Below are 72089 nucleotides of genomic sequence, written 5' to 3' on the forward strand. Positions count from 1 at the left end.
TTGGCCCCTGAAGCAATCCTGAAATGACAATCCATTTAAAGCAGAGCTCCAGTCTAAGTGAAAAGGTACAGACCCCTCAGCTATAAACGGGGTATGGATTTCATTGTATTTCCTCTGCATACTATTTATTTTAGAGGCTATGGAGCCTCTTGCTTAACTATATTTACAGTGTCAGATAACATGCAACTGAAAGAGTTACTTTTTCTTTTGCATTTATGGTGAATTAAGTCCTTGAGGAAGGTAAAAAGCCCTGGACAGTCAGGAATCTTGTTCTCAGGCACAAACTTCCAGCTTAATATTGGCTGTGAGATCATGAGCAAGTCATTCAATTTATCTAAACCTCTGTTTCCTCATCTGTAATATGGAAATCTGGAAATAATATCTGTAATATTCAAATAATAAAGTACTTACATTAGCATCACTGGGAAAGGAAATGAAATAACACACAGTTTCTCACACACAAGGCGGGCTCAAGAAGTTAATTACATTATTATCATCATTGTTATCTTCATTAATAATACATTAGCATTATCATAATGATAATTATCTTCACCAACTGGTGAGCAAATCTCTGTGGAGTTCATTCAGTGTCCAAAACACAGACTGAAAAAGATGATCAGACAGCAGGTGCCATCGCTGGGGTCTGCTCTTCGGGTTATTCCAGTTTTAGTAGGAAACATAAGATGAATGTTTGATTCTTTCTGCTTATTTACCAGTTTAGCACATTAAATTTGGTTGATGAATCTCTTGAGTCTCTTTTAATTGATAGTCTCCTCCATTTTTTTTTTAATAGTTGATTGTTGGAAATACTGTCATTTGATCTTTAGAGATCTTTAGAGTTTCCCTCAGTTTGCATTTTGTTAGTTGCATCCCTATGGAGTAGATCATTGGTTCCTGTGTTCTCTATTTTTCTTGTCAATTGCTAGATCTAAGGCTTGATCAGATTCAGATTTGATTTTTAACAAGACTTCTCTATAGATGATGAAGTATTGTTCATTAGGAAGCACACTGTCTCTTTTTCAATTTTATAAGCCGCCATTGATGCTCTGTGTCTTGATTCCTAATGGGGATCAATAGGGGGTGGCAAGGAGCAGTAAAAAGATAATACTCCAATAGATTTATTACTTAGTTTATTTCCTAGAGTATTTCTATGAAGGGAAACTTCTCCTCATCTACCCAACAGTTACCAATGGTACAATATAGGAAAGGCATATATCTACCTAGTGGTTACCAATAGAAAGAAGATAGGGTAAATGCTTTGATTAAATTAATTTTTATTAAAAATAATAAATTGGTTCTCTAGCATTATGGAACCAATGTACTTGGTGATGGTGGTAATTTTAAGTAAGTATTATTGTGAAGCAACTAATTAAAATATATTTTGCTTTAAAGTCACTGCAGTTAGCATGATTATTGATGCTAAAATTGTTCCATCTTTTTTCTGATAAAGTAGATTTTACTGTAATATGTGAATACTTGCCCAGTAACTGAAAGGTGAAAGTGTTAGTCGCTCAGTCGAGTCTAAATTTTTTTCAATGATATTAAAAAGTGAAAGTGTTTGTCACTCAGTCCTATCCATCTCTTTTTAACCCCATGGACTGCAGCACACCAGGTTCCTCTATTCACGGAATTCTCCAGGCAAGAGTACTTGAGTGTGTAGCTATTCCCTTCTCCAGGGGATCTTCCTGACCCAGGAGTTGAACCCTGGTCTCTCACATTTCAGACAGATTCTTTATCATCTGAGCCACCAGGATAATCAGACCCAAATCAGTAAATTTAAAGGAACTTTAAAAAATGACTAACAGAGTTCACATAGTTGTACATATAAAATATTAATCAAACAACTATAGAACATGTTTGAATCTAGTACCTTTGGAATTGTTCCATCTTCTGCCAGTGGGGTCCTCCTTAGGTCCTCCTGAATCCTTTTAACGTGACATAATTGGGTTTTTTGATAGCTTCTTTGCTAACTGTGCATGCATGAGTGCGAAGTCACTTCAGCAGCGTCCGACTCTTTGCGACCCTAAGGACTGTAGCCTGCCAGGTTCCTCTGTCCAAGGGATTCTCCAGGCAAGAATACTGGAGTAGGTTGCCATGCCCTCCTCCAGGGGACTCTTCCCTACTAAGGGATTGAACCTGCATCTCTTGCAGCTCTTGTATTGCAGGCAGATTCTTTACTTCTGAGCCACCGGGGAAGCCTCTGTCCCAAGCACTTTGGTATGTTTTAGGGGAAAACAGCATAATAAGACCAAATTCTGAGTGCAAGGCGGCTTCTTGCTCTTTGGCAAGTCATGGATTTTTGGCCTTTTCATTAGATTATGTAAAAGTTCTGCACCTAATCCCACTATTGGGGATAGGGCGTTCCCCCACATCTGCAACAAGCAATTCTCAGGCCCCTTGTGGGTGTCCTACATTTCAACTCATTTCTGACACTGTCTACTCAGAGACAGCATCAGATTCCACAGGATAAGGGTTCAGCCCTACAAAACTGCCCCCAACACATACATTCCAATGCCACTTGCAAGCCCAGATTGTCCTCTGTGCTTTTGACTGAACTGCTACATATTTAAGGTTACAACAACCCCCTCTTTGGGTTATGTTAATTTGCTAGCATGACTCACAAAGCTCAGTAAATATCTTGCTTACTAGATCACTGGCTTATTATAAAAGGATATAACTCAGAAATAGCCAGATGGAAGAAATGCATAGGGCAAGGCACAGGGAAAAGGCATGGAGCCTCCATGCCTCTCCAAACAGGCCACTCTTCACAAACTTCCACGTGTTCACCCACCCAGAAGTTCTCTGAACCCTGTCCACTTGGGTTCTTAATGGAGGTTTTATTATATAGACAAGATTGATTAAATCATTAGCCATAGGTGACTGATTCAACTTCCAACTCCTCTCCCCTCTCTCAAGGTCAAGAGGGTAGGATTGAAAGTTCTAAGTCTCTAACAACAAGGTTGATTGTCCTGGCAGTCAGCCACCATCCTTCAGTGGGGTCCAAAAGTCACCTCATTAACATAACAAATGACACCTTTGTTACTCTCAACACTTCGAAAATTCCAAGGGTTTTAGGAACTCTGTGCCAGAAACAGTGGACAGAGACCAAATACTTATTTCTTATTATAAATCACACTAAGTTAGGATTTATGTTGAAGATAAATGACATCAAAGATGGATGAAACTGGAGCCCATTATACAGAGCGAAGTAAGCCAGAAAGATAAAGACCATTACAGTATACTAACACATATATATGGACTTTAGAAAGATGGTAACGATAACCCTATATGCAAAACAGAAAAAGAGACTCAGATGTATGGAACAGACTTGTGGACTCTGGGAGAAGGAGAGGGTGGGATGTTTCAGGAGAACAGCATTGAAACATGTATATTATCTAGGGTGAAACGGATAACCAGCTCAGGTTGGGTACATGAGACAAGTGCTGGGGCCTGGTGCACTGGGAAGACCCAGAGGGATCGGGTGGAGAGGGAGGTGGGAGGGTGGACTGGGATGGGGAATACATGTAAATCCATGGCTAATTCATATCAATGTATAACAAAAACTACTGTAATGATGTAAAGTAATTAGCCTCCAACTAATAAAAATTAAAAAAAAAAAAAATATTTAAGGGACTTCCCTGGTGGTCCAGTGGTTAAGAATCCACCTGCCAATGCAGGGGGTCAACAGCTTCAGTCCCTGGTCTGGGACCATCCCATGTGCTGTGCGGGAATTAAGTATGTGGGCCACAACTACTGACCCGTACCCTGGAGCCCAGTGTCACGACTGCTGAAGCGCATGCATTCTAGAGCCTGTGCTCTGCAACAAGTGAAGTCACTGCAATGACAAGCCCATGCACTGCAGTTAGAGCATAGCCCCTGCTCACTGTAACTAGAGAAAGCCCGTGCACAGCAATGAAGACCCAGGGCAGCCAATAAATAATAATAATAAGGTATGGCTTCCCTCATAGTTCAGTTGGTAAAGAATCTGCCTGCAATGCAGGAGAGCTCAGTTTGATTCCTGGGTCAGGAAGATCCGCTGGAAAACGGATAGGCTACCCACTCCAGTTTTCTTGGGCTTTCCTTTTGGCTCAGCTGGTAAAGAATCTGCCTGTAATGTGGGAGACCTGAGTTCGATCCCTGGCTTGGGAAGATCCCCTGGAGAAGGGAAAGGCTACCCATTCCAGTATTCTGGCCTGGAGAATTCCATGGACTATATAGTCCATGGGGTTGCAAAAAATTCTTTACCACTGAGCCATCTGAGAAGCCTTCTCTTACTATCAAAACATCAAAACCAAGCAAATTTGCTCAGTTGTGTCTGACTCTTTGTGATGTATAGTCCATGGAATTCTCCAGGCCAGAATACTGGAGTGGGAGGCATACATTCTTTATCTACCCTTATTGCTTTTAAATTTAGTGTTAGATTTAGGCAAGATTTAGGGCTTCCCTGGTGGCTCAGATGGTAAAGAATCTGCCTGCAATGCAGGAGACCTGGGTTCAATCCCTGGGTTGGGAAGGTCCCCTTAAGAAGGGAATAGCAACCCACTCCAGTATTCCTGCCTGGAGGATTCCGTGGACAGAGAAACCTGGTGGGCTACATTCCATGGGGTAGCAAAGAGTCGGATGCGACTGAGCAACTAACACTTTCACTTTTCACTTAGGAAAGCTTTACCTACTTATATTTATAAAGGAATTCACCCATATCTTTTCTGTTGCTTGTATGGTTTTGTAGTTTTACATTTAAATCCTTTACAAAGTTAACTCTGAACAACACAAAGGATTAGGGATGCTGACCCTCCAGGCAGTTAAAATTCTGAGTGTCGCTAATAGTCAACCCTCCATATCTGAGCTTTTGTATCCTCAGGTTCAACCAATCCCAGGATAGTGTAGTACTATAATAAACAGTTATTGAAAAAATCTCTGTGTAAGTGGACCCACACAATTCAAATTCATGTTCTTCAAGGGTCAACTGTACATGTGAAATTTATCCTAGGATAAATATGAAGATGTGAAGAGGGAATCCACTTTTATCTTTTTCCATAAACTATTTATCTTCACATCATTTATTTTATAAATTCATTTTTTTTAACTAAGATGCTATCTGTGGTAGATGGCATAAAGCACTGTCTCCCACAAAAATATTCAAGTCCTAATCCTTGAAACCTGCGAACTTGTTTACATGGCAAGGGGGAATTACAGTAGCAAATGGAATTAAGTTTGCTAATTAGCCAACCTTAAAATAAGAAGATTACTTTTATCTAGGTAGGCTCAGAATAATCACAGGGTCCTTTAAAGTGGGAGAGGGAGGCAGAAAAGGAAGTCAGAGTCAGAGAAAGATTTGAGATGAAACGTAACACTGCTGGCTTTGAAGAGAAAGGAGGGAGCCATGAGCCTGTTGGGGCCCAGGATAGGCCACACCAAAACATGCCTAACAGGTATACTGATTATTCTGAATTAAAGTTACTTAAGGAATGGCCAGTGCAGAAGGGGCATGCTGACCCTCCTTTCTGTCTCCCTAAAAACTGAAAATAAATCTCCCATGTGAAAGGTGCCCTCCATGCATCTGGAGATAGAAGGACACCCTTTTGCCAATGACAGGGAATCTGAACCAAAAAGTCAATATAAACAAACCTTCTTACTTCTTTAATTTACTGCCCGCAAACCAAATTCTGTTTAGATTCTCCACTAATTGAGCATCCAAACCCTAAGCTTCTTTGTCCTGTCAACTCCTCATGAATTTATTGTTTTGTTTTGTTTTGTTTTTTAACAAAGTGTAAAAGCTGCTTGCTCTGGACACTTCTTAGGTTCCATTTCTATGAAATCTCCATGCACATGAATTAAAATTTGTTTATTTTCTCCTGTTAATCTGGCTTGTGTCAATTTTATTGTTATTCCAGTCAGAAGAACTCAAGAGGGGTAGTGGGGAGATTTTTCTCTCCCCAGCAAGCCATGAACCATAAAATACAGAAGGCCTGTTGAAGCTGGGGAGAACAAGGAAATGGCTCTTTCCTAAAGCCTACAGAAGTGATGCAGCCCTGCAGACACCTTGATTTTAACCTACTGAGAACCTTTTCCAATTTCTGATCTACAGAACTATTACTAAATTCGTGTCATATTGAGTCACTAAGTTTGCGATAATAGCAATAGGGAACTCACACATCATCTTTATCATAAACTAAATGTAAGAATTAATTTGGATTTATTTCTGCATTTTCTACTCTATTCCTCCGTTTGTCTTTCCATGCGCCAATGTGTGTGTGTGCTCAGTCATGTCTGACTGTGCAGCCCCGTGGGCTATAACCCTCCAGGCTCCTCTGTTCATGGGATTTTTTAGGCAAGAATACTAGAGTGGGTTGCCATTTCCCACTCCAGAGGATCTTCCCAACCCAGAGATCAAACCCACATTTCTTAAGTCTCCTGCATTACAGGCAAGTTCTTTACCACGCGTGCCACCTGGGAAGCTCATGCCAGTATGATACTGTTTTTCGTTTGCTGGTTTTGGATTTTTGTTTGTTTTGTTGGCTGGTATTTCGGCTGTGATGGGTCTTTGTTGCGGTGCTTGGGCTTCTCTTGTTGCAGAGCACAGGCTCAGTAGTTGTGTTGCACAGGTTTAGTTGCCCAGCAACATGGGGGACTTTTATTTTCCAGACCAGGGATTGAACCCAGTCTCCTACATTGGAAGGTGGATTCTTAACCACTGGCCACCAGAGAAATCCCAATATTGTTTTAATTATAGAGAATTTATTGTGTTTAATATTTCTGCTAGAGAAACCCCCCACTTCCCCCCAAGGTTTTCCTGGATAATCCCACTTGTTTATTTTTACAGATAAATTTTGTAATCAATTTGTTTAACTCCAGCGGTAGGGGGAGAAGAACTTGATAATATCCTCAGTACCAATGGACTTCCCTGGTGGTTCAGTCAGTGAAGAGTCTGCCTGCAATGCAGGAGACCCAGGTTCAATCCCTGGGCCGGAAAAATCACCTGGAGAAGGAAATGGCAACTCACTCCAATATTCTTGCCTGGTGAATTCCATGGATAGAGGAGCCTGGTGGGCTATGGTCCATGGGGTCACAAAGAGTTGGACTCAACAGAGTGACTAACACTTAGTACCAATAATATTTTAACTTTGGTAAGTCACATATTTGCTTTGTGATGGAGGCTCAGTGATTCATACAATGAAAGACTGTACCTGGTATAATATGCCAGCCAGGAGCTACAGTGGAAAAAATAAGAAAACTATGGTTAAAAATTACTCGGAAATCAGTTATGTAAACAAACAATTTCTTTATTATCAAAAAGGTATTTAACACCAAGCCACAGAAACCACACTCCAACTAACTTAAGGGGGAAAAAAGACATTAATTGACTCATACAATTGAAATTCCCAATTGAGGTTGGGTTTGGGTACTCAAATGACCTCACAAACAGGTCTCTGTTGCTCAACCCTTTCTTCTTTGATACGATCTTTCAGCTTGAGCACACCCGCCTGTATAGTGGCTCCCTCTTGCTATGGACATGGACTTGACCAACTTAGCCACTTCTGCTGGAAAAGGGTGCCTCTTCTGCAATAGCTCTAGCAAAATTTAAAAAGTGAAGTCTCATTAATCTGGCTTGCTACATTACTCACCCCTGAGCCAATCACTGTGAACAGAGGAATAAAATACTCTGAATAGCTGTGGATCATGAAGCTACTCTTGAGGATGGCGTGGAGTCAGCTCCCCCTAACTGCAAAGGTAAGAGAAAAGGAGAGGGATTCCCCAAAGGAGAAGGCAGACAGGGCACTGTGAGAAGAAAAAGATTTGATAGACAGAGGACAGGCAAAAGGAACACACAGCGATTCCAATGGATTAGTTCCATGTAAATAAATACAGGTGTGAAGTGTCACTGGGTGGTATAGAGATGAGGAAAAAGGACTAATTACACTTGACTAGGAGCTGATTGACTGTCAACGTTTAAAGAACACACAAAATCCTCATTCTGAACTCTGAAAGAGTCATAACCAAGTCTGCCAAACACTTTCTCCAGTTTTGCCAAACACCAGCTGCATAGTATCCAACCCCTCCAGGAGAGTCAACGCCTTCCCAGCTGTGCTCTTGAGCCAGATTGGCTTGTCAACCAGACTCTTTGGAAGGAGTTTCAACTCAGTGAAGTTAAAATGAAAAACAAGGTTGGAAGATTTAAACATAAAGTCTATTGAGGAGAAAAATCTGTCTGGCAAGGTAGTGTCAAAAGATTTCAGATCGTTTTATTTAAGAAGAATTCTAAAGGCCAAGGTAAGAAAACAGAGCAGGACTTTTCAGGAAAAAAGTACAAAACATGGCAGGCTGAAAGAACGTGGTATGTTTGAGGAGCTATGGCTATCCCGTGCAGATCTGGGGTGTGAAAATGTCCGGATGCAAGACTGGAGAAGTAGCAGGAGGGTCTTTCACGCCATGCTGAAGACTTAGCACCTGATTCTGAGTGGCATCCAATGGTTCTACAGAGACGAGGAGGAGGATCAGACTTTGTTTTAGGAGGACAGCCAAGTCGATCATGTAAAACTGGATTGGGTGGGAGGGATAAAGCAGATCAGGTGTCCCCAGCCTCTGCCTTGTAATGCCTAATGATCTGAGGTGGAACTGATGCAATAATAATAGACATAAAGTGCACAATATGTGTAATGTGCTTGAATCATCCCCAAACCATCCCCTCCTACCCCCTCCACCCCTGGTCCATGGAAAAATGGTCATCTGTGAAACTGGTCCCTGGTGCCAAAAAGGTTGGAGAAGGCAATGGCACCCCACTCCAGTACTCTTGCCTGGAAAATCCCATGGATGGAGGAGCCTGGTGGGCTGCGGTCCACTGGGTCGCTAAGAGTCAGACATGACTAAGCAACTTCACTTTCACTTTTCACTTCATGCATTGGAGAAGGAAATGGGAACCCACTCCAGTGTTCTTGCCTGGAGAATCCCAGGGATGGGGGAGCCCGATGGGCTGCCGTCTATGGGGTCGCACAGAGTCGGACACGACTGAAGCGACTTAGCAGTAGCAGCAGCAGCCAAAAAGGTGGGAGACTGCTGAAGCAGATGACCCATGAGAAGGCTACTATGATTGTTTTCAGCAACATAATGAGAACAAGAGTTGAGAGGAAAAGAAGGATTAGCTCATCATTTTTTTCCAAAGAATTTTCCAAGGAACACTAATTCAGTTTGATATTAATGTGAAAAAAACAAAAAACATACTGTAGCCAAATAAAGTGAGGTCACTGTTTACTGCAGGGCTTCTCAGAACACTTAATATACTAATGTGTAGATTAACTATCTCAAAGCAGATTAGCTATCTCAAAGTAGTAACTTTGCCAACTCCATTTGTATGCTAACTGGATATTTTTTTGCCCACTCTTTTGAAAATACTGGATTAGAGAGTTTTTTAAAAAGTGATAAGATACTATAAAATGCATATGATAAATAATAAAAAAAAATATTAAAATAGGAAATAATATAAGTATAATACATAATTTATTATAACCTCTTAAATATAGGGAAATATTTCAACATGGCTCTCCACCAAGATGTTTAATGGGGCAATCTAGCACATGTGTGTCAAAGAAAGTCTAAAAGCCAGATCACAATAATTTAAAGTTGCAGCTCTTGCCAGACTTCTTTTTAATCTCTCAGGCAATGGTACCCTGATTCCTCACCAAAAGCAATCCTTAAAAAAAAGTTTTGTTTGTTTTTTATTTGGCTGCACAGGGGTCTTTGTTGTGGAACTTGGAATCTTAGGCATCTTTTAGTTACAATGTGTGAGATCTAGTTTCCTGACCAGGGATCGAACCCAGGCCCCCTGGGAGCACAGAATCTTAGGGAAGCAGGACCATCAGGGAAGCTATTATTTTTAATAACAGTTACAACAGAGATTTTTAAGAAGGCAATGGAATATGTTACTACTGGCCACTTCACAAACATAAATAGTTGAGTAAGATTTCTGACTTTGCATTTCCATGGCCCACAGTGGTAACCAGCCTCCAAGAAGGGCCTCTTGACAATGGTCCTTCAAGCAGCATAGCTAGTGAGGAACCACCTCTTGCCAACATCTTTCAGAGTCTGCAGCCATGATTGACATCTCCATGGCAACCTCATGAGAGACCTTGAGTCAGACCATTCAGCTAAACTGCTCCTGAATTCCTTACCTTCCAAAACTGTGTGAAGCAACAAACACTTATGCTTTAAGTATCCCCCTAAGTTTTGGGATAAGTTGTTACACAAAGAGGTGATGAGATACCATCTTATATTTTATCATGCAAAAAACATATAACATTTCTCCTCTTGTAGCCCACTCAGGCCTAGACCCTCTGGGAATTCCTCAGGCCCTGAAACTGCTCTTGCCCATGGCTCTGACCACTACACCAAAGTGAACACATACCTTTCAGTCTGTCTCTTTCTTGTTCTCTCTATAGTATTTAATAGAGTTGAATATTTTCTTCAGAAAACATGCTCCTCTGTTCTTCTTGGTATTATACTTTTCTGGTTTTCATTCTTTCTGTTGATCTTTCTCCTTCTCCTTTAGAGTAAAGCTGGTATCATGGAAACTTCAGAAGATTAAGGCTGGAGAGAGGGAGAAAAGTCAGGTTATAAAGGGTCTTTTATATCAGCCTATAGAGTCTGGACTTTATTCCTTCAGCTATTCTTTGAATATGGGTGTTATTCTTATTTCTGTCCTAAGCCTTCGTCTTTCCTCATTCCCTCTCTGCTCCCTAGGTTATCTTGGCCTTTCCCACTAGAATGCACACTATATGAGAGCCGAGATTTTTAGTCTGTTTTCCTTGCTGAAGCCCCAGTGCCTAGAGCTCACCACACAGTAAGCGCTCCAATACTTAGTAAATGAATGGATCCACTTAACGATTTCTATGCTGATGACTCTTTAACCTCCAACTTAACATACTTGCTGAGCTCTAAATCCATATATTCTGCTTCCCACAATGTACCTGCATTTGGGTGGTCAACAGAAACTCCTCATCTCCTTTCTCCTGTGTTCCTTTTCTCAACAATGGACACCACCATCCACCTTCCAAACAAGAAACTTGGTCATCCTTGCATTTTCTCTCTCACTCACTTCCTATATCCAATTAATCACTGAACCGTGTTGATTCAACTTCCAGAAACATCTTTCAAGTTGTCTTTTTCTCTTCATATTCCTACCAGTTATGGTTTTATTTTTCCTGGATGCTTATAATAGTCTTCTAGTTAAATAGTCTAACCACTTTGTATCCCTCCAATCCATTCTCCACACTACAGATAAAATAATAATAAAAATGCAAAAGTTTTTCTACTTAAAAACCATTAATGGCTTTATAACAGTCAGGAAAGAAGAGGCCAATGCTTCTGAATCAAAGCCAAAATCTCCATCATTCAAAAGACAGAATATCTCTCTGTTCCTAGATCAGGGTTTCTTCCAGGCAACTTTCTTTATCATCAATCCAGATTGGACCCACCTCATAGTTCTGCCATCACAGGGCTTCCCTGTTCAGTCTTGGGGGATGGAGAGGGATGTAAAATCCTTCAGAGATATTCATTACCTCAGGACATGTGAGAGTTTCCTATTTCTACTAATAACAAATTACCATGAGTACAGTGGCTTAGGACAATGCAAAGTTTTTATCTTACAGCTCTGAAGGGCAAGAGGCTCAATTGGGTCTCATTGGGCTAAAGTCTAGGTGCCAGGTGGTTCTCTCTGGAGAGTCAAAGAGAGGATCCTTTTCTTTGCTTTTTCTAGCTTCTAGAAGCTGCCTGCTTTCCTTGGCTCAGAGCCCATTCCTCCATCTCCAAAGCGAGCAGTATAGTGTCTTCAAATCCCACTACCTCTCTCTCTCCCCACTTTGCCCTCCCTCTCTTCTTTCCCTCCCTCCCTCCTTGCTGCTTCTGTTAACACACCTCTTCTGGTCCCTTAGAATTACTCAGCCCATTGGATAATCCAGGGGCTTCCCAAGCGGCTCAGATGGTAAAGAACGTGTTTGCAATGTAGAAGACCTGGGAAGATCCCCTGGAGAAGGGAATGGCAGCCCACTCTAGTATTCTCACCTGGAGAATTCCATGGATAGAGGAGCCTGGTGGGCTATAGTCCATGGGGTCGCAACGAATCACACACAACTGAGTGACTAACACTTTCGGTTTCCTTGGATAATCCAGGATAGCTACCCCATCTCAAGACCCTTAACTTCAACACATCTGAAAAATGACTTTAGCCATGTAAGTCAACACAGTCCCAGGTTCTTGTAATTGGGACATTAATCTCTTTGGGGATGGGCATTATTTGCTGCAGTCCAATTGCTGTGTTGTGCTGTGCTGTGCTTAGTCGCTCAGTCTTGTCCAGCTCTTTCGCTACATGCATTCTATTACCAGAACTAGTCACATCCCCCAAACTGCAAGTGTTCTGAGAAGCAGAGTCTTAAATGTGACCCGGAAGGAGAAAAGAACCAGATATTGGTGAGCACTAGTAATGTCTTTACCAGCTGAGCTGGGTGGATCAGACAGTAAAGAATTTGCCTGCAATGCAGGAGACCTGGGTTCGATCCCTGAGTTGGGAAGATTGCCTGGAGGAGGGCATAGAACCCACTCCAGTACTGTTGCCTGGAGGACCCCCATGGACAGAGGAGCCTGACGGGTTACAGTCCATGGGGTCGCAAAGAGTCGGACATGACAGAGCAACTAAGCACCGCACAGTACTGTCTACTCTAGGGTTCCTCTATAGTTATGAAGCCTAAACGGTTAACTTAGCTCGCTAGACTTTGGGATCTGCTCCACCGCAACCTATCTATGCTGTATCTCTTCAGAATTAATTACAGTTGCCCAGATGCACTGCCTTTTTCTTATCAGCCCAGGATTATCACACAAGCTATTCCTTCCTCCTGGAAAACTTTTTTCTCTCATTTAATTTTTATCTTCCCTTCAAGCTTTTCATCTAAATTTTTACATATTGTTATAAGCACTTATTTCACTAATTTTTAAACATAATTATCTACTTATTTTGCTTTAATGATGTATGTATGTGCTCAGTTGCTTGGTTGTGTCTGACTCTTTGAAACCCTATGGACATTAGCCCACCAGCCTCCTCTGTCCATGGTATTTCCCAGGCAAGAATACTGGAGTAGATTGCATTCCCTTCTACAAGGGATCATCCTGACCCAGGGATCGAACCAGTGTCTCCTGCGTCTCCTTCATTGGCAGGCATGTTCTTTACCTGCTGAGCCACAAAGGAAGCCCAATAATGTATAAATTGTTTCTAATTGTATATAGAAAAAATATTCCCGGAGTAGTATGACCTCAATATTCCAAGATTAGCTTTGGATTTCAGAATTATTTTTCCTCTATTATGAACTTTAGTTATCTCATCAATAATAATTTGAGACATCTCTGGCAGTCCAGTGTTAAGAATCCACCTGTCAATGCAGGAGACATGGGTGTGATCCCTGGTCCGGGAAGATTCACATGCCACAGGGCAACTAAGTCTGTGTGCCACAGCTACTGAGATTTCCTAGAGCCCATGTTCTGTAGCAAGAGAAGCCACCTCAACAAGAAGCCCAAACACAGCAACACAGACTCAGCACAGCCAAAAATAAATAAATGAATGAATGAATTAAAATTTTTAAATAATAATAATTTGAATTATCTCATGATTTAACAGACTGTGTATTCAACAAGCATGATCTCTGTCCTTCCAAGGGTTTAAATAGAGGCTAGATCTATAACCTGTTCAAATCAACATTGCCTCGAGCTACTCCATTTTTGTTAGTATTCTATCAGACTTTCAGTCACTGAGTTTGCAAATGCTAGAGTCACTTTTAGCTATTTCCAATCCATCCTGCCCATATCAGTCATAGGGTACAGCTGTCTACTGTACAACTGTCTACTGTCTATTTCCTCGTAAACTAGCAGCCTCTGTTCTAGCTGAGATCTAACTACCTCTTAGTCTACTGTAGTAATTCCCCAACTCCTCTCTCTACCTCTTATGGCCCTTCACTAGCCCTTTCCCCCAATCTCTTTCACACACAAATCCCAAGTAAGTCATTAATTTGGGCCAGTTCAACATGGATATCTTGCCCCAGCTAAGTTCTCCAGACTTGGCCATGACAAGAGCTAGTTTTACAGGGCTCTTATGCATGCTCACTTATTAGCCTTTGCCTGCACCCACTACTATACTCTTTTTAACTTATACCAAGTTAAAAAAAGAGTACTCATTATGCAAACAAAACATCAAGGTAAGACTCTAAGCAACTCCTTCACTGGATTTCCATGCTAGACCCTTTATGTAGAAATTCTCTAGCTGTCTCTTCTTTCCAATTACTTCTCTTTTTATATACTATGTTTCAACTAATCTGGACTCTTTAGTGTTTAATGGGTTGAGTTCCATTTTCCTCAAACCTAGATGCATGTTTCTCCATAAGCAGTGATGTGGTTAAGAGCATAAGCAGTGATGTGGTTAAGAGCGTGGGTGCATTACTCATACTGTCTGGGATCAAAGGCCTGCTCCACCATTTACTTATTTTGTGGCCTTGGGCAAATTAATTAGTATCTTTGCACCTCCGTTGCCCCATTTGTAAAATAGGGATAATAATAAGCCTAATTTATAGAATTGTGAGGATTAAATGACAGAAATGTATGTGAAGCATTAGTAAGTGGGTTGTTACTAAGAAATGCCTAATTTCATTTATTATGATTCTAAGGGATTTTATTCTTCCTTCTCTGTTGCCAAATTCCACCTTTACAAAGTCCTCCTTATCTTTTCATATTCAGTTAAAAAACCTACCATCTTGATGAAAATATAGTCCTTAACTAGGTACTTTCACACATGCACATTTCTACACATGTGCACATGTGCATGTGCACACACACACACACACACACACTGTTGTCCATGTCAACCAAATGTAACATCCGAGTAGAGTCTAGAAAAGAATAAGGCAGTCAATCACAGACCACAGACTGGAAATGACTCCAAAGGAAAAAGGAACTGTCTCAAGATTTCTGATTGGCTAGATTCGATCTAATGGGAATGCAGATAGCTGCAGCAGATTTACTCCATGATGACTGAAAAAGAAGTCATGTAATGTTTGCTTTGCAAACTTTAATGGGCATATGAATCACCCAGGGATCTTGTTAAGGTGCAGATTCCAATTCAGTGGCTCTGAGAAGAAGCCAGAAAGAAAGGCAAATAGGATTCTTGCAGGACATTAAAGAAATGCAGATCTTACTAACCATATTGCAGACACCATTAGGAAGCCTATCCATGAACTGCTGGGGACGCCTCACCTGCAGATCTCCCCAAATCACTCATGAGCATTCCCAGGACCCTATGCACCTCACTCACACATGACCCTGTGGCCATCTCCATGTGTACTCTCAGCTATGGCAGGGAGACTGAGCTTTGGCAGATGGTTAGTGAGCAAGTACACAAAACCAGCATGGATCTGTGAGCCAGAGAGAGACCACACACTAGAGCCTTAGGGCCATCATTGGAAAACCAAAGGGAAGTTGTCAGCTCTCAACTTGATGTATTGCAGGAATAAGGGAAGGCATAGGGGCTTCCCAGGTGGTACTAGTGGTAAAGAACCCGCCTGCCAATGTAGGAGACCTAAGAAATGTGGGTTTGATCTCTAGATCAGGAAGACCCCCTGGAGAAGGGCATGGCAACCCACTCCAGTATTCTTGTCTGGAGAACTCCATAGACAGAGGAGCCTGGCAACGGGCTACAGTCCATTGGGTTGCAAAGAGTCAGACGTGACTGAAGTGACTTAGCATGCATGCATAGGTACATAAGATTTCTAGAGCAAGAAACATAGAGCAGGTATATCCGCAGAAAGTTTGAGAAAGCCTCAGTGTCCCTAGCAGAACTGATGGAAGGTATTTCTCTCTTGTATGCATTTAAGACTGGAGGAAGTGACTGCTACTTCAAATGTAAAGACAGCAAATTTACAAAACTTAAAGGAATATGAAAAAAGTCAAGAAAACGACACCAACAAAAGACCACAAAAATCTTCTAGTAGATGATCCCAAAGATATGGAGATCTAGGGTATACTTAATAAAAAATTCAAAATAGCTCTTTTAGGGAAACTCAATGAGCTATATGAAACAATTTAATGAAATCATAAAAATGATACAAAAACACAATAGGTTTAACACAGAGATAGAAATTTAAAAATTACCAAACAGAAATTGTGGAGCTAAAGAATACAATGAATGAAATGCAATTTAAAAATGCATAGAGAACATCAATATCAAAATTCATCTAAAGGAAGAAAGAATCTGTGAGTTAAAAACAGAAACTATTCAGTCAGGAAAACAAAGATCAATGAAGAACAAAAATCAATTAAGAAAACCTTCAGATCTATTGGATACCATCAAAAGAAGCATTTTTCCAATTATTGGAGTTCTGAAAGAAGGAGAGGGAGAAGGTAGCAACAAGTTTATTTAAAGAAATAATGGCTGAGAATTTTCCAAATCTGGGAAGAGATATGCAATCAAAGTTCATGAAGTTCATAGTGAATTTCTCAGCAGAAACTTAATAGTCTAGGAGAAAGTGGGATAATGTATTCAAATTGCTGAATGAAAAGCAACAACAGTAAAAGTCTACCAAGCAGGCACACTCTATCAGGCAAGGTTTTCCTTCAGAAATAGACTTTCCCAGAGAAACAAAGCTGAAGTAGATCACCACCACTAGACCTGGCTTACAAGAAATGCTGACAGACATTCTCCAAGCTGAAATAAAAGAATGTTAATTAGTAACATGAAAACATGTGAAAATATACAACACACTGGTAAAAATATCTAGTCAAATTCATAATATCTTATGTCATATTATGGTGGTATGTTAACCACTTAATTCTAGCATAAAGTTTAAAGAACAAGAGTATTAAAAATAATTATAGGTATAATATGACCAATGTAAACAACATATTAAAAAGCAGAGTCATTTATGGATGTGAGAGTTGGACTATAAAGAAAGCTGAGTGCTGAGGAATTGATGCTTTTGAACTGTGATGTTGGAGAAGACTCATGAGAGTCCCTTGGACTGCAAGGGGATCCAACCAGTCAATCCTAAAGGAAATCATCCCTGAATATTCATTGGAAGGACTAATGTTGAAGCTGAAACTCCAATAGTTTGGCCACCTGATGTGAAGAACTGACTTATTTGAAAAGACCCTGATGCTGGGAAAGATTGGAGGCAGGAGGAGAAGGGGATGACAGAGGATGAGATGGTTGGATGGCATCACTGACACAATGGACATGAGTTTGAATAAGCTCCGAGAGTTGGTGATGGACAGGGAGGCCTGGCGTGCTGCAGTCCTTGGGGTCGCGAAGAGTCAGACACGACTGAGCGACTGAACTGAACTGAACTGATAGGCATAATAATTTGTTAATAAGCATATGATATAAAAAATAGGAAAAAGCAATTCTAAAATTCATACAGAATCACAAAAACCTGCAAATAACCAAAGAAATTCTAAGAAGAACAAAGTTGGAGGCACCATATGTCTTTATTTCAAACTATACCACAAAGTTGTAGTAAGTAATCAAAATGGCATAGCACTAGCTTAAAAAAATAAACAAAGCCAATAACAGAATTGAGTCCATAAATAAACCCATATATAGATAGATATATAGACAGATTTAATTAATTTTTGACAAGAGTGACAAGAATATTGGATAATCACATGAAGGAAAATAAAATTGTATGCCTATTTTATATCAATCCCCAAACTTAACTTGAAAAGAATATAAGACCTGATACTATAAAACTCCTAGAAGAAAATAGGGAAGAAGCTCTTTGGCACTGATCTTGCCAACAATTTTTAAAAAATATAACACCAAAAGCACATGCAACTAAAGCAAAAAGAAATAAGTGGGACTACGTCAAACTAAAAAACTCTGCACAGCAAAAGAAACAATCAACAAAATGAAATGTCAATCTGCAGAGTGAGAGAAAACATTTGCAAAGCATAAATCTGATAAGGGGTTAATATTTAAAATATTTAAGGAATTCTCAGAACTGAAGAGGAAAAAATCTGACTTAAAAAATATGCAGAGGAACTGGGTAGAATTTTTCAAAGAATATATACAAATTCTGGACATTCTTCAAGGGATATATACAAATGGCCAAAAGATACACTAAAATATGCTTAATACTGCTAATCATGAGGGAAATGCATATCAAAACTACAAGGACAAATCACCTCATGCCTGTTCAAATGGCTATCATCAAGAATACAAGAGATAACAAATGTTGGCAAGGATAGGGAGAAAAGACAACCCTCTCATGCACTGTTTATGTCAATGAAAGATGATACAGTCACTATGTAAATCACTATGAAATTTCCTCAAACAATTAAAAACAGAACTAACCATTTGTCAGATATACACATGATACCACACTTATGGCAGAAAGTGAAGAAGAACTAAAGAGCCTCTTGATGAAAGTGAAAGAGGAGAGTGAAAAAGTTGGCTTAAAACTCAACATTCAGAAAACTAAGATCATGGCATCTGGTCCCATCACTTCATGGCAAATAGATGGGGAAACAATGGAAACAGTGACAGACTTTATTTCGAGGGGCTCCAAAATCACTGCAGATGGTGACTGCAGCCATGAAATTAAAAGACACTTGCTCCTTGGAAGACAAGTTATGACCAACCTAGATAGCATATTAAAAAGCAGAGACATTACTTTGCCAACAAAGGTCCATCTAGTCAAAGCTATGGTTTTTCCAGTAGTCATGTATGGATGTGAGAGTTGGACTATAAAGAAAGCTGAGCACCGAAGAATTGATGCTTTTGAACTGTGGTGTTGGAGAAGACTCTTGAGAGTCCCTTGGACCGCAAGGAGATCCAACCAGCCCATCCTAAAGGAAATCAATCCTGAATATTCATTGGAAGGGCTGATGCTGATGCTAAAACTCCCAATACTTTGGCCACCTGATGTGAAGAACTGACTCATTTGAAAACACCCTGATGCTGTGAAGGATTGAAGGTGGGAGGAGAAGGGGATGACAGAGGATGAAATGGTTGGATGGCACCACTGACTCAATGGACATGAGTTTGAGTAAACTCCGGGAGTTGGTGATGGATGGGGTAGCCTGGCATTCTGCAGTCCATGGGGTCACAAAAAGTCAGACACAATTGAGCAACTGAAGTGAACCATGTGATATAGCAATTCCACTTCTGGGTATATAGCCAAAGAAAATGAAATCAGAATCTCAAAAAGATACCTACATTCTCATAATCATGTAGCATTATTCACAGTAGCTAAGATATAGAAACAACCTCTGTGTGCAGATGAAGAATGGATAAAGAAGATATTATTTATATATATTATATAACATATTATTATAAATATATAATGAATAGCATTCAGCCATGAGGAAGTAGGAAATCCTTCCATTTGTGACAACATGAATGAACCTTGAGAGCATTACGCTAAGTGAAATAAACCAGACAGAGAAAGCAAATAGTATATGGTATCACTAATATGGAGCTTCCCAAGTAGTTCAGTGGTAAAGAATCTGCCTCCCAATGTAGGAGATTCAAGAGACTCAATTTCGATCCCTGGGTCAGGAAGATCCCCTGGAGAAGGAAATGGCAACCCACTCCAGTATTCTTGTCCCCAAATTTCCATGGACAGAGGAGCCTGGCAGTCTAGAGTTCATGAGGTTGCAAAGAGTCAGACATGACTGAGCAGCTGAACACTGTTCAACAAATACCACCCATCCAAATCACTACTATGTGGAGTCTAAAAAACCAAACTCAAAGAATAGAGAGTAGAATTGCTATTGCCAGGAGCCAGGTTGGTGGATAAGAGTAGAAATGGGGAGGTATGGTCAAAAGAAACAAACTTCCAGTTAAAAGTTCAGGGGAATCCAATACACAGTATGGTGATTATACTTAACAATACTGTCTTATATACTTGAAAGTTGCTAAGAGAATAAGAGAGTTAAATGTTCTCACAGCAAAAAAGAAATGCTAGTTAGGTAAGATGATGGAGATGTTAACTGATGCTACTGTGGTAATCATTTTGTGATATATTAGTATGTCAAATGAACATGTTTTACGTCTTAAACCTATACAATGTTATATGTCAATTATACTTCTATAAAACTGGAAAAATTAATTAAAACTTTGTAGTGAATAAAAAGGGATTCCCCAGTGGCTCAGTGGTAAAGAATCTGCCTGCATTGCAGGAGATGCAGGTTCCAGTGCTGGGTGGAGAAAATCCCCTGCAGGAGGAAATGGCAACCCACTCCAGTATTCTTGCTGGGAAAATCCCATGGACAGAGGAACGCCATGGGCTACAGTCCATGGGGTTGCAAGGAATCAGACACCACTGAGCACTCACTCCCTCACTCACTCGTTGAATAAAAATATCTGAAGAAAAAAAATAAAACACAGTGTGAACAATTGACAGCAAGAAAGGAGCATGAGCCAGGAGACCACAAGGTAAATCAAGAGGAGGCACGTGATGTGGTTCTTTGATCAGCAACACAGAAGGTCCACAAGGATGCCTAGAGTCAAAGCCTAGGGCAAGGATGCAGAGCCCAGAGAACTGAGCAGAAATTCATGTTAGCTGTTGGCTAGATTCTCACACTAGCTATACACAAAGCCTGCTATCATGTAGGGAAGCAATGTGGAAGAAAGAACTCTAGAAATGAAACAAATTCCAGTGAGAAAGAGTCTAGATTCCGCCACTTACTGGCTATATGATCTCTCTGAGGACCCATGTCCTCACCCAAGAAGAGGTTAATATCTTCTTCAAAAGGCTATAAAAATTAAAATAATTCTTTCGCTGGAAAAAAGGGTACCTAGAGGATCTGTAAATTACTTTCTAAGATTCAGATTATACATCTGTAATTACTATAGCTCTATTGTTTTTTTTAAATCACCATTGCCTTGCCTATAAAAAGCTTGTCTCATCTAAGTTGTTCTCAAGCCATTACGTAAGAGAGGATAGAGGTGTTGCAAAGTGCAGGCAGGTCACTCCCAAGAAGGTTGTGAATTGGGTGGGAATTGGAGAACCCTAGAGGGTGCTGTCCTTGCACAAGAGTATCACCAAGAGAGAAAGTCAACCTGATTTCAACACCCACATGCACACAAAAGGTTTACTTGAAAACCTCTTAATTCTTTAAATGTTGGCAGTAATTCAAATATTTAAACACTTGTTTAGGCCTCACAAAGCCTATCTGCAGACCGAATTCCTGTCCCCAGCCAACTGTTTTTCCCTTCCACCTTTGCCTTAATCCTTCTAGGAATTCATGCATTTTAGAAGAGAACAAAGATATCCTTAAAAAGACTCTGTATGAGTCTTTTAGACTGTCTGGCAACCCTACAGTAAAACTAGAAGACATTTACAACACAGCACGCTTTCAGCTCCTTTAACTTAGAAAATCACGCTTTTCTTCCTTGGCCTCTTTGATACATGGAGGATCTATTTTATTTTGTTTGGAACTTTTTATTTTGTATTGGGGTATATAAAATACATAGCCAATTAACAACGTTGTGATAATTTCAGATAAATGGTGAAGGGACTCAGTCATACATATACATGGATCCACATTCCCTCAAACCCCCTCCTCCCGCAAGCTGCCACATGATACTGAACAGAGTTCCATGTGCTATACAATAGGTCTTTGTTGATTATCCATTTTAAATACAGCAGTGTGTACCTGTCCATCCCAAACTCCCTAACTATCCCTTTCCCCCAGCAACCATAAGCTCGTTCCCTAAGTCTGTGAGTCTCTTTCTGTTTTATAAGTTCGGTTGTATCATTTCTTTTTAGATTTCACATATAAGGGATGTCATGCGATATTTATCCTTTCTCCTTCTCTGTCTGACTTACTTCACTCAGTTTGAAATTCTCTAGGTCCATCCATGTTGCTGTGAATGGCATTATTTCATTCTTTTTAATGGCTGAGTAATATTCCATTGTGTGTATGTATATATATATACCACATCTTCTTTATCCATTCCTCTGTTGATGGATATTTACATTGCTTCCATGTCTTGGCTATTGTAAACAGTGCTTCAGTGAACATTGGGGTGCATATTCCTTTCAGATCATGTTTTTTATGGAGGACCTATTTTAAACTAGGTGGTCAAGAAGGCTTCTCTGAGGAGGTGACATTTAAACTGAGACTGAAGGATATGGAGAAACCATCATGTAAAGATCTGGAGGAGGATCGTTCCCGGAAGCAGGACCCTAAGGTTGTTCTAGGAAGAGAAGGAAGGTTGGTGAGGTTAGAATACAGAGAGAGGGGAGGAGGGGGCTTCTGATCTGAAGAGAGAGGGGCAGGCAGGAGGCACCTCATGTAGGGCCTGGTGAGGAAGAAGCTTGGATTCTGGTTTGAGTGCAGTGGGAACCCAGTGGGAAGGCTTTATTTTTCTCCCCTTTTTATGTATTTATTTTATTGGAGTATGGTTGTTTTCCAATGCTGTGTTAGTTTCTGCTGTTCGATGAAGTGAATCAGCTATGTGTGCCTCGTGGCCCTCCATCCCGCGTATCCCCGTCCCGTCCCTCTAGGTCTCCACAGAGCACCCAGCTGAGCTCCCTGAGCTATACAGCAGGGTCCCACTAGCTGTCTATCATACGCATGGTAGGGAAGTGTTTAAAAGGCAAAAACAGAATATCATTTTATTTTTGAAAGATCACATAGATCATTGTATGAAAAATGGGTTGAAGAGCAGCGGGATAGAACAGGGGACCCATGTTTCAGATTCACGCTAAAGTCAAGCAAAGGTAGTAATAACTCAAACGAGGATGGTGTTAGCAGAGGTGGAGAGAGACAGATGCACTCAGCATGTGTTTTGGAGGAAAAGTCAATCTGATGTAACATATATATAATAACCAAAGATGGGGGGAGGAAGGAGAAGGCTGCCAGGTTTGAGTACATTTAGGAAACACAGGGCTAATAGAGAAGCCTCTGAGTGTGTGTGTGTGTGTGTGTGTGTGTGTGTGTGTGTGTGTGTGAAATGTCCTCAGAGGTTGGTGGCAAGAGGATGAACATGGAATCACTTTCCCCATAAAATATCTCTGGACGTGTATACTCCAGAATACACTTTGTTAAACATTTGTCAAAGTATAATTTTGAAAATTTTAAAAACACAGTGTTTATAAATTTAACTCATTATTTAGGAAACCAGCAGATGGTAAAACTGGTTCAAAGTGAGTGTTTGAAGAAGTGGGTATCTATATGTATTTGAATACAACTGCTAAACTGATGGGCCTCCCTGGTAGCTCAGACAGTAAAGTGTCTGCCTACAATGCAGGAGACCTGGGTTCGATCTCTGGGTCAGGAAGATCCCCTGTAGAAGGAAACGGCAACCCACTCCAGTATTCATGCCTGGAAAATCCCATGGACCAAGGAGCCTGGTCGGCTACAGTCCAAGGGGTCGCAAAGAGTCAGACATGACGGAGTGACTTCACTTCAGATGCGAAATTGATCAATGTCTTCCAGGGCAGTAATCTTTGGAATTTTCTATTCTGTGGCTCAGAAATTATTTGCTTCTCTCCTGGACCCTATTATCCAAGTGTAATGATTAATAGCATCCAGAGTTTGAGGACAAATATACAGATTTTATATTTAGTAAGTGAACAAGTAAACTCACAAAGTCTGAGCCTTTAATCAAAAATGAATTGCATGTCCAACAAAGGTAAATTCCCCTAAATTGGGCCAGCTTGTTAAATAATGTTCCCATAGAATGTTAAAAGGACATGAGCCCTTAAAAAAAACAATATGTAATAGGACTCTGGCATTGGTTGTGTGGAGTTAGGATAATTTTATAAATAAAAAACACATTCTATGTGACTTCCCTGGTGGTCCAGTGGATAAGATGTCGAGCTCCCAATGCAGGGGGCCTGGGTTTGATCCCTGGTCAGGGAACTAGATCCCACATGCCACAAAGAAGACCCATTGCAGCCAAATAAATAAAAATAAATATTAAAAAAGCACACATTCTCTCACACGCACAAAAAAGAGATGCTGCATTAATATACAATATTTGTTTTTCTCTTTCTGACTTCACTCTGTATAACAGGCTCTAGGTTCATCCACCTCAGTTTAACTGAATTAAATTTGCTCCTTCTTACAACTAATATTCCACTGTATATATGTACGACAACTTCTTTAATCCATTCATTTTGATGGAAATCTATCCTCCAATTAAAAGTGAAGATTTAATTTTAAAAAAAGACATGCTGTCCTCTACTTGTCTTATTTTTAAATTTTGGATAATTTTTCTTAACAGACACCTTTACAATCATAAATCACCTCCAGAGTTTATTCATGATCACTAATGACTGCCACATACACACACACACACACAAAATGATGGTCTTGCATTCTGACCATTTAATTTACATGGATGTTATATAAGATGTTAACTATCCTGAGTGTATAAAGTCATACTATGTTAAATTGCTAATGCCAGAGAATCATCTTTTATGTGAAATATGTAGAAGAAATCTAGAGTCGTATTTTCAAAACCCCCCCATGTTGTTTGCTCTTTGTTCCAGTGGCTTAAAAAACAAACCCAAGAAATTTATTTCACTGAGTTTCACCTGCGGTACTGATCAACGTGGAATAAATCCTCTGTTTTCAAGGTCCCCATAATTTGTTGAAGACAAAAAGACACCCAAGGAAGGCTGAGCTGCTCTTTTGTATCAATAATTATTTTCTCCTAAGATGATAACAGTAATTGTCCCAGTAGGACAATTAAAGCTCTTACTACAGTATTGAGCTATTTAAGAAATACTGAACATACTAAAAAAACCTAATCATTTCTAGCATCCCTCTTTTTAATAAGGTGAGAGAGCAATCTTTAGAATTTGTCTTGTACTCCCTGGTAAATCTTAATAATAATGTCAGGTGTAAAGGATGGATGGATCTGCCCCTCTTCCCACCCTAGAATTTAGGGTCTGATCCTGGAAGCAAAAGCAAAGGAGTTATCAGGTGGTAACTTGATTAAGATAGGATTGTGGGTAACTAAAAAGAATAAGTTAAGTAACATCACTTGTTTATCAGTCAGGATAACAATAGTGTGTTTTAATTGCACCATGAAATTAAAAGACACTTACTCCTTGGAATGAAAGTTATGACCAACCTAGACAGCATATTAAAAAGCAGAGACATTACTTTGCCAACAAAGGTCCATCTAGTCATGGCTATGGTTTTTCCATGGTCATATATGAATGTGAGAGTTGGACTATGAAGAAACCTGAGCACTGAAGAATTGATGCTTTTGAACTGTGGTGTTGGAGAAGACTCTTGAGAGTCCCTTGGACTGCAAGGAGATCCAACCAGTCCATCCTAAAGGAGATCAGTCCTGGGTGTTTATTGGCAGGACTGATGCTAAAGCTGAAACTCCAATACTTTGGCCACCTGATGTGAAGAGTTGACTCATTGGAAAAGACCCTGATGCTGGGAGGGATTGGAGGCCGGAGGAGAAGGGGATGACAGAGGATGAGATGGCTGGATTGCATCATCGACTCGATGGACATGAGTTTGAGTAAACTCTGGGAGTTTGTGATGGACAAGGAGGCCTGGCATGCTGTGATTCATGGTGTTGCAAAGAGTTGGACATGACTGCGCGACTGAACTGAACTGAACTGAAGGGAATTTAGCTAAATAATGAACTTTATTTGGTTTCTTAATAATAGCTGTTCAAGAGACTGCATAAAAAGTAAAGGAAAGAGTTCTGCTGAGCACTGCCAAGGACAGACCCTCCTGTCATCTGTTGCAACCCAAGGAGGCCTGTCCAAGTGGCAGACAATACCGAGTTTCTGCTGAGTCAGAGATCTCCACTGTGTTCTTGTGCACTGACCCTTGGCACTCAAGTAAAGGCCCTTTCATTTCAGGTGAATTTCTCTTGGTAGATTGGACCTAGGCTGGTCTTTGGAGAGAGATCAAGCTCTGAGCCTTTGGAGTGGGAGCCCTGACTCCAAGACCCTAGACGACCAGAGAACTCACCCTAGGGAGCATCAAACAGTGAGAACTCACACAAAGGAAACCACCTGAATACAAGACCCTGCATCACCCAGCCACCAGTAGCACCCTGTGCAGGACGCCTCATCTAAACAGCACACAAAACAGAAATACTAACCCAATCATCAGCAGACAGGATTACCACCTCACTCAGCCTTGTCCATCAGAAGAAAGCAAACAAACAAACAAAAGCTCAGCACAAATCTCACCCCTAATGAAGCTTACACAAACCACTGGACCAACCGTAGGAGGGCAGAAACCAAAAGGAAGAAAGAATTCTACCTTGAAGCCTGGGAAAAGGAGACTTCAAACACAATAAGCTAAAAAAGAAAAGAAAAGGCAGAGAAATACTACACAAATGAAGGAACAAACTAGAAACACAGAAATCCAAATAAATGAAGAGGAAATAGGCAAACTACCTGAAAAAGAATTCAGAATAATGATAGTAAACATGATCACAAACCCTGAAAACAAAATGGAGAAAATGCAAGAATCAATTAACAAAGACCTAGAAGAATTAAAGAATAAACATGCAGAGAGAAGCAATACAATTACTGAAATTAAAAATATTCTAGAAGGAATCAATAGCATAATATATGAAACAGAAGAACAAATCAGTGACCTGGAAGATAAAATGGTGGAAATAACTTCTGAAGAGCAGAAGAAAGTAAAAAGAATAAAAAGAAGTGAGAATAGTCTCAGAGACCTCTGGGACCATATCAAATGCATCAACATTCAAATTATAGGGGTCCCAGAAGAACAAGAGAAAAAGAAAGGGTATGAGAAAATTTTTGAAGAGATTATAGTTGAAAATTTCCCCAACATGGAAAAGGAAATAGTCAGTGAAGTCCAAGAGGCACAAAGAGTCCCATACAGGATAAACCCATGGAGAAACATGCCAAGACACATACTAATCAAACTAACAAAGACTAAACACAAAGAAAGAATATTAAAAGCAGCAAGGGAGAAGCAGCAAGTAACGTACAAAGGAAACCCCATACGCTTAACAGCTGATCTTTCAGCAGAAACTCTGCAGGCCAGAAGGGGATGGCAGGATATATTTAAAGTACTGAAAGGGGAACATCTACAACCAAGATTACAGTACCTGGCAAGGATCTCATTCAAAATTGATGGAGAAATAAAAAGCTTTTCAGACAAGCAAAAGTTAAAAGAATTCAGTACTACCAAACCAGCTTTTCAATAAATGTTAAACAGACTTATATAGTCAAGAAATACAAGAGAAGAAAAAAGATCTATAAAATCAACCCCAATTAAGAAAAAGGCAATAAGAAGATATATATCAATAATTACTTTAAGTGTAAGTGGATTAAATGCTTCAACAAAAAGACACAGACTGGCTGAATGGAAACAAAAACAAGACCCATATATATGCTGTCTACAAGAACCCACTTCAGACCTAAAGACACATATAGACTGAAAGTGAGAGGGTGGAAAAATATATTCCATGCAAATGGGAAGCAAAGGAAAGCTGGAGTAGCAATCCTCATATCAGACAAAATAGACCTTAAAATGAAGATTACAAGAGATAAGGAAGGACATAATAATGATCATATATAATCATAATAATGATCATACATAATGATGAAGGGATCAATCCAAGAGGAAGACATAACAATTGTTAAATATCTATGCACACAACATAGGAGCACCTCAATACATAAGACAGACATGAACAGACATAAAAGGAGAAATTGACAGTAACACAATAATAGTAGGAGACTTTAACACCTCACTCACACCAATGGACAGATCATTAAGCCAAAAATTACTAAGAAAACACAAGTCTTAAATGATACATTAGATGAGATGGATCTCACTGGTATCTTCAGGACATTTCATCCAAATGCAGAAGAATACACCTTCTTCTCAAGTGCACGTGGAACATTCTCCAGGATAGAGCAAATCTTGGGTCACAAATCAAGCCTCAGTAAATTTAAGAAAATTGAAATTGTGTCAAGCATCTTCTCTGACCACAATGCAATGAGACTAGATATCAATTACAAGAAGAAAACTATAAGAAACACAAACACATGGAGATTAAGCAACATGTTTCTAAATAACCAACAGGTTACTGAAGAAATAAAAAGGGAAATCAAAAAGTTTCTAGAAACAAATAACAATGAAAACATGACAACTCAAAATCTATGGGATGCAGCAAAAGCAGTCCTAAGTGGGAAGTTTATAGCAATACAATCCTACCTCAAGAAACAAGAAAAACATCGAATAGACAACCTAACTTTACACCTAAAACAACTGGAAAAAAGAAGAACAAAAAAAAAAAAACCCCAAAGTTAGTAGAAGGAAAGAAATCATAAAGATCCAAGCAGAAATAAATGAAAAAGAAATGAAAGAAGCAATAGTAAAGATTAATAAAACTAAAAGCTGGTTCTTTGAGAAGATAAAGAAAATTGACAAGCTTTTATTCAGACTAGTCAAGAAAAACAAGAGAGAAGAATCAAATCAACAAAATTAGAAATGAAAAATGAGAGATTACAAGGGACAATGCAGAAATACAAAGATTATAAGAGACTATTATGAACAACCATACAACAATAAAATGGAAAACCTGGAAGAAATGAACAGATTTTTAGAAAAGTTCAATCTCCAAAGACTGAACCAGGAAGAAATAGAAATTATGAACAAGTCTATTACAAGCACTGAAATTGAAGCTGTGATCAAAAATCTCCCAGAAAACAAAAGCCCAAGACCAGATGGATTCATAGAATTTGATCAAACAGTTAGAGAAGAGCTAATGCCTACCCTTCTAAGATTTTTTCAAAAAATTGCAGAGGAAGGAACACTTCCAAACTCATTCTACGAGGCCACCATCACCCTAATACCAAAACCAGACAAAGATAGCACACAAAAAAAGAAAACTACAGGCCAATATCACTGATGAACATAGATGCAAAAATCCTCAACAAAATTTTAGCGAACAGAATTCAGCAACACAAAAGTTCAAGTTCATACACTGTGATCAAGTTGGGTTTATTCCAGGGATGCAAGGATTCTTCAATATATACAAATCAATGTGATACACAATATTAACAAACGGAAAGATAAAAACCATGTGATAATCTCAATAGATGCAGAAAAAGCCTTTGACAAAATTCAGCAGCAATTTATGATTAACTCTTCAAAAAATGGGTGTAGAAAGAACCTACCTCAACACAGCAAAAGCCATATATGATAAGCCTACAGCAAACATTATTCTCAATGTTGAAAAACTGAAAGCATTCCCCCTAAGATCAGGAATAAGACAAGGGTGTCTACTTCCACCACTATTATTCAACATAGTTCTGGAAGTCCCAGCTACATCCATCAGAGAAGAAAAATAAATAAAAGGAATCCAGTTAAGAAAAGAGGTAAAGCTCTCACTATTTGCAGATAGCATGATACTGTACATAGAAAACCCTAAAGACAGTATCAGAAAATTACTGGAGGTAATTAGTGAATTTAACAAAGTTGCAGGATACAAAATCAATACACAGAAATCACTTGCATTTCTATATACTAGCAATGAAAAATCAGAAAGGGAAATTAAGGAATCAATCCCATTCACCATTGCAACAAGAATTAGATATCTAGGAATAAACTTACCTAAGGAGACAAAAGAGCTGTATACAGAAAATTGTAAGACACTAATGAAAGAAGTAGTCAAAGATGACATAAACAGATGGAGAGAGATTCCATGTTCCTGGGTAGAAAGAATCAATATTGTGAAAATGACTATACTACCAAGTATAATTTACAGACTCAATGTGACCCCTATCAAATTACCAATGACATTTTTCACAGAACTAGAACAAAAAATTTCACAATTCATATGGAAACACAAAAGACCCCAATAGCCAAATCAATCTTGAGAAAGAAGAATGTAGCTAGAGGAATCAACCTTCCTGACTTCAGATTATACTACAAAGCTACAGTCATCAAAACAGTGTGGTACCAGGACAAAAACAGAAATATAGACCAATGCAACAATATAGAAAGCCCAAGAATAAACCCATTCACCTATGGACAACTTATTTTTGACAAAGGAGACAAGAATATACAATAGGGCAAAGACAACCTCTTCAATAAATGGTACTGGGAAAACTGCCTAGCTACATGTAAAAGAATGAAATTAGAACACTTCCTAACACCATACACAAAGATAAACTCAAAATGGATTAAAGACCTAAATGTAAGACCAGAAACTATAAAACTCCTAGAGGAAAACATAGGCAGAATACTCAGTGACATAAATCAAAGCAAGATCCTCTATGACCCATCTCCTAGAGTAACAGAAATAAAAACAAAAGTAAACAAGTGGGACCTGATTAAATTTAAAAGCTTTTGCTTTTAAACAACAAAGTTTTTGTTTTCAAACAAACTATAAGCATGGTGAAAAGACAACCCTCAGAATGGGAAAAAGTAATAGCAAATTAAATAACTGACAAAGGATTAATTTCCAAAATACACAAACAGCTCATACAACTCAATGCCAGAAAAAAAACAGTAAAAAAGTGGGAAAAAGACTTAAACAGACATTTCTCCAAAGAAGACATACAAATGGCTAACAAACACATGAAAAGATGCTCAACATCACTCATTCTTAGAGAAATGCAAATCAAAACTACAATGAGATGTCACCTCACACCAGTCAGAATGGCCATCATCAAAAAGTCTACAAACATATAACTGCTGGAGAGGGTGTGGAAAAAAGGGAACACTCTTGCACTGTTGGTGGGAATGTAAATTGATACAGCCACTATGAAGATGATACGGAGATTCCTTAAACAACTAGGAATAAAACCACCGTGTGACCCAGCACTCCCACTCCTAGGCATATACCCTAAGGAAACCAAAATTGAAAAAGACACATGAATCCCATTGTTCATTGCAGCGCTATTTACAATAGCTAGAACATGGAAGCAACCTAGATGTCCCTCGACAGATGAATGGATTGTGGTACATATACACAATGGAATATTACTCAGCCATAGAAAGGAATGCATTTGAATCAGTTCTGATGAGGTGGATGAACCTAGAACCTAATACACAGAGTGAAGTGACTCAGAGAGAGAAAGATAAATATCACATTCTAACACATATATACGGAATCTAGAAAAATGGTACTGAAGAAGTTATTTTCAGGGCAGCAGTGGAGAAACAGACATAGAGAATAGACTTATGGACATGGGGACAGGAGAGGAGAGGGTGAGATGTATGGAAAGAGTAATATGGAAACTTACATTACCATGTGGAAAATGGACAGCCAATGGCGATTTGCTGAATGGCCCAGACAGGGGCTCTGTATCAATCTAAAGGTGTGGGATGGGGCGGGAGATGGAAGAGAGGTTCAAAGGGGAGGGGATATATGTATACCTGTGGCTGATTCATTTTGAGGTTTGACAGAAAACAACAAAATTCTGACAGTCATCCGTCAATTTAAAAAATCAATTTAAAAAAAAGTAAAGGATAAACCTTTATTACATCTGTAAAGAGTAGAATATGCCAAGGCACACTTAGCATTTTGAAAATGAGAAAACTAAATTCTAGTGTTACATGAATATATTCAGTAGTAAAGAATACACAAAGTTCTTCCTTATAAATCATCTCTTAAATAACTCCCTCAAAACTGAATAAATTTGGCTGAAATTTAACATATTTTCTTACTCCTTTTCAGATTCTTTATTTCAGATCATAAAGCAAAGAAGTAAAGGTTAATTTCTATAAGCCTTCTACAATTTTCTATATCCATACAAATTTTGTTTCTTGCTCTCCGTTTTCATATTCTGAACAACCCGATTCTTTACTTTGGGTCTTTTACCCTTGATAAACCAAAGCACATTTATTACAGTGATTGAATAAGTACTATTAGTAGTAGTAGTATGTATTATTACATGATCGTACCCCTTTGTCATTATTGTTCCTAACACAGTCTCAGTCACTGTGAAATAACAGGTGTATAGTAAAAAAAAAAAAAAAATATATATATATATATATATAAGTCTTTGCCACTGGTTCATGCACAGAACTCCTAAAATCCTTGTAATTTTTTAAAATGATAAGAGCACTAGAAGCCCCCTTTCTTCTAATATTTAGTCTTTTACCTTGGTTCCTAACACAGAGTTACTAAATCCCTTGGGATGTCCTGGGTGATAGGAGTTTTTTGTTTATTTGTTTTAATGGTGACTCTTGGTGGGCCCCTAGATGGGGGCTGGTCACCAGAAAGGCCAAGCCATGATTTTTGGATCTTTCAGCCCCCACCACCATTCTGCAGACAAAGGCTATAAATTGAATTAATGACTTATCATGTGATAAAATCTCCATAAAAATCCCAGAAACATGGAGGGAGTTTGGGGAACTTCTAGGTTGGGGTCCATATTCGAGTGCCAGAAGGGTGAAACACTGCAACTCCACAAGGACAGAAGCTCTTGCTCTTGGGACCCCTTCAAACCTCACTCTATGTATCTCTTCATCTGGTTGTCCATTTATATCTTTTATCATGTCCCTTACTGTGTAATAAACTGGTAAACATAAGTGTTTCCTTACTTCTGTTCTAGTTTGTTCTAGCAAATAATTGAATCCAAAGAGAAGGAAATCATAGGAACCTCTAATTTGTAACCACATCAGGCAGAATTTGTGGGTAACCTGGGGACCTACATGCTTGTAACCTGGGACCAATCCTTAGCTTGAGGGGTCTGTCCTAACTCAGGTTAGTGGCAGAATTGAATTGAATTGTAGGACACCTCGGTGTCACATGGCGGGCAAGGGGACACATCTGATGTCGCAAGTGGTGTGCATGTGGTAGTCGCGTTAAAAGAGTAACTCCTTTTCCACAGAGAGAACTAGGAGATAGGTAATTGTTAACTGTGTGTTAATTAGCAAGCATTTTAGCAGACCAACAAAACTCATGAATGGAGAGAAGTAAAAATTTCTCTCTAGATGGTATAATTCTACTCCCTAGAGCCACACCAATTTATTTTACACCTTCTTAAAGTAGCAAATCATTAACATAATCCAGTGATAAGGCTCCCTCCAAACATATAAAAATAAAAAAGAGGCAAAATAATATATGGATTAAAACAATATTTGGTGACCAGTGTTTTAGTATTCTGCATTAATGAAAAATTATCTATATATCAAGATTAATTACCTGAGTATAATAATACTTTAAGAATTTCTTTTTAATTTTAAAATTAATTGTAGATTTTGGGAATTTTGTTTAAACTGACACGCTATAGAACAAAACTACTATTTACATAAAAATATTTGTCAAAAGTATGATTCAATTCATTTGGACACATGATCGTACCTTTTTACTTAATTTTAAATGTTGTGTGGAAATAGTAGTAGGAAGTACTGTTGGCTTATCTGACTGGTGAAACATATTAAAATGTTAATAAATTCAGGTTAATTTCTTCAATTTGAAAAACATTACAAACGCCATATAAAATAAAATTACATTCTACATGTTTTCTCTTCCACACTGATGAGGTCAGGAAAAGACATCACTATTTTAAAGGCAGATAATACTGATTCATTTTAAAATTATGCTTCCATCTTTATTAGTTCAGTTCAGTCGCTCAATCATGTCTGACTGTTTGCGACCCCATGGACTGCATTATGGCCAGTGATAAATATTTGGCTGTTAGCTGTGGAGCACAGTAGTTAGAGTTTGGGTATGGATACAAGTAGGCTCTACTACACACTAGTTATATGTTCTCAGGCTCCTCTCTAGTCCTTGGTTTCCTCATAGGCAGAGAGGGAATAATAATTGTACCTCATAGGCTCACATAAGTATTCAGTAAATAAATATAGTTAAACATTTAACATGGTGCCTGGCACAGAGTAATACCAGTGAATTCAAGAAATTATTATAACAATTATTACATAATATTAATATAATGTAGAATATTATATAGAATACAGAATATAATATGTATGTAAATATATATTATAGATAATGTAGTATATATAGTTATGTTTTTATATATAGTAATATAATTGTAACTATAACCCCCTTCTTCATACCCCCCAATATATATAAGCTAATGTGACATCAAGAGGACTGTTAATTTAACTCTATTTTCATTTGGATGGTCCAGAAATTAAAGTGATAATAATTAGTCTCCACAAAATTTTAATATTACAACCACACACTTTCGAGGAGAACATGTTGTCATCAACACCTTTCTTTTCATCCTAGGATACAGGTGATACATTTCACTATATTTTTGCATTAATTTGAATTGCTTTTGGTTTGAAACTACTTCAGAAAGAACAATTATTTTTGCTGCTGGGAGTTGAGGAATATTTTCTATCTGAAAACAGACACCTAGATACAGGCCCTTATTAGACGTGTCAGTCATTCATTCCAGAAGCCATCTGGGGGTGTCAAGATCCGAGTGACATAAAGGCAAGGCTGATCCCTTGTCCTGATAGCAGCTACATGTGCAAGTAAATTCTAGTCTTTTTTTCCTTGAGATTTCCTCTTGCACTTGTGCCCAGAAAGCAGACACATGCATTCCCAGGCAAAGGCAGCATATTCCAAACTCCTCTCTTTAGAAACCGTAGACTCTCACACATCAAATTCCTAACCAGGTTCACATGGCCATTCAGATGGAGACTAACAAAAGCTCTCTCTTGTGAGAGAAGAGTTAGTAGCTGAATACACTGCAGTCCCATCACTGCTTATCCCAAATATCTCCATCTTTTTTACACAGAGCCCCACATCTCTATACAAAAACGCCTAGAAGAAATAGAATGATAATAAATTTTTTTTTTAAAAAAGCATTTTAAAGGCACATCTTCTACTTCTGATAAATAAGCAGCTGACCTAATAGCACCTCAATCCAGCATCTTCATTTTCTGCACAAGAAGGACGACTAGTGGTGAGAAAATGTACTCCTCACAATGTCTCATGCTTTGAGTTCATAGAATCAAATATTTAAAATTAGATTTACAGATCATTCAGTTTAGGTTTATCACTGAGAAAAAAATGAGACCATGAACAGGAGAAGTGAATTAATTACTCAAGATTCCCTAATAGCCCAGTTGGTAAAGAATCTGCCTGCAATGCAGGAGACCCCGGTTCGATTCCTAGGTCGGGAAGATCCACTGGAGAAGGGATAGGCTACCCCCTCCAGTATTCTTGGACTTCCCTTGTGGCTCAGCTGGTAAAGAATCCGCCCACAATGCGAGAGACCTGAGTTTGATCCCTGGGTTGTGAAAATCCCCTGGAGAAGGGAAAAGCTACCCACTCCTGTATTCTGGCCTGGAGAATTCCATGGACCTTAGTCCATAGCGGTCGAAAAGAGTCTGACATGACTGAACGACTTTCAGTCAGTTCAGTCCTATCTATTTAGTGCCACATTCAGATCTTTTTCTTTTCTTTGACTTGGACTATGTGGTAAAAAATAATCAGCTTGGATTCCTTTGGTATCCTTTAGAAGAATTTGGTTCATTGTGCAAAGGCGTGCTGAAACCAGTATGCTCAAAACTGGGAACCTTATACTGTTGTCTTCCTGAAGAATTTTGGTAGAGATTTGTTTTAATTTCTGATTGGTTTTGAACTTTCTTAAAAGGAGTAGGTGTTATGTATTTATTTTGGTCCATATGTGTGCATTGAAACTTTTTCAATGGGTTATTGTTGAACAAGCAGATGGAAACTTGGAAGCCTCTACCAGGACTAAGCTCCTCAGTCCTCTGTCCACATATCTAAACATCTCAGGAACTCAGTCACCAGAGCCCTGCATTCCTCAGACCATGACTAAATGTTGACACTCTTGCCTGAATGTGTGTCTAGGAATAACTGTGTACCAACAAGTTTATAATTTTTAACCTTTTAATTGTGCTTTGGAAACTTGGAGTAGTAATCAGGTAATGAGCATGTCTGGAAGTAATTGTTTTCAACACAAAGCTTGAACAAAGACCTCTGTAAATCTCATTTGCTTTTCATCACTTAATCAAAGTATGTGTTAATTTTAACACAAAACTGTCCTCTGGGCAGAAGACTCCCACACAAGAGGGGAAAAAAAATCTCCTTAGAAGCAGCTAATATAACAATAAAACAGAAAGAAAAAACAAAAAATTAAGAAATATTTTCTTGAAAGTGTCCTGATTATCCTGAATTGGTAGCCAAGAAATGTGTGGGGAGGAAGTTACTCTGGCCTTTCTGATCTCATGCTCAAATTAAAGATGTTCCACATTTCACATATTTTTGGTACATAACCTATCTCAACACAGTGACCACATTCACTGGTGTGAGGTACAACACAGAAGTTCTGGTGGATGAAGTAGTTATGATGGACTTTGAAGATTGTGGGAGATCACAAAAGTTTAAGTAGACAAGGGAAAAAGAACCTTCTCAGAAAAAGGCAGTCATATGAGTAAATATTAATGGTAGAAAACACCATGGTGCCTACTACCTCTTCTATTAAAGTATTTTCTTGTACATTCTACTGAAAGTGCTCCTTTTTAAACATTTGAATCATCAGTCTCTACCAATTCCCTCCAGTACGTAAAGGGTGAATGCTCTTTCCGAAATGGTAGGTGAGAGCATGTCCTTATTCATTTATTCAACATCATGAAGCCCTCACAATGTGCCACGAACTATACTGGGGGCTGATGTCATCAAGTAACTAAAAGTTTAATCAGGGAGCCAGATTTTTTTTTTAATTCCAATGCAATGATATATATTCACATATCATTGATATGTGAATGTACACATACCAATCCGATGGTATGTATATATTTTTAAGCAAATATTTATTGATGGGAAGAGCATATGTTCCAGCTTGCCCACCTTATATCCATTATCCCCATGGAATGATTAATAGCAACGTAGTTTGGAAGGCAAGGTATAGGGTTGCCCTATTTATGAAGCAGCTCATGCAGAGTTAGCTAAATGAAGGAAGACCATTCCAAGGAGAGGGAAGTATAGTTGTCAAGGTATAGGAACAGGAGAGAGTAGAGCATTTTCAAAAACCAAAAGCACCTGACTTGACTGGAGGGTCACACGAAAGCATGGGGAATGAGAGTAGAGTTGGTGAGGTTGAGACCCAGATTATGAAGGGACTCACATGCAGATTTAAGGCCTGAACAGAATCCCAAGGATTGGGAAATTATTGAAGCAGAAAATACAGGATTGCTTTGGCTACAGCCTGGAATATTAGATAGAGGGGACAAGAATACAGGGAGAAATTTTGAGGTAATTTTTACATAAAATCTCATTACATGAATATAATTTGATGCAATCCTCTTTTTTCTTCCCCCTTTTTATTGCTTTCTACTTGGAATAAGAATGTGATGGCTAGATTCCAGCTAACATGTTGAGACCTTGAGAAAAAGAAGTGACAAATTTAAATGAGCAAAGCAAATGATGGGTCTGGATTCCAATGACTTTGTGTATTCATCTTACAAATTACAGATCACCTCCTAAACACCACTGCATCCATTCTTGTCTTTCCTTCCCCAGAGTTGCCATTATCCTGAAGTTGATGTGTATCATGTCACAAATATTTTATATCTTAACTCCCCTACATATGAACGTGTTTCATTCTGAGAGTGTTCATAAGTCCTATTTGTTCATAAGTCTAACAAAGTCAGCCTAGGTACCCAACTAACAAAATTAGCTATATAATACTGTACTGTAACAGGTGTATAATACTTTTCACGCAAATAGTCCATAAAAAAACAAACACAAAAAAATAAAGAAAACATTTTTAATCTTACAGTACAGTACCTTGAAAAGAATAGTACAGTATCAACTACATCACAGCTGCTTCTATGCTTGCTTCTGGACAGGCTACAGTCCACAGGGTCACAAAGAGTCGGACACAACTGAAGTGACTTAGCACGCACACACGCATTTGGACATCCAGGGCTTGAAATAAAGATACTGTACTACAATACTATACACTATACAGTAAAGTACAGAAAAGCACAACCACTTGTAGAGGATTCACACACATGACAATATACATCAGACACATGAACTAACTTACGTGATTGGATGTGCAAATGCATATCTATGTCTCTGAAAGTCTGCAATTTAAGGTTCCTATGTAGAGGACTTTATTGCATAAGTATTTTGAAATAAATGTATCATTTTGTGTTACGTTAACTAGGATACATATTGAGCTGCTATAACAGAGAAGCCCCAAAATACAATGACTCAGAAAAACCATGACTGAATCCAGCAGTCCAGGCCAGATGACCGTAAGGCATCTGCAACCTAGGTTTCTATTCTTGGCGTAGCAGCATCATCTTGGGTGTCCTAATAGTTGAAGCTGGTGTTCAGCCATCAGAAGGGGAAGGAGAGGCAGCGCTGGGCTTGCAGTACCCTTTACACTTTGAAGTATGTAACAGTGAAATTACACATGCAATCACATGCATAATCCTGCTCACATCACACTGGGCAGAATTTGGCTTATGGCTACACTGAGCTTCAAAGGAGGCTAGAAAATATCTAATGATATAGCCACATACTCATGTGCTCTGATGAATCTTGGGTGAGTGGCTGCTCTTTTATGGGAAGGAAGAAAAGTAAATTTGAAATTTATCCCTATTATTACATATAAATACATATTAGTTTATTTTATTAACTGTACAGATCCCATTATACCTACAAATCATACTTTATGCAACTATTTACTGATGGATATTGAAGTATAAAAAGCTAGTAAATAACACTCATCTTCCCTGAATGTTGAGCTAATTGAGAATCAATTTTATCATGTGGGAAATTGCCTTTATACAATGGTGGCCTCCAAGTATACCACCAGGAAAGCTATCCCAGAGGCCATGGAACAGAAAGGTTCCCAGACTAAGTTAAGATGCTCAGATCACACAGCTTACTAAATCAATATAAAGGGCACAGTGAGAAGCAAGAGAAGAAAGATGGGTAGGTTAATACAATTATGACAGAATATAGGCAGGACGGAAAGACCACAGAATCCTCTTTCTGATCATTTGCCTTCTCTACTGATGATGTGATTGTGAGGACCAGAGTTGAGTTATGGGGTAAGTGGTCCACAGACAGAAGATGGCTAAGTTATCACAAGTCTTGCTTCATTTAAGAGTTCGAGGGGCAATTAAGCTGATGAGCAAGTATGAGTTTTATCTGCACTTTCCAGGCAGAGAACTTGTGGTACAAAAAATGGATGTTCCCAATTTAAATGGCTTATTTAAATCTTCATAAATCTTGAGTGCTACTATATATGTATGTATTTAATGAATTGTGATTATTTGTTTCCTCTAGGTGCTTCTTTCCTTCCTATCTTTTTCTAGTACTCATATGCTATATTTACTTCATCCATCTCTTTATCTTACAGATTGCTAACTTGTCTATACTTAAACACATCCTATGAATTTCACCTTCCTGATTGTTTTTCTTGTCTTCCACAGCAAAGTTTAATATTCTCAAATAATATGGAAAGTTAGTCGCTCAGTCGTGTCCAGCTCTGTGACCCCGTGGGCTGTAGCCTGTCAGGCTCCTCTGTCCATGGGATTTTCCAGGCAAGAATACTGCAGTGGGTTGACATTTCCTTTTCCAGGGGATCCTCCTGACCCTGGGGTTAAACCTGGGCCTCCTGAATTGCAGGCAGATTCTTTGCCCTCTAAGCCACTAGGGAAGTCCCAATATGAAAACACACAGTATAAATCGAACCCAGACAGCTGCAGGCTTTTCTTGTAAGAGCAAAGCCTTTACCATTAAGTTCATGATATGGCCAAGAACAATTGTAGGAAACATTCTGAAATGGAGGAAAAGACAGAGGCATGCCCAGTTTCTCCCCACCAAAAGTATCAATAATGTAAGTTGTTTCACTTCTCCAAGTGGTAAGTGGGGATAGAGAGAGGTCAGGAATGTTATACAAGTGTAGAACATTCCACATGGAAGGGGAGTGATGGATTATGGAGTGTGGATTATGTCCCTTCTGTAATAATAGAATTGTCTGATGAAGAACCAAAATGTCACCAATTATATAAATCTGAAACCAGGAAACATAGCTTATATCTGCAGAGAAGTCAGTATCATAATACTGAACCTCAGAATTAGATTGATTCACTTACCCACAGTCAACCATCCATAGTCAGTGCTGGACCAACACAAGCTTCATTCATGGAGCATGACCTTCACCACTAAGATGACTGCATTCCTGAGAGCAATTGGAAGCAATGCTAGCTCCCAAGATCTGTACGTACAGTCCCATATCCCAAATGCTCAATCAGATATTTCACTCTTAACAGAGAGGGGAGTCAGTGAGGGTGGGTGGAAAGAATGTGCTTCATAACAATTTCCTGTGCTCCTCTTAACCCTATATGTATAAAGTCAAATAGGGAAGCACCCTTCCTCTTTCTAGGGTAGGCCTTCCCTACTTTTACAAAGCCACTCCTCTAATACCAACCATTAGTCCTATGATTTCCTTCTGGAACCACTGCCAGTGAAGAAAGCAGCCTCAAATTCAAGTGCAAAATATCCTCTCAAAGAAGTCTATGTCAGAGCAATGAATTAGTTACGTTAACTCTAAGAGCACATCATTCCAAAGCTGAAATTCGCTCTTCATCTATTTCTCATCACAAATTTTGTCCAGCATCATTGTTCAATATGACTCATGAGAAATTCCAATTTAATGAGTAAGCTTCTCAAATGTTCAAGGTCAATGATATCAAAGCCAAAAATCAAATTGGTTTCCACTGTAATTTAAAGTTGAAATAAATGAGAAAAGAGAGCCTAAAATTTATCCTCTCCAATTTCTTATTTTACTCAGCCCAAGCTAGAGAGGTTCTAGTGACTAAAAATGACCCAGAGTGTTTCAGCAGTGGCAGCCTAGGCTGAATTTATAGGAACTAATTTAGTCTCTTCAAGGTCTCAAACTATAGCTGATTTCAATAATGAATCTCACCTAATAAATGGTTCAAAAAATTAATAGGACACAGAATTTTAGCCCAGCACCAGTACAACATCTATAAAATGCAGGGGTAAAAAAGTAACTTCTAAAGTAGTTATCTCAGGCAATGTTAGGTTCCTGGAACTTATTAGTTAATGATATCAAAGAACATAGCAAAATCTCAGTGATACCTGAGGTAAGGCAAGCAGAGAGAAAAACTTGGTCCCAACCTCATTAGAATGCTAGTAAATCTATTCCAGATGTTCAGTGTCTACAAACTGTGAATTTAAATTCAAATGGGAAAGATCTTCCAGCAAGTGGTTACTGTAGAGTCTGTGAATTCGCCATTTGAAATGTCTAGAGGGTGGAGCTTGGTATGGAAAATCCATTCATGCTTACGGTCTTATTTCTCTGACTGTGGCATCTGAAATACTGAGGACTTCTTGCAATGCTTAGAAACTCTAGTGGTGGTAACCTAGAAATCTAACTCAAAATGCCTTCTCTTGTCCAGAATGTCCAATCCCTCTTAATTTCATTTCCTCTTGGTACCTGATATTCCTGACATTTTCGTGCTGCTTTCAGGTAGGACCATGCCTTGTGAGAGACGCATCCACCCTTGTGAGCAGACACATTCATTCCAGTGTTTTCATGGCTTTCACCACGGGCATGTGCAATAGATTTGCTTGAGATGAACCTCCTAGAAAAGATTTTCCCCAACTCTCTGAATTTATTCATCTACAGAATCTGAACTCAGCAGGTTATTTTGTTTACTACTTATAAAAGAAAAATTACGTGTGTTTATATATATGGTGTTACAATATGGTGATTTGCTATACATATGTATAGGAAAACAAAATAATTACTACAGTCAAGCCAATGACATATCTTCTCATGGAGTTACTTTTTTTGTATGATGAGAATATCTGAAATCTAGCCTCTTAGCAAATTTCCTGTATTCAATATATTTTTTAGTTCTGTCTTATCTGAAGGGGATATATTCTAAAACCTCCAGTAGATGCCTGAACCCATGGATAACACTGAACTCTATATATACTTTTTTTCCTATATATATTTATACATGCCCAGGATAAACTTCAATTCATAAATTAGGGACAACAAGAGATTAATAATGATTAACAGTAAAATAGAATCATTATACCAATGTGCTAAGTCACTTCAGTCATGTTCAACTCTTTGCGACCCCATGGACTGTAGCCTGCCAGGCTCCTCTGTCCATAGGATTCTCTAGGCAAGAATACTAGAGTGGGTTGTCATTCCCTCCTCCAGGGGATCTTCCTATCCCAGGGATAGAACTCATGGTCTCATGTCTCCTGCATTGGCAGGTGGGTTCTTTACCACTAGCACTACCTGGGAAACCCAATTATACCAATATACTGTAATAAAAATTACATGAATGTGGCCTCTTTCTTTCAGAATACTGTACATATTTAATACCTCTTCCACTTATCACACACTGGCTGTAATATTTGCAGTCTTAGATAGAACAGCAACACTAGCATAAATGTCTTTTTCTTCTTCACAATATCGTTAATAGAAGATTCATTCTTACCATAGATCTTAGCAATCTCAGTGTACAATTTTTTTTCTTTCCTGGTTGAGAACTTTCACCTTTTTTACTTAAAAGAAGCAGCTTCCAACTTCTCTTTGACAAATTCAAATTGCCTGCATCACTCCTCTTGTGCTCGAGAGCTATTATTAAGTCAAAGAAGGGCTACTGTGATACCACAACAGTAGATCTGACAGCCTGAAGGCTGCTAAGTGACTAGCAGACAGGAGGGACATGCTGGACAAAGGGATGATTCATGTCCCGGGTGGGACAGAGTGTGAGGATGTGAGATTTCATCACATAACTCAGGACGTTGCTGCAATTTAAAACGTATGAATTGTTTATGTCTGAAATTTCCCATTTAATATTTTTCAGACAGTTGACCATAGGTAACTGAAACCTGGAAAGTGAAGCCACAGATAAGGGGGGACTACTGTATTCTCTTGTCATCATGCTCTATGTTAGATCTTTAGAACTATTCATTTTACATGATGCAAGTTTGTACCTTTTGACCGACATCTTTCATTACTCATACTTCCTCGCCCCACCGACTTTCATTCTACTCTCTGTCTTCATATATTCTATTTTTAAGAACTTACATTAAGTAAGATAATGTAGTTTTTTGGGTTTTTTTTCTTAGCAGGTTCTTAAAATGAAGCTGTAGTTGGTTATTCTGAAGTCTGTGCCCCTAGTCACATAGCAGAGTCCAGTAACTCATATGCTTCTCAAGGGACTGTCAATTCTAAATGTCCTCTTTGCTTAAACTTACATTTTGACTTCTGACTCATACACTCAGTTTCTATCTTATTTCTCCAGGGTTTATATTGTATTTTTTCTTAACAAGAGATATGAACTTAGCTTGTTCTGAACCTGCCAGAATTATCCACTGCTCAGCAAACCTTATCCGCTGTCACCTTTCTTGGTTGAAGACTCTCAGCTGGAAGGTGTCTCGTGTAGCTAAACCTTCAGCCAGGTCTGGACTTGACCGGTTACTGCAGTATGTGCTCCTTTAATATTTACTCTTTGCTGGGTCTTCCTATAGAGCTTTAATCTCCTAATTTTCTCAGACATGTTCCCTCTAAGAACGGGCAGTTCCTCTGTTCCCATATAGAGAAACCAGTGCCTTGAAACTCCCCTGATAATTGAGTCTGATACTGACCTTCCTCATTTTCTCTTTTGAAATCTGTCTAGATTTGCTGACCCCACTCTGGAGAGCTGTTTCATTCTTTAAGGGGATCCAGTCTCTAAACTTTCCAAAACAAATCTCAAATGCCTCCATTAAAGGGACAAGAACATAGCAACTTGCTTATACAGAGTTTAAAAAAGTTGCCTCTTAACAGTGCCCTGAATCCTGGCCTTCCCTGGGGCAATCATTCTGGTTTGTTCCCTAAGATTTTGCCCTTCTTCATTGGGCCCCAGTCAATGACAGTGCAAAGCCATGTAGTGATTCCCTCTCCCCATCTAATGACTCCAAGAAACTTAGTTTAACTTGCATCTCCATTCTTCTTTAATATTGTTTATATGCCCCATCCTTAAAATTTTCACTTCCCTTGTATAAGTCTTGCCGATACTCAAGAGTCTCCACTGTTCTCCTAAAGAAATTTCTTCTCTCCTACTTTAATTAGCCTGGCTCTGTTTATTCTTGGTTTATTTTTATTATACCCTGTGTTTCAAACCTCTGCACTTTATCTTTGAATTCCTACACAGACCAGACTGTGAGAGATTATTCCAGGCACAAAATTCTTTTATTGTCTTTCTAATTATTGAGTCTGCAATAATTTCATTGAGTGTGCTACTTCAGTCTGCCCAAAATGCTCTTTGTAATTGGTGTCCTGGTCCTCTTTATTGTTTGCTTGAAAATAATAACATTTATCACAGAAAATGTGAAAAAGTGAAAGCCTTATGTTGTTATGATAATAACAGTTATTATCATATCAGTTGTTATGATTCTTTACCACTTGATGGACTGTAGCCAAATTAGGCTCCCATGTCCTTGGGATTCTCCAGGCAAGAATAGTGGAGTGGGTTGCCATTCCCTTCTCCAGGGCATCTTCCTAACCCAGGGACTGAACCCAGGTCTCTTGCACTGCAGATTCTTTACCATCTGAGCCACCAGGGACGCCCCCAAAAGAAGCTCTACCAGGAGTGGGGTTCAAACCCAGGCAGGCACATGTCCACTGGATCTTAGTCCAACCCCTTAAGCACGTGGCCATCCCAACTGTGGGCATCTATCACAGATTGGATCTCAATTCAGGCCTGAACTCATGTGATTTTCAAGTCCAAAGTGCATAGAGAAGCACCTGATGAAAGAGATTTAACAACTGGCTGGGAGTTAGCAAAGGGGGAAACCCAGTTGTATAAGGTTTCCCTGGTGGCTCAGACTGTAAAGAGTTTGCTTGCAATGCAAGTGACCTGGGTCAGGAAGATCCCCTGGAGGAGGGCATGGCAGCCCACTCCAGTATTCTCGCCTGGAGACTTCCGTGGACAGAGAAGCCTGGCGGGCTACACTATGGCTTCACAAAGAGTCAGACGCTACTGAGTGACTAACACTTTTCACTAGGAAAAGGAAAAACCCTGAAGTATGGGATTTATTGATTTCAGAAGCATAAATTCTCCTATCATGGCCAAATTCAAGCTACCGATGTGACATCAACCATCTCACAAAATTACTGGAAATGTAACAATCAGCTCTCATCAGTAAACACAAACTAGTTTCTGCATACCACTGGGTGACTCTCTGCCTGTGAGCAAGCCACATAAATCCAAGACACCTCAGCTTTGTTCCTCTGAAGTCCTCTATAGTCTTGGAAGCAAAATGGAATTTGAGACATCAATCTAGGGTTACCTAGCCTGGTCTGCTTCTAAATATCTAAAACTAGAACCTCTGCTAGTGTTCTGTAACTCACGTGGAATTCACTTCTGCCTTCCACCTAAAGTCAGCAAATCCTGTTCTGTTCAAGAATGGCTCAGATCCCACCCAGGCAGAACGATATGGCAGAACCGCGGCACTCCCAGTTGACCTCAGTTGGCCTCAAATAGCTGGAGCCCCACCATCTCCACCCGGGCCCGCCAGGGAGAGCCCTTTGTGCTGGGACACTGGGCAAGAAAATCAGTCATCCCCTCACCTGTCTGGCACCGCACACTCATGGGGAAACTGGTGTTAAATCATTTGTATACAACCTGCTTCTGGATCAGGGTCTCCTACATAGCAGCAGCTCCTTCACTGAGATCAGTTGACAGTCAGCCCTGGACACAAGGCATTATAACAAGAACAGGAGAGAAAGGAAGGAAGGGAGGGAGGGAGGAAGAGAGGAAAGGCTCGGAAGATCCAGTCCTGCCTCAGCCTGATACCTGGTCCAGGTGTGGGTCCAGGTGGACCTGGCAATCTGCATTTTCAAGTCCCCACCACTTGATTCAGATGTCACCTTGGCCTGAGTGTCTGCTGAAGCTTGCAGCTAGCTGAACATTTGCTTTCCCTAAATGCAGGGCAGGGTTAGATAACGTCTGCCTATGACCTCATGTGTCTAGCCTCATCATTCTGAAAACAGTCTCACACACACACACACACACACACACACACCTGTGTAAAAGTTTCCTATCAGTTGAAGGAGCTCACTAAGGTAAACATCTCCCATGGTCACATTCTAGCATAGTGTCCTCAAAGCATAGATTATTCACTTTGGGCATCTAAGAGCATCTTTATTCATATGTTCTTTTCTCCCAAATTGTATTTCTTACTTAAGTCTTACCGTTGGGATTCAAGAGGCTCAATAAATAGCATACCTTGGCACTGACCTATTCAATAAATGAGATAAAAGAGGATGGCAGATGAAGATCAAGATATCACCTTTTTACTGGCAAAATTGAACTGGAAAATAGGGCTTATATCTGTGGACAAAGGGGCATCCTAATTCTGAACCCCAGAATCTAAGGCATAAGCAGTGATCCCACAGGGTCATCCTCCCTACTCCAACAGGGCAGAACTATAAAAGTTGTACAGTGAAGCAAAGTAAATGAGCGCTTTCACCTGGAGCCACTCAGAGCCAAGCCACGCATGTTCATTTGCTTATGTAAGACTCACTAGTAACTTCTCTTCCTGTGAAAAGAACATGAGAGGTTGTGCTAATTAATATCCCCTTGTTGGAGCAAAATATCATTATAAGTGTATGTGTTTTGACTTATAATAACTATGTATTACTTCCTAGTTTCCCTACAGTTAACAAATTATATTATATGCTTGTGCTCAGTCATTTCCAACTCTTTGTGATCCCATGGACTGGGCCAGGCTCCTCTGTCCATGGGATTTTTCAGGCAAGAATTCTAGGTGGGTGCCATTTCCTTCTCCAAGAGTTCTTCCCTACCCAGAGATCAAACCCTCATCTGAATCTCCTGCATTGCAGGCAAATTATTTATCATTGAGCCATCAGGGAAGCCTTATTAACAACAATTGTTGTTGTTGATCAGTTGCTTGGTCATGTCCAACTCTTTGCTACCCCATGGACTGCAGCATGCCAGTCTGTCCCACACCATCTCCTGAAGTTTGCCAAGTTTATGTTCATTGCATCGGTGATGCCATCCAGCCATCTCATCCTCTGATGCTCTTTTCTCCTTCTGCCCTCAATCTTTCCCAGTATCAGGGACTTTTTCAATGAGTCAGCTATTCGCATCAGATGACCAAAATACTGGAGCTTCAGCTTCAGCATCGGTCCTTCCAATAAGTATTCAGGTTTAATTTCCCTTAGGAATGACTGGTTTGATCTCCTTGCTGTCCAAAGGACTCTCAGGAGTCTTCTCTAGCACCACAGATCGAAGGCATCCATTCTTCGGAGCTCCATCTTCTTTACCGTCCAGCTTTCACAACTGTAGGGTGACCACTGGGAAGACCATAGCCTTGACTATACGGACCTTTGTCAGCAGAGTATTGTTGACAATTAGCAACAATGCTGCAGTACAAACCTTCATCTGCATCTATATCTGTATGCAATGTGTAAGAGAATATCCTTGGAACACACCTAGCAGAAAATTTGCTCACTGAAATCATGTTACATGATATATATGGTTGAATTGCCCTCCACAATGCCTGAACTAGTTTATATTTTCACCATTAGAATATAAGTTCCCATTGATCTATGTTTGTGCCAAGATTTGATACTCTTAAACACACATACACACACACGAGTGCATCTACTGGGTATGAAAGCAATATCTCAGTGTGGCTTTAATTTGTACTTCTATTTTCCTGGTGAAATTGAATTTCATTCCTATTTACTTGCCATTCAAATTTCCTTTCATATGATTCACCTGTTCATATTTTTGCCTATGCATTATTTTATTTGGCTTCTCGCTGATTTTTAAAGAATTTTTTCCCTTTCTTTTAAGATTCTGAATAAAAATCTAAGGTCAATTATACATGGTGTAAATCTCTCTTATGCATTTTCTAACTGTCTCTCAATACAATATTTTAGGGGTTTTTGTAAGGAGGGATGCACAGGGCTCTATTTTCCTGTTGACTCATTCTCTTTTTTCCTATATCTAAACTTCTGTTTAACCCATCAATCAAATTTTAAATATCAGCCAGAATGGGAAGAAGAAAAAGCAACTTTATGCACTGCATAGCAAACAACTTTATTAACATCCCTCTTTGACTTAAATCCTTCTGCTTCCTTTCTTGGCCACAAGCCTACTCCTTTTTAAAAACTCTTTCCTCATTTAACCTTTCCTAATTGCCTTTAATTCCTCAAGGAATTCATCTCAGCCCCTAGGTCATATTGTCCGCTTTGAAAAGCTAAACTCTTGAAGTTAACTAAATCCAAATGCCTGAGAAGGCAATTTGATGACCATATTTTCCATATTTTTAGGTAGCATGTCAAAGCATTCACTGAGCAAAATGGGAGGTGTCTGCTGTAGGGTGATCACCAGCTAGGTGGTCAGGACTTGCCCAGCACTGAGGGAATTACAGTGCTAAAAAGGGGAAGGCCCCACCAAATCAAGATGGTTGGTCACACTGTTCTGTTGTCAAGAAAAATTGTACCCATTTTTCTCTATAACAAATCCCCTTATTATTTTTCTAGGATAAATTTCTGTCTTTGGAACAAGTAGGTGAAATTGCATTCATTGCGTAAGGGTTTTTACCAATATTGAAAAAAAATATCGTTCTAATATAACTGAACCTGTTTTCAATCCCATAGGCAGGAATAATCATTTCTAGAATTTTTTATGGGCCAAAATAGAATCCTCAGCATTGGAGAGCCACAGCACATTTTATTCACCTGAACAGATGAGAAAACTGAACAGCACTGTCCCCCACATTGTTAAATGTAGGACATTTAACATCTCTGGTCCATGGACGAACCTCTTTCCTCTACTCATACAAAACGCGTCACTGGGAAAAGCACCATGTCTGTAGTACCATCTCCAGCAATCCAAAGCCATTTACTTAATCTGTGCTGGTTATTCTATACCAGATACTGTGTCAAATACTATAGCTGTCAATGAATTAGAAAAAGTCACTGTCTTCAAACCTCATGTATTTACCAGAGATGAGCATATAAACAAAGGACTTCCCTGGTGGCTCAGCTGGTAAAGAATCTACCCACAGTGCAGGAGACCTGGGTTCTATCCCTGGGTTGGGAAGATCCTCTAGAGAAGGGAATGGAAACCACTCCAGTATTCTTGCTTGGAAAATTCCAAGGACAGAAGAGCCTGTCAGACTAGTCCATGGGGTTACAAAGAGCTGGACATGGCGAAGTGACTGAGCACATTTGTATTTAGGAAAACTTGTTATAAACCAGAAGAAGCAGTCATATTTTAACTGGTCAGAACAGAGCTCTTGATGAACATCCCTGTAGGTCTCACACATTTACTCATAAATTGCCAAAACACAGATTTTTTAAATAGAGAAAAGGATAACCCCACAAAGGAGTGACAACACAAACACACTGGTTAAATGGGAAAAGCATAAAACCAGTGTGTGTCAGAGATACACACATTCACATTATTTGAGTTTTTTACTTTTATATATTTTTCATACCATCTGTTCTTTCTTTTTCCCTAGACCAAAACCTCTAAGAAGGCAGAGTTTCCTCACCTAATATCCCAAATCACTGACGACTGGAAGACTTGAGGTCACTCAAATATTCTAACTCAGAGTCTCTGATATTTTCATCTCAGCCTTGCAGTTAGTTGGCAATAATTCTAAAACATGCTACTCCCTTTCCTGTGAGGAAAGGCAGCCTTTCTGAACACAATTGAACCTTTCTTTGGTGATTCTGAAGATCCGTACCTCAGGGACATCCTCTGGAACAACAGTTTCCTTTGCCCAAAACCATAACTGTAGAAAGTGTGGGAGGTTGACCTTCTAAAATGGAATGCTTTACACCAGATGGTTTTCTTAAGTTTCCTCTTTTCTAAAAGAGGAGCTAAAAAAAAAAAAAAAAAATACCTAGCAGAATTAAACTGTGATCAATTTAAACTAAACATTTCATAGGACTCCAAATTGTAAATGCTTACCTTCTGCTCACTCTGGGTTCTGTTTTTCAATCTACATTCTAGAATTAGAGTCATAGACATCACCTTTGTTAAAAGATTAGCGTAGCTATTCTCAGCCACCAAGTCCTCTCCTAATATGGCCAGTTGCTTTGCAAAAGCATGGACTAGACTCAGCTATGGGTGGATTCACACACATACATCTTTGCTGAAAAAACTAACAGCTCAATGAGCTTGTACTTCTACTGCTTTTTCAACATATGAAAGAGTCCACTAAATATTTTGCCATTTACTTGGCACTGAGCCCTTAAGTAAACAGTTCAGTTCACCCAACATTTATCAAATGCTAACCTACCACAGCAAGTGCCTACCATTTGCCTACACATCTCAGTGTGTTAGAGAGAACTGATAAACTAGGTCACAGATTAGGTGTGCAGCCCTAACTAGCAGGACAGCTTGGACGGGAAGACGACGCAGAGCTAGGTCTGTCGTTGGAGAGCCTTCTTTGGGCGTTCTGAGGGATGCTCAGGTCTCTGCAGAGCCGTCTTCTCCTTGTGTGTGTGCATGCTAAGCTGCTTCTGTTGTGTCTGACTCCATGTGACCCTATGGACTGTGGCCCACCAGAATCCTCTGTCCATAGTATTCTCCACACAGGATACTAGAGTGTGTTGCCACATCCTTCTCCAGAGATCTACTTGACCCAGGAATCAAACCCATGTCCCTTACATCTCCTGCATTGGCAGGCAGTTTCTTTACCACTAGCGCCACCTGGGAAGCCCATCTTCTTAACCTGGTATAAAATTCCTACTAATAAAGTCCACACCCCTGTGACATCAATAAACATGTATCTATTCAATTGATTTGCTTGTTTTCCTCTAGGTAGATGTGCTTATGTATGTGTATATGTGTGTATGTAAATGCGGACTTCCAGGTGACTCTAGAGGTAAAGAACCCCCCTGCCAAGGCAGGGGCCGTAAGAGACGTTCCATCCCTGGGTTGGGAAGATGCCCTGGAGAAGGAAATTGCAACCTACTCCAGTATTCTTGCCTGGACAATCCCATGGACAGAGAAACCTGGTGGGCTACAGCCCATAAGGTCACAAGGAATCAGAAAAAGCTGAAGCAACTGAGCGTGCACACAGTTCATTGGGCTGCAGAGTCTGACGTGACTGAGCACGTAGACTGAAAGCTGCTTAATAGTTAAATAAAGATAGTTTTTGTTCAGTCGCTAAGTGTGTCTCTTTGTGACCCCATGAACTGCAGCACGCCAGGCTTCCCTGTCATTCACTATCTCCCTGAGTTTGCTCAAACTCATGTCCATTTAGTCAGTGATGCCATCCAACCATCTCATCCTCTATCATCCCATTCTCCTCTTGCCCTCAATCTTTACCAGCATCAGGGTCTTTTCCAATGGGTCAGCTCTTCGCATCAGGTGGCCAAAGTTTTGGAGCTTCAGCTTCAAAGCATCAGTCCTCCCAATGAATATTTAGAGTTGATTTCCTTTAGCATTAACTGGTTTGATCTCCTTGCAGTCCAAGGGACTCTCAAGTCTTCTCCAGCACCACAGTTCGAAATCATCAATTCTTTGGTGCTCAGCCTTCTTTATGGTCCAGCTCTTACATCTTTACATGACTACAGGAGAAACTAGAGCTTCGACTCTATGGACCTTTGTCAGCAAAGTGATGTCTCTGTTTTTTAATATACTATTTAGGTTTGTCATAGCTTTTCTTCCAAGGAGCAAGTGTCTTTTAATTTCCTGGCTACAGTCACTGGAGCCCAAGAAAATGAAATCTGACTTTGTTTCCACTTTCTGTATATCTATTTGCCAGGAAGTGATAGGACTGGATGCCATAATCTTCATTTTTTGAATGTTGAATTTTAAGTCAACTTTTTCACTCTCTCTTTCACCTTCATCAAGAGGCTCTTCATTTCCTCTTCACTTTCTGACATTAAAGTAGTATCATCTGCATATCTGAGGCTGTTGATATTTCTCCCCAAAATCTTGATTCCAGCTTGTACTTTATCCAGTCCAGCATTTCTCATGATGTGCTCTGCATATAAGTTAAATAAGCAGGGTGACAATATACTCATGAACAGTATGAAAAAGCAAAAAGATGTGACACTGAGAGATGAACCCCTAGGTCAATGGGTATCCAATATACTATTGGGGAAGACCAAAAAAAAAAAAAGGGGGGGCATAAAGATATTATTGTTTGCTTAATTAATTAGTTGAATGTATTTGAATCAAATTATCTCTAGAAGGCTCCCTTAAAATGTTACCTGGAAAATGAGGAAAACTTTAAGGCTTATAGTCTTTCTTTCTTTCTACCCCTGCATCTCTTGAACTTCTGACACTTCATAGCCTGAGAGCCTCAAGACATCTGTTTCTTGAATCCTCATCTTCCCTGAGCCTTCAGAACTGACAGATCAACTGTTTCCAAAAGTAGCAATGGCCACAGGCAAAAACCCTGATATACATAGTGTCTATGGCAACAATTTGCTTCTTTTCTCCTCACCTTCTAGACTTCCACAAGTGCTTCCATAATTATTTTAAATTATGAACAGACAGCCAATCTATATAGGCAAAAAAAAAAAAAATGGATGAGTAATTCTGTGACAAGCTTTCTATTTATTTCATCACGTATTTTACCAACAATTTAGGAAGGAAGATGTTATTAATCTCATGCTTCTCACAAGAAATGCGGAGGGTTAGAGAGAGGCTGACTTGCTCACCCAGGGCCACAGAGCTGGCAAGTGAGAGAACCAGGCTCTACATCCAAGAGTGACTTCAAAGTTCTTCGTAATTTTGTTTTTAGTCAATTTCTGGTTTTACCTTGAGGGTTTTAGATGGGATGACCTTGAGTTTTCTTTCTAGGTGGAGTGCTCAGGACCAGTGTTCCAGTATCTCATTTGTCAGCATTTTGACATCTACTTGGCCCATAAGTAAAATGAGATCCAGAGAGGTAAATCGATGGGCCTCAGGCCAGCCGGAGACTCACTGTAGCCCCAGGACTAGAACCCAGCTTCTAAAATCCCTCCCCAGTGTAGTTAACATCCAACATGCTATCATGCTATTTAGGGGAGGAGGGGGAGCGGTTTCCCCATTCTCTCTTTTTTTTTTTTAATTGAAGTATAGTTTATTTAGTACCAATTTCTGCTGTCTAGCAGAGTGACTCAGTTATACACATAAACATTCTTTTCTATATTCTTTTCCAATATGTTTTATCACAGGATATCGAATATATAACAGTTCTCTGTGCGATACAGCAGGACATCGTTGTTTGTCTACTCCAAATGTAATAGTGTGTATCTGCCATCCCCAAACTCCCAGCCCACCCTCTCTTCCCCCCCTCCCTCTTAGCAACTTCAAGTCCATTCTCTGTAACATCCAACATTCGTAATCTAGCTTGCTAATCCCTGATATCTCTGGTTTTTTCTCTCTCTCCAGCATCAACAAGTGCCGTATCTCCCTGCTATTCCTTACATTATACCCACAATGACTAAAATTGCCAAATTCCTTCTCACTTCAGTACACATTCTATTCCTTCCATCTGTCTGACTTGCCCTCGCCCTCTGTTGCCAATTACCCTTTAGGTCTGAGTTCAGGTATCACCTCCTCAAAGTGGCCTTCCTTAACTATTCCCTCCCCAGCCCCACACATCGGATATGCTAGACGAAATACAGAAACCTAGTTAAGTTTGAATTTCAAATAAACAAGAAATAAGGTTTTAATATGCCTCAGATACTATATAAAGCATCCTAAAAGATTGGTCTATCTGAAATTCAGATTTAGCTGAATGTTCTGTATTTTTGTCTTCTCAGTCTGGTAACACTACATACATTTCCAGATGAGGTCTGTCCCCCTTGTTATACACCCTTGAGAGAATGATGAAACATGAGCAAAGGGCTTGAATGGATGTTCTTCCAAAGAAGACATACAAATGGCCAATGTGTACATGAAATGATGCTCAACATCACGAATAGTGAGGGAAATGCAAATCAGAAGTAATAAAATATCACCTTACATATGCTATCCGGCTTCCCTGGTGGCTCAGATGGTAAAGACTCTGCCCGCAATGTGGGAGACCTGGGTTCGATCCCCGGGTTGGGAAGATCCCCTGGAGGAGGGCATCACACTGCTATATTCTTGCCTGGAGAGTCCCCATGGACAGAGGAGCCTGGTGGACCCCTCCGTGGGGTCACAGAGTCAGACATGACTGAGTGCCTAAGCCCAGCACATGCTCTAATCAAAAACCGAAAGGGAACAAGCGTTGGTAAGGGCAGAGAGAAAACCCTTGAAACACTGTTGGTAGGAATGGAAAATGGTTCAGCCACTATAAAAAACAGTATGAAGTTTCCTCCAGAAATTAAAATTAGAACTACCATATGATCCCATAATCCTACTTCTGAATATATATCCAAAATAACTGAAATCAGGATCTCGAAGAGATTCTCTACTCTCATATTCATCATAGCATTATTTACAGTAGCTAAGATATGAAAAAGCCCGAATATCCACTAACACATGGATGAATAAAGAAAATGTGGTATTTATGTACAGTGGAACATTAATCGGCCTTTTAAAAAAGGCAATCTTGATGTTTGTGACAATGTGGCTAAACCCAGAGGACATTATGCTGCATGAAATAAGGCAACCACAGGACAGATGCTGTGTGGTTCTTTTCTTATGAGGTATCTAAAATAGCCAAACTCACAGAATGCTGGTTGCCAAGGCTTGAGAGAGGGCAAAATGAGGAGTTCCTGCTCAACAGGTGTAGTGTTTCAGTTACACAAGATGAATAAGTTCTAGAGATACGTGGTACAGCGTCGTGCCTGTAGTCAGCAATATTGTATTGTGCACTTAAAAAGCGTTAAAAGTGTAGATTTCATGGTAAGTGTTCTTAACACATACACACATACACACACAAAGAGTTCCATAAGCTTTTCCTTCATAGTATTTAATGAAGTTATACTTAATGAATTTTTTTTATGATGCCTTGTTTACAATGGTCTCTATGCCACGCTAAACTTGAGGCTCCATGACAGACAAGACTGTGTATTTTGTTAACCACCATTTCCCCGTCCTTAGCACGGTGTCCCTCACATAGTCAACATTCAATAAATACTTGTTGTGTGAAAGAACAATTGAGGAAAGTAAGAAAGAAGGAAGGAAGGAAAGAATGAAGAAAGGAAGAGAAAAAAGAGTTATCTCAGTCTTCTTGCTCATATAGCAAGAGTTTGCATTAAGATGTGTGTAGCACCATGGTTGCAATGAATATTTACAACTGTCATTAAGGGCTGATAGAACTAGGGCCCAGGCACAGCACATATATACAGTATTTTCATTTCTTTCTCACTCTTTTCCATGTCTTTCTTACTTCACTTCCAGGGTCTATTTGCATATGTTGATGTGCTTGGAAATGACTTTCAAACAGGAAAATTTTGGTACATCAAGGTATATAGTCATTTTACAAGTTATTTCCACTCAGCTTCAAGGACAGAAGAGAAAAAACTAAAAAGGTAAATGAAGTGACTGCAGCTGACCAGTTTACCTGTGGACTCATGAGAGTTACCTATTTGGGGTACACAGAAATACTGAGAACTCTTTGAGTGACCCTAATGTTAGATAAGCAGTTTTGAAATTTTTGAGAAGGCTTTGAAACAATGTGGTTCGAGTTTTAAAAAAGAAAAGTAATTCTTTGTAGCCACAGGCTAATGAGGAACCCTTCCCATTGAGTTATTGGTAGGAATAACATTTCTAGCATTTTTTAGGTCTTTCTTCTTACCATCTTCAGCCTTATTCTGCTGAAGTTGCCTAATTACTAAAAGTAATTATCTTTACACCTCAAGATGTCTAGGAGGTTGGATCGTATAATGTATTCCCTGCCTATGGCCTAAAGTTTGCAAAACTTGCTAAACCCCACTAACCAGATCCTGCAGATCTATTCATGTCTGTCTCACACTCTCATATTTTAAATATGAGACCTCAGAACATTTTTATCAGCTAAATTTAATCTATATTATGAGTAATTCTTTGCTTCCTAATTTTCCCCCACCTTGCCTCAGGCATAAATGATGATGAGTTTGTCTAAACAAATGTAGTTACTATTACTTCTTACACAACCAAACCAAACTGCATTGTGATACACTGAGCTCCGACTTACATTGAGAAAGACAAATTCCAAGAGGTTGAAGCAGAAAGAATAGCAGAAGGAGGAGAAGGCACACCAAAAATGAACACTAATGTTCCAGATTACAGGTTGGTCTAGCAGTTCCCTTCTGTCCCTGGAGACCAAGCACAGCCACTTAATTCCTCAATTATTTCCTCAGGCCCAGTCCCAAGTTGCCTTTAGAAGTGAATTGTCTCCATGGCAACAGGAAAACAAAGCCTGAGGAAGATTTTGCAAAGCTAAACCCAAGAGAAGCTGTGCCAAGTAAACATTAGATATTTGCAGAAATATTTTATCCTGACCCGTGGTGGTTTCCTGTGTATGTATTGCAAATGCTCTCACTTGGGTTTCATTACAGAAAACTCTTAAGTCTCATAGACTCAAAACTCTGTTCTATAGAACATTAACATCTACAGAAAGATATTAATATGTAGTCCATGAAAAAAAAAAGGATCATGTGATAAAAGATGCTGAGAAATGCTACAGGATAAACAGATATATATTTTTGAGATTCACAAAATACCATCACTCATACTAACAGATCTGAGAAAAGAAAAAAATGATATAACTTTTCATAGTGTTCTCTACCTTATTAGATCCATAAAATTATTTTCAATTTCAAGGGAACTTGTTTTTAAAAGGTAGACCACAATTTATAATATTAGTTACCCATGCTACTTTGACAAATTTTCACAAACTGAGTGACTTAAAACAATAGACATTCATTCTCTCATGATTCTAGAGGCCAGAAGTCCAAAGTAAGCTGTCCTGAGGGCCACGCTCCCTTCCGGAGCCCAAGGGCACACTTGGCTTTTGGCTGGTTGCATCTCTCCAATTTCTGCCAACATGGTCACATGGCCTCCTTCCCTTTTCTGTGTCTCTTTCCACTTACCTGACATATATGATTGCATTTAGGGCACTCCCTCACAATCCTGGACAAACTCCTCCTCTCAAGATCCATATAGATTAATATTAACTCTTGCCACATAAGGTAATATTCGAAGGTCCTGGGGATTAGGACTTGGACATACCTTTGGGGGACCACCATTCAACCCACTGATAAATGGTGATAAATATATAATTGTTATCTTTCATTCAATTCAACTTAATTCTACTCAGCAATCATCTCAGTTCAGTTCAGTTGCTCAGTCATGTCCAACTCTTTGCCACCCCATGGACTGCAGCACACCAGGCCTCCCTGTCCATCACCAACTCCTGGAGTTTATTCAAACTCATGTCCATTGAGTTGGTGATGCCATCCAACCATCTCATCCTCTGTCATCCCCTTCTCCTCCCACCTTCGATCTTTCCCAGCATCAGGGTCTTTTCAAATGAGTCAGTTCTTCTCATTAGGTCTAATGATGGAATAATTCTATGCATAATGATAAATTTCACAGCATTCATCAGTATGCATAGTATTATTCCATTAGCATGTCTATCTATTCCACTAAGATGTGAAGTGATTAAGGTGGTGACTAGGACTTGAATTATTTTATGATCAGGCCTAAGACAGTGTCTGGTTTGTACTAGAAGCTCACTGAGTGAGTAGACTTCAGCTGAATTGCATGTATGAGTTATGCTCAGAGTAGAACTTCGGAAGTGATTAGCTCTTTCTGAGAAAGTAAGGAGGGCTTCTTGGAGGAGATTCTTCAGCTGAGGTTTGAAGGCTGAGATGCAATTTGCCAGCCAAGGCAGGAAGGGAATTCCAGGTGGAGGGAGTACCGTGGTCAACACACAGAAGTGTGAAATAGCAGAGCAATTTAGGAAACTGTTGTGAAGAATAATTGAGAAAATGCATGAAAGCTATTCACACAGTACCCAGTACTTAGTACTATGACTGTTTTTCCTGGAGTGAGGAGAGTGGACTCAGGAGATGAGGCTAAAAACATTAGGCAGAGACTGGACTGCACTGGACTTACTATGCCATTCTGACCATATTGGACTTCAGCTCAAAGGCAGTACAGAAGTATTGGAGTAATGTGGGAGTAATGTGGTCAGATTTTTGTAAGGATTTCCATGCTTTATTAGATATATACAAGTAGAAAGTCTTGAAATGCGTGTTATAAAAATACATCTTGGGAGGGAAGCTCAACAGGGAGGGGATATATATAATGATGACTGATTCTCATTGTTGTATGGCAGAAACCAAACCGACATTGAAAAGCAATTATCCTCCAATTAAAAAAATACATCTAAAATTTATATTTGAATGACAAGATTTAAGATTACAAGTGAAAGGCAAGAAGAGAAAGAATATCTATGGAACACCCTCCATGAAGACAGCCATGCTTGTGGCTACTTATAAAAATTGCCCTACACATAGGATATTCCCAAGCCTCAAGAGCTCTCCGGTCACCACCCTCCACAAAGTCTCTCCTTCAAGAACCTGAGGTCCACATTTCCTTTGGGTCCATATGCCTTAGGTGAAAGCATCCAGTAGCCTTGCCTTTACATAAACACTAATACAAGTCATCTATTTGAGAAAATACTAGACAACTATATTGAAGTTATATAGGTACCAGCATAAATTTTTTCATCATGTGCTCTTTTTTTTTAAGGCATGTGTGTGTCATGGGCATCCACATGAAGTTGGAACACAGCTAGCACAGAGCAAAACAGAGAAAATTCTAGAAGAATGGTCTTCAGGAGATTAGGTATAGAAATTAACAGAATAAAGCAGTTGACAGTCAAATAGGTAGTTGTTTTGGAGAAAAACACTGAGTGTAGTTCCCTGTGCTATATAGTAGGCCCTTGTTGGTTATATATTTTGTATATAGTAGTGTGTATATGTTACTCCCAAACTCCTCCTTTATCCACCCCTCTCCACCTTTCCCCTATGGTAATCATAAGTTGTTGTTTTTTTTTTCTATATCTATGAGTCTTTTTCTGTTTTGTAATAACCTATATGGGAAAAGAATATATATGTATCACTGAATGACTTCACTGTACACCTGAAACTAACACGTTATAAATCAACTACACTTCAATAAAAAAATTAATTAAAAAAACATATATACACAATAGTCTGCAGAGACTCCTGTGATCATTGGGAAGCAGCTTCACCACTTAATTTTTTGGATATACCTCCATGCATGCTTGCATGCTAGGTCACTTCAGTTGTGTCTGACTCTTTGCAACGCTATGGATCATAACCTACCAGGCTCCTCTGTCCATGGGAATCTCCAGGCAAGAACACTGGAGTGGGTTGCCACGCCTTCCTCCAGGGGATCTTCCTAACCTCATTGAGTGTTAATTCCCAGTTTTGAGAGTCTGGCACTGGAAGTAGCACTCTGGAACGTTTGTTCTCATAGTAGCCTCCTCCTTGCTAAATGGCATCATTTTAATGATCTTGAGGTTGTCTGGTGCTGATCTGGGGCTTGGCCTTCCAACCCCTCTTGCCAACCAAACATTTATCACATACTAAGCTTCATTTGCAAGGGCTTAGAATTCACACAGCTGTATTTGAATGGAAATGATTGAGTTTTCACATGGCTGCTTTAGATTTCAGGTCAAATTTCATTTTTTCATTGAGATCTTCCCAGACCACTTGCTCTGAAATAGCCACCCCAGCCTCACCTTAGTTGATCTCTATCACTGCAACCTGTGTCTTGTAGAGACAGCTCTTATCACAGCCTCTAATACCTTATTCATTTCTGTGTCCATCATATGCAGGTTCCTTGAGGTCAGCACATTCTGTGTCCTGTTCACCTTTGTATTCACAACACATAGATGAGTATCTGGCATAGTTGTTGATCAATAAATATTTCCTAAATGAATGAATGGATGTATGAGTGCAGGGTGGAGTGGAGGAATAACCAAACTGATAAAGGAGCCAGAATTGATGCTACCAGGAAAGAGTTAAAAATATTCCCTTTTGGGAAATGGGTCAATCACTTCAGAATAGTAATTTATCATGGGAAAATATCACGCTTAAATGGACACTTGTACAATGAGTTCTCATTTGGACTTCTTGAAGATATTCCCTCAATAACCTTTACTTTTGACACTAACAATGTCCATATACCAGTCATGAGGAATATTCTGTACAAGAGCCAAATTGGATCTCTCAAGACCTGATCTTCATGATGCAAATGAACTTTTCGGGGGTGGGGCACTTTTCTAAGAAAAGAGAGATCCTCTTACTTGCAAACAGCAGAGATTAAACAGAATTAACATCTGTAAATATATGTGATATTATTGCATGTGATATTGTGGTTTATAATAAGAAACATATATTAGGCCTTTATCCAACTTCTGGCACAGAGCTCCTAAAACCATTGGGATTTCCTGAGTGATGAGAGCAATAAAGATGTTTTTTGTTATGTTAAGATTACTTTGGCACCCACCTAAGAACAGGGGCTTGTTACCAGGAGACACAACCAATATTTTTAATGACTGTTTATTTAAACAAAGACACAGAAGGTATGCTTACCAAATTTTCAGATTTCAGAAAATTGGGGTGATTTCTTTGGTGAAATTCAGATTTCAAAAAAAGCAGACAAAAAGATCAAAACTGAAAAATCCAACACTTCAGGTCGGAGAAAAAGTTTAACTGTCAGGTTAAAGAATGACTATGCAATGATTTTTCTAAAAAGATGACACATAACACATGCTCAGCTATCTACAACTGTAATGTCAAAGCTGAATCAGACAAAAGCTAGCTTAATTAATATTTTTAAATGATTGAACAATGGAACAGTTTAATGAACAAAACAACTAACTAATAAATATTTTGAGACTTTCCTGGGGAAAACTGGTCATTCGAAGGGTTGTATAAAGTACTTCCTTACAATCCTAACTGCAAATATTTGATAGATTACAAAGAAATAAAGTCCTCAAATCTGGCTTTATTAAAGGGACTGGCAGACTCCCTTACAAAGAAGCATTGAATTGCATGAGGGAATGGAGCCAGAAAACATCCAAGGCTCTTTCCACCTCTAGGAGTCTTAGACAGACTTCTCATGGAGGAAGAGTCCATGTCATAACCACCAGAGGGATCTTTTTCCCAAATCAGAAGAGAAACTGGTGAGATAGTGCCTTCTCAATATATTCCTAAACAAGAGAATATGTTGGTTAAAAATCAAAATGTCCTTTTGATTTTGCTCTTTCACCAAAAGATTGTAGACTAAGTATTTAGCTAATATCTCTAAGCCCCAGTCTTCTCATCTGTAAACTGGGGATAGATTATCTACTTGATGAGGGAGTATCCTTATTAAACCAGATAAAGAATGTGGTGGCTGCCATTCACTAAATACACAGTACATTGGGTTCAAGGTGGGCATGTGTTTTTAAGCACATGCCAAGGCTGCGTTCCCTTGTCAGCTGCAGTACCCTTCTAAAAATACATCAAATTTAATTTACTTATTCTATCTTCTTTATGGTCTCTTGTATACATTTCTTTCTTTCTCTCTAAACTAATGGTTTAGCTTTTCTTATTTACCGCTAGTAAAGTCACTGATCTGTAAGAAGCATATATACAGATATAGAACTGCAAACATATGCACATACACACACTGATAATATTTTTATGAAACTCTTAATAATTCTATTTTGGAAATAACTGTATCACTCAGGCAAACCAGTTACAGATAAGCATTTCCCTCAATTACAATACTTACAACTATAATTTTCTCATGCCTGGGATTCAGACCTCATTTGCAAAGCTATGATAGTACAGTTTCTCTTGGGTATGCATATTTTGAAATACAGAAGGAATATCTAAATGTTAAAAACATATTGGATGTAATTTTGCATTGCCTTTGCATGAACACTATGTGTTTAAAAGCAGGGATCTGTAAGTTTCTGTGTAAAAGACAAACCAGTGTTTGTGGTCTTTCCTAGTTTCTGTCAAACATCTCATAGGAGCTCCTAAGATCACATTCAGAGAGATGGGGACCTCTTCCTGGATCAGAAAGAATAGTAGTCTTTATGGGGGACGGCAGGGACTGAATTCCATGTACCTCACTGCCAAGAGCTACGGAGGGGAATATGTACCACATTATCTTCCTGCCAAGAAACTCCATGGGCTTCCCAGGTGATGCTTTAGTAAGAACCCGCCTGCCGATGCAGAAGCCATAAGACGCATGGGTTCAATCCCTGGGTTGGGGAGATCCCCTGGAGGAGGGCATGGCAACCCACTCCAGTATTCTTGCCTGGAGAATCCCATGGACAGAGGAGCCTGGAGGGCTACCGTCCACGGGGTCGCAGAGAGTCAGACACGACTGAAATGACTTAGCACGTGTGCAGCTCCACAGATCAACCCTCCACTCAGCTCCCTTCTTGGTACTCAGAGATGATTTTTGCTGTGAAAAGTGCATACAGTCCAGAAATGCCAGGTAAATGGGTCACCTCTCCTGAGAGAAACAAAGGAGAAGATTATTGACATTTACTTGACACCCGATATTTGCTGGCACTGTGAAAAGCACTGTTTCTAAATTAATTCTCAAGACAAATCTACAATACTTTGTTGTGCTGTGCTCATAGCAAAGATAAGCTACCTGGGGCTTAATCAAGTTAACTTGATTGATGGGTCTCTTGACGATAGAGAAATTCTAAAATGACAGATTCTTCCCACACCCAAACCTGCTAAATCAGGATGGGGGCTGGCAGGAAAGCAGAAGCCGCATTCTGAAACAAGCACCTCAGGTAATTCTGACAGTTTTTTAATGAATCACGGAGAGGGACCATGAGAAAATGTCCTTTCTTAGATCCACTAAAGATGTGTTATCTTCTGTTGAAATAATTTGTTTTACTTTGCACCAAACAACAACTTTAGTCCTGTGGCCAGGTACTTCTCATCCATGTCTTTATGTTAAAATCGAGGCCAATGCAATTCTATGCCTAGGTATTTATCCAAAAGAATTGAAAACAGGTACTCACAGTACACGGACACTCATGTTCACAGCAGAACGTTTCACAATTGCTAAATGTGGAAACAGCCTAAACATCCATCATTGGATGACTGGATAAACAGATTTTGACATATACACAGAATGGGATATTATTGGGTCATGAAAGGGAGTAATACATATTCACGCTACAGCATGGCTGAGCTTCCAAAATACTTTGCTAAGAGAAACAAACCGATTGCAAAACATCACATACTCTAGGATTTCGTGTACATGTAATATCTAGAATAGATAAATCCATAGAGGCAGAATGCAGGTTGATATTTTCCAAGGGCTGTGAGGTAGCGGTATCAGGGAAAAGTGCTTAATGAGTAACGGGTTTTACTCAGGAGTAATGGGAATGATTCAGAATGGGATAGATGGGGCTGCAGGACACAGTGAGTGTACTAAATGCCTCTGAATCACCATAAAATGGTAATTTCACGATATATGAATTTCACCTCAATAAATAATTTTTTAAAAAACCGGGGCTACTACTGTTAGCTCCTAACTTTCCATGACATTTGGTCCAAGATTGCTGCTAAGAGTATTTTCTTTGTTGGGAAAAGCAATAGTGATGGTTTACTTCATAATTTTCTTGAATTAAGGGCCTAGAACTCTATGACCAACAGATGGCGCTCTGGTTCCAGTTGTCACAGTTATCTGCTTATTCCACAGACAGGGTTGTTTCCATTAGTGAAAAGAAAATAAACACATGTGCTTCACCTCTGTTCCATAGTTGGAGAAATTGCCTAATATTCCTTAACTTCCCTTAGAAATAACTTGCAAGCTAAATTACTAACTGAGTGTAAAGCCGGGACTTTGAGTACAAAAACCACACATAAAATTGCTTTCTGTGACCTAAACAGCAAGGATAACAGAAAAGCAACAGCTTTGTAGGCATATAGACCTGGATTCTCATTCAAATTCCACCATTTGCACCTGGAATCTATTTGTAAATTCTCAGCTGAAAGTCTTAATTGCTTATGCTTTCTCTTAAACACTGCTGTGACACTGTCGATAGGGCAGAAAGCTCACAATGTATTTTTAAGTGAGAGAATAAAACAGATTGCAAAGCAGTATTATATGGTAGTACTAATTTTGTTTAAAAAAAACTATATACATCTGGTAAGATATACACTAACATATTAATGTTGCTTATCTCTGGGTTATGGAACTAGAGCTTATGTCAATGTTCTAAATACTTTTCTGAATTTTTTAGATTTTAGTTAATAAATATAAATGAATTTCTGTACACACACAAGCAAAAAACACACAAATACCCTTTTTCACATACTACAGTTGAAGATAGGTATACATCAGAAATGGACAATTCAAGACTCCCTCTGTGAACCAAATGAATACACAGAGAGATTGCTCTCAGAGCTCAAACCCAGTGTTCCAGGCTCTCCCTCCTACTTAGAATTCGCCCAGGTAGTCCTAGTGGTAAAGACCCTGCCTGCAATGCACCAGACGAAAGAGACGTGGGTTTGATCCCTGGGTCAGGAAGATCCCCTGGAGGAGGAAATGGCAACCCAATCCAGTTTTCATGCCTGGAGAATCCCATGGAAAGAGGAGCGTGGAGGGCACAGTCCATGGGGTCACAAAGAGTCAGACAAGACTGAAGTGACTTAGCACATGGGGGTAGGGGGTTAAAAGAAGCCCAGCTGTGCTTCTATTGGCCAGATACGTGAAAACAGTATCTACTAGCTGTTCAAACAATTAATTGGAAGGCAGTTGTCCTCATAATTGGGACTCCTGTTAAACACCCCCTCAAAAATAAACTGACATACCAATGTCAATATTTCTTACTGACTCATGAGACAAAACCTTTGAATTCATAACAAATTTAGAAATACTTATACAAAATTTTAAACACATATATATTTTGGACCAAACACCCTCATTTCTAGGACTCTGACCTATAGAAAGACATATACATGTGCTAACATTCTTGGTCAAGAATTGAACAAGGAAGCATTGTTTATAAGAAGGAAAATTCCCACTAACAGGGAAATAATTTTAACATTATGAAACGTTCATACTATGGAATGCTATGCAGCTGTTAAATAGAATGCTACAGAATTCTAAATATGAACATGGAAGAACCTCCCACACACAGTAAATGGTGGTGGGGGGGGAGAACTATAAGAAAAATGACAAAATGTATGCGTTAAAAACTACATTGTGTGCACAAATATGTATACATGTTTATATATGTAAATACACAGAAATATTTATAAAGATCTAGAAAGATGAATACCTATTAATACTTGTTGACAATTACTACGTGTAAGGTGTTTTTAAAAAAATTTTTGTATTTTCTGAATTGTCTTGATTTCTAAAATACACACACACATACAAATACACATGCCTACTAATTGCCTACCATCTGCCTACTATGTACAGGTTCTGATGTAAGTGCTGGGGATATACCAGTGATCCAGAAACAGCCTATTCTCAAGAGAGCTCACAAAGTAGAAATTCACCCCTGGGGCTTTTCAGAGGCACTGTGATCTCACCAGACAGTGAATAATTGTTTTTACAACTTGATCAGACAACTTGTGCTCTTGGGCCCTCCTTCACACTCAGAATTATCCTCAAGAGAAAAAGAAGAATATAAGCTCAGATTGAAATGTAAGAAATAAAATTTTTAAATGTCTAGAAGAAAATATAAAAGGTTTATTCAGTAAGAGTTTTTTTAAGACAAAAGCATGAATCATAAAAGAAAATACTGATACATTTAATCATATTAAAATTTAATATAGCTCTTCCTAAAAGCATCTGAAAGAAAATAAAAAGGAAATGTTATGAATTTGAAGAAGATATTTGCAACATAGAGAATTAATAAGGAAACAGAAGCCATAATGTGTTAAAATACCTGCCGAAAAAAAGGACAAACACTCAAAAGGAAAAAATGGGAAAAAGTATCAAGCAGGTATTTTATGGGTAAGAATCACGAATACTGAATATACATATGAAAAGATGGTCACCTTCATGAGTAATCACAGGAAAGCAAATTAAGACTACAATGAGATCTCTGTAAATTTGGATCAAAAGCAGTTCAACTAACTCAGTGTTCTGTATAGTATCTTCCTCAGCCAGATGCATTTGACCTATTTCTCACATCAGGTGTTTCCCATGAGTGTCAGACCTCTTTAAGAGATGCTAAAGAATTAGAGTGTGGCAGAAAGAACGTGGGATTTGGAGCATTAGAACATGACTTCAAGCCTGACTTAGTCACTGAATAGATCAAATTACTTTTCTGGGTTTCAGTTTATTCATCCAGAAAATATAGAACGTATTTATATTTGTCAGAACTTCTTTATTTGCAACTCAATTAGTTTTCAAACTCAATTCAAGATAGCTCCAAGAACAAGTTCAGGTACTTCTCATTCTGAAAGTTCAGGAATCAACGCAGTTCCATCCAGAATGCCACACATCCCTTTTACCATCCCTCCCAATTTCCCTTCCCAAATGCTCACTTCCTTATGCAAACCAATTCTTCATCATTTGGTGGGTAAAACTACTTCTACTTGACCCAAGATCATTTCCAGTTTAGCAAGCCCAGAAGGGGGAAAAAAGGTGGCAGTGGGGGGTGGAAAACATTCCATTATTCCAACATTTAATTGGTCATTCTTGAGTCACCTGCTCGTGTCTAAGCCAATCACTGCTCCTGAAAGGTTTAGCTATTAAAATTGGTCCACTTGGGATCACATGTTCACCCCTGAGAGCAAAGGAGCAGACAATGACAGATTCCCACAGCATATACGAGTGGTGTACAGACAAAAATATGAACTTTTCACTCCAATAATAATTCTTCTACTCATGAGGGTTGAAAATTTGGGACAGAGTGCATTATATATTGTAAAATACATTGAGTCTTGGGTTAAGATAATTTTTGTAAAAAATTAATATGAAGAAATTGAAAGAGAGAAACATAAGAACACATTAATGAGGCATCTGCTCAAAACAAGTCTTGAGTAAAATTAGGAAAACTGTTATAGAATCTTCAGAATGCAAATTATCTACAAAATGAAGGAACTGTATATTAGCTTTATGCTTACACATTGTTTTGTTTTTGTTTTTGTTTTGAGAAATGAAATCTTAAGTAAAATCTCCAATGTCTTTATGGTTCTACAATATGCTAAATGTCTCATTTTCTATCAAGAACTAAATGTGCTCAGGGGTGTGAAAGTGTCATGATCGCTTAGCTTAATGGGTGTGAAGTAAATGCTCTCTTTTCTAGAGGGAAAATCTTTTCTAAAGATCATTGTAACATTTACAGAACTAGACACATTTTTATAAAATTGGACAGTTGGTAGTGACCCGCAAAGTTCATCAAGTCTCTGCCACAGCTTTAGAATGACAAGCAAAACACTCCAGGGAAATAACTATCTTGAAATAGATTTTTAAAAATATCTTCCAGAGAGAATGTCTCTGGGGAATCTAGATTTCACACAATAAATCAAGATCCACCTTCACTTCTTTTCTTCCGTCTGCTGGAAAATAATTGGGTTATACTACAGGTCCCAGGGCAGTGGTTCTCAAACCTGGTTATTCATTAGAACCACATGGGGAGCTTTGTAAAATACAGATTTCTAGGCAGCAAAGGCTAGGTAATTTAGAAAAAAGAAATCACTTTCAGTAACGCCATAGTCATTACTTCTACTATGTTATACACTGTGGTAGGCAGAATGATACCTTCCCTCAAAATGACTGCAGAACCTCTGAATATGTTATGTTACACAGCAAAAAGGACTTGTAGATGCAATTAAGTTTATGGTCATTAAGATGAGGAGGAAGAGGATATTCTGTATTGTCCAGGTTGGCCAATCTTATCACATAAATCCTTAAAATCAAGGAATTTCCCACCTATGATCAGGGAGAGATGGAGCAATCAAAGGAAGCATAGAGGGGCGCCCCAGTGCTGGCTTTAAACACAACGGAAGGAGATTTGGGGCCAAGGAATGCAGGTGACTCCTAGCTTTTGGAAATAACAAAGAAATAGGTTCTCTTCTAGATTCTTTAGAAAGTAACATAGTTCCCATGATTCCTTGATTTTAGCCCACAGAGACCTGCACTGGACTTCTGACCTACTGAAAATTAAGATAGTACCTTTCTATTGTTTAAATCACCAAATTTGTGTTAATTTGCTACAGCAGCAATAGAGAACTAATACACATATTGAGAAATTTCTTGCCTACACTCTGTTCCCATGGACGGAGGAGCCTGGTGGGCTACAGTCCATGGGGTTGCAGAGAGTTGGACATGATTAAGTGGCTAACTCACACACACTCTGTTCTCCAGTACAAGTTCGCTCAGACGAATAATATCTTACAAATCCTGTATATAAATGGCTTTTAAATTTTACCAACAACTATTTGTTTAATTTCAATGGTGTTTTATCATGTGAGATAGGAAGACTATCAATATTCCCATTTAACAGATGTGGAAGCTGAGGTGAGATTGTGAAGTGACTTGCTCAAGGTTGCAGAGTTGGTAAGCGAATTCCCTGGAATGTGAATTCTTTTCTTCTGACTCCTCCAACTTCAACTCCTTATACCAACCATTTAAGCTAGAAAGAATAGATGCCGATGCCTTTATCTTTATTTTGTGGATATAGAAACTTTTGCTGTAAGAGGAGTTAAATGATCAATAGTGAAGCTAAGATAAGAACTCCTCACTTTTAACTTGTAATTAATTGCTCCTTGTGATTTTTATCTCCACCTATAAGATAAAGTGTGTACATCTAGGTATAGAACCGGCAGGATTTTTCAAAGAGGGAGGAACTGAAGGTTCAGATGAAAACAAACCTTACTTATAGCAATGACTAATAACAAGTTATTTAACATCCTTGAATCTCACTTTTCTCATTTGTAAAATACAAATAGTTAGATCTACTTGACAAAGTTGTGAAAAGGATTTAATGGGAACTTCACATTTAAATGAAGCCCCTGATATGCATGCATATGCAGGTACGTCATGTCAGCGTATGGCATGATCTTAGCTCCAATCAAATTAATAAATCCAATTTAAGAAAGGGTTAAGGGGGAAACATGTCTCCTTCCTTTATTTATTTATAAACAAATAAATTTGTATAAGATAGATATAATCGGCATGGACCTACTCAATCATAACCTATATGGGAAAAGAATCTGAGAAAGAATAGATATACGTATATGTGTAACTAAATCATTTTGTTGTACACCTGAAACTAACACAGCATTATAAATCAACCATACTCCAACATAAAATAAAAATTAAAAATTAAATAAAATTGAAAAACAAAATTTTTAGAGGTCCCTTTGCCTTCCTGAGCCCCAAAAGAGAACTTTTATGAATGTAGAGACTGGCGTTAATCTTCTAGCTTTCTATCTACTAGAGACACAGGAAAAGATGAACCCTAACCTCAGTGAACTTTGTTAGGAGACAACTATGATCATGTTCAAATCTGTTTTGTTTGTGTGTGTCTCATCAGATGCCTTGACATTGAACAGAGAGCCCCCAGAATGCTGGGAAAATTTATTTTCATGATCATTTAGAACTAGAGTCGTACTTGATATAACTCTAGAAGGAAATTTGGATTAGCACAAATCCTTTTCACTCTAGATATATACAACATTATATAAATAAAAGACATCATTTTTAAAGAAAATGGAAATGGTATGGGAAATGAGATTAGAGACTGTGTTTTTATTGTAGTATAAAGATTTAGTTGTGTCGGAACATCTTTCACATTCCTATCATGAAGAATGGTAATAGTATATTATTTATAGAAATTTTGAAGAAAAAGAAATATTTCTTTACCAAGAGTTATTCTTCACATAGACTGTCATTTCAACTGAAGAGTGTAGAAAGCATTTTATGAAGAATCATCAGAAAGAATTCTTTCCTACTCCATGATTTCCCTCTGTGATAAAAAATTAGAGGAATTAGGAATAGATATGTTGTTTTTATTCCTTTGTTGTATAAATCATAAAATACAGCTATGCTTTCCCACTAAACATCAGCAATAGCATATCACAATAGACACATTCCTCGTATCTAAGAAGCACTTCTCAAGTCCTTGTATATTTATGATGATATGTATTCTTACATCCTCATGAGAGATAAGAAAGTCTCAAAAGTCTGCATGAACAGTCTGAGTACAATCAAGGACTCCTAGCATAAAGATAGAACCTCTGGTTCTCAGGGCTTCTCCATCTAAGCCTCCTGAAAGTTCAACATACTCCAAACTGAGTTCAACACCTCCCTCCACCTCTTCCCAGCCTACTCCTCCTCTGGTTTTTCCCTTTCTAGATGGTAGCAACCCCCCTCCTTCCTCCTGATTGTCAGTCTGGGGTCTGGCATTTTCCCATCACCATTAGTAAATGAGTACAGCCTAACAATCCGCCCTCTAAATTTCCCTTAACTCCAGACAGAACACCACTTCCCAAGTCCAGGCCTGCAGCGTCTGCCACCTGGATGTGAGAAACCATTTCTCAGCTGACCACTTGCGGTGCTTCCCCTTCTTTCTTCCCTACTGACACCATTCATGAGGCTCCCCCACCCAAATCATCCCCGCCCCGGCCCCTCAGGATTATGGCCACACTTCTGAGCGTGGCTTGAAATTCTTGCTCAGATCCTTAACAGGGAACCTATCTTTGTTCATTGTCCGCAAGTGCCCTAAACCCTTGAAGTTTGCCTCTTATGTGGCCTGCCCTCTGCTGCTCTGCCCCTTCACGAATCTGCTCTCCTTACCAGCTGAATGCAGTCTCTCCACCCATCTGCCAATAGAATCCTACCTGTCATTTAAAAGTTCTTAGGATGTCTTTCCTCAGGAAGCTTCCTGTCCCCTAGACTTTGCCCCAGAAAGGAGTGCTTATCCTTGTACTGCATCCCTTGTATGTGTTGTGACTTGACTTGTTTGTCTCCCTCATTAGATGATAAGCTCCTTGACGGCTTTCTGTCCATCCCAGGGTGTGGCATATCGTTTAATATTCTTTCTGGATGAATGAATAAATCTAGGCTAACGTTTTCCCTATGAGAACAGATGAGATGAGATGAGAGGTCAGATGAGATCCCTATGAGGTCAGATGTGATCATTTAGTTGCAGAGAAGTTAAGCAACTTGCTTGAGGCCACGTAGTTAGATTATAGAAGTAGCAATAAAGACTGACACCATGTGCTTCCAGATCTCAGCCTAGTAATTACTCTGTGCATCCCGCTGCTTTTGTATTGATACCACTATGTCCTATGGCAAAGGTTCCCTGGGTTTCTCTCTGTATCAGTGGACTTTTACTTTGGGGCTGGGTTAGCCTTTTTAGTATGGATACCTTGATTTTCCCTGGGGAAAAATCATTCATGTATTCTCGGCATGTGTGTGTTTAGTCGCTTCCGTCATGTCTGATTCTTCGTGACCCCGTGGACTGTAGCCCACCAGGCTCCTCTGTCCATGGGATTCTCCAGACAAGAACACTGGAGTGGGTTGCCATGCCCTCCTCCAGGGGATCTTCCCAACCCAGGGACTGAACCCAGTCTGTTATGTCTCCTGCATTGGCAAGTGGATTCTTTACTACCTGTGCGACCTGTGCCTATTGTTAAAATGTGCTTCGCAGGTGGCACTAGTGGTAAAGATGTTCTGTGTGGGATTCGGAGGGTAGGCATGAAAGCAGCCGTGTCATTTTGATGTCTGAGCCAGCTGAGGAAGGGGCCTGGATACGGCCCATCACACGCGTAACTGTGCTGGTGAGTGACTTGCCTTTGTGTTTGTGGGGCAGCAGCCAGGTTCCCGTCAACCCCGCCTTCCCCCAGATGTCCCTGCAGTTTCCTCAACTCTTGGACCACAGGAGTCCCATGTGGACTGGAGATGATGAGAGACTGATGAAGGTTCCCATCCAACTGCATAGGTTTGGGCTTACGTGCAGGAGTGCCCGTTTGTTCTCGGTCCTTCCCACTTCACATCTAGCTTCCTTATAGCTAGCTCGGAGATCTTCATGCTCCAGTATCCGAGATGAAGACCACGTTACAGAAACTGGTTAACCAGCCTCTACAATTGTATAGGTCAAATTCTTACAATAGATCTTCCCTTGTGGCTCAGAT

The 72089-nt window shown here is 39.2% G+C and overlaps 1 long non-coding RNA gene across 1 annotated transcript; it reads right to left on the reverse strand.

The window, feature by feature from the left end:
* Nucleotides 1-8085: 8085 nt before the first annotated feature.
* LOC110131599 (uncharacterized) lies at nucleotides 8086-50174 on the reverse strand. Its single transcript, XR_002312234.2, has 3 exons — nucleotides 49748-50174; nucleotides 10400-10581; nucleotides 8086-8474 (listed from the first exon to the last, which is right to left on the reverse strand). It is a non-coding gene; the product is annotated as an uncharacterized lncRNA (long non-coding RNA).
* Nucleotides 50175-72089: the final 21915 nt, after the last annotated feature.

Source organism: Odocoileus virginianus, chromosome 24, assembly GCF_023699985.2.
Source record: "Odocoileus virginianus isolate 20LAN1187 ecotype Illinois chromosome 24, Ovbor_1.2, whole genome shotgun sequence".
Taxonomy (NCBI): Eukaryota; Metazoa; Chordata; class Mammalia; order Artiodactyla; family Cervidae; genus Odocoileus; species Odocoileus virginianus.